The following is a 72,089-nucleotide window of genomic DNA, read 5'->3' as shown; positions in this document are numbered from 1 at the left end:
GTCTTCAAAATATTTTCCAGATTTTTTCTGGATATTATTAGGAAAATATTTTTCGGATATTTTAAATATGACCAGGATAATCTCTGCTGAAAGAGCTCAAAGACCAAAAAAAGCTGGATCCACCCCTGTTTTTCATCTTCCAGGTTTTGAAAGAGTTTACCCCCTTCTCATTTAGTAATAGATTTATAAATGAGAAGAGGGTGTTTCAATTTTCATATGGGAAAATATTGTATATAATGCGAAGTTTATTGTACTTAAAATTGAATAATATTTAACATCTGAATAAGAAAATGAAACAACTTCCTGAAAAGTTATATATTTTCAGAAATTCTGATTGATAAAACACTACTCTTATATACTCAGTATATACACACTGCTCTTTAACTAAAAACCTCAGAGATTTTTATTTGAAATATTTTTACTTTAGGTTTTTTAAACCACACTTCCAATTGGTTGAAACTAATTTAAACACACATGTAAAATATGGTCCTATTTAAGAGACAAAAATGTCTATCTTTGAAAAAGAATTTTTTACTGATTTGGTAATACTGAATTGGTAAAAAAAATTTGTGGACCTATGATTAAATTTAGGCATAAATTATCTGATAATAATTTGTGGATTCTGCAAGATAAATCTTTAAACAAAATGTTATTAAAGTTATTAGTAAAGCTATTGAGACTTCCTGTTTGAATGGTTGAATGAATTGTTGAATTGACCACTGCTGTACAGCCTGGTTGAATGGTTGTCATCAAATTAAAAAGTTAAGAAGAATGAAATAAAAAGTTAGGAAGAATGAAATAAAAGTTAACAACTGCTCTTGCGCTATCTGCTGCTTTGAATCATAAGTAAAATGAAAAGATTTCATTAATAAAAATTTATTTAAATGCTATCAAATAATTACTTCTTCCATTTGCATTCTATAATACAAAACAATACTAGAAGATCCAGAAAACAGGAGAACACCTATGCTGATGTTACAAACAGGTCACACTACTTAACAGGTTTTGTCAAAAAATAATAATTCAAGGGTTCTTAAAACTCTTTTTTCAAGGATACTGTACTAACCTATGCCAGTCAATAAAATCACAATATTTTTTGTTGAACTTATTGATATTGATTGAGGAGAGAGATCTCTTAAGATAACCCATCAGCAATAGAATTTTAAACAAAGAAGAAGTATACCTGACTCAACAAGGTGATCATACTAGGCATAGTTTAAAATCTAGGTAAAAATCTTCACAATATAAAAACACTTTTCTAACTCATTCAACTTATTCAATTGAGTAATCAAAAGATTGTTTTGGGCTCTGACTTTAATCTCATCAACATTTATCTTGGGGCATGTGTACCTTATTACTTATCTTAATTTAAGAAGTTTCAAAAGAGCAGCAAGTTTGTTTTTTTGTAAAATAATCATTATATTATTATTATCAATCAAATAATCAGAAAATAATCACGTTATTGTGACAAGCCAATAGCTAAGAAAGAAGTTCCAAGTTATTTCAGATCACTAGTAGATGAATTTGGAAAGTACCAATTTGATAGTAAACCTCATACGCTGATTATCAGCATGTTGCTAACCCATGCTTATTATATAAGAAATTGAATGAGGAAATCATCAACAAAATTGTGTTCATAATTTCTTCATTCAATTTCTTATCTAACATGGGTTAATGCATGGTTAGCAACATTCTAATAATCAGTGTATGAGGTTATTTTAATTGTTAATATTTCACCATTAATATACCATTTTTCTTAGCATCATATGAGTTAAATTGATTATTACTGATCTGAAATATTAAAAATATTAGAGTAAATCACAAATGCACAAAAAAAAATTTTTTTTACTGTCACATAGTTGCATAGTTCTTTTTTTGGTGTCAATTCACATAATAATTAACTGCACAATATATTTTTACAATATGATAATATCCATTGAACATTAATTGGGTTCCTGTCTGTTTTTTGGTTTAAAATATAAATGTAACTTAAATAAAGATAATTTTGTAAATCTTATCATAGAAGGTTTAAAATAACAATACATATACAATACAACAGTTAAAATTTTTATAGTGTGGCAAAAGATTATGCTCGTTTAATGAAATATGGCGACTCAATGTATCGCTGTAAGCAGTTAAAAAAAGCAGCTTTGGGGAGAATGTGTACAATAATGAAAAGGCAAAACCAAAGTTTGCAATACCTAGAACAAGTTCGACAACACCTATCTCGGTTGCCTTCTATTGATCCTAATACAAGGACTCTCTTATTAACAGGATTTCCAAATGTTGGTAAATCTAGTTTTATGAATAAGGTTACTCGCGCTGATGTTGAGGTACAGCCCTATGCGTTTACAACAAAATCATTGTATGTTGGACATATGGATTATCAATATTTACGCTGGCAGGTAATTTTCTACTCATAGTGCTTATATAGTTTTTTTTTATATTAATTTCTTTTTTTATAAAGTTTTAAGTCTTTTTTTGTTTTTTGTTGAACATTTTTTGTTTTTTGCTTTTTGTTGAACATTTTTTGTTAAGTATGTTAGTAAACATACTTAACAAAAGAATTAAATGAACATAAAATGAAGAATTAAATGAACAAAAGATGAAGAATTAAATGAACAAAAAATGAAGAATTAAATGAACAAAAGATGAAGAATTAAATGAACAAAAAATGAAGAATTTAATAAAGAATTAAATGTTAACTGAGCAATTCTCAGTAGAGAATTGCTCAGTTAGCATTTAATTCTTTATTTTATTTATATGCACTAATTTCAGAAATATTTCTCTAGTTTTAAATTTTTTTTATTAAATAGGATTTAAAGATATTTAAAAAAAGTATTTTTACATTGTTCAGTCATTGGCACGACTAATTGTATATACATTGCCTGATATAGCCACAGATTCACTCTAGTGTACATACATTAGGCTGGGTGAATAAAAAAAAGCAATTGCCCTTACTCTGTAATTGGTCAGCTTTACGTGAATAAAAATTTCAGCAATTTTGCTTAAGTTTTTATTCACATAAAGCTGAGCAATTGCTGAGCAATTGCTGAGTAAATTGCTTAACTTTAGGAGAATAAAAATTTGTGCTAAACTTCTAAAGTTTTTATTCACGTAAAACTGACCAATTACTGAGTAAAAGCAATTGTTTTTTTTATTCACCCGGTCTATTGACTTATATAGCCATTGGCACAACTAAGTAAACATACTCAATGTTTTGATTAGGACAGGTACTCTTTAATTAAATAAAAACTTTTTAAAAACAGAATAATTTTGTTGACTATTACTCTGGCTTCTTTTGCTAAAATCATTTCACAATTAAACTCTTTTACTGCTTGTGATAGACAACATTCTTGTTTTATAAAAGTGTTCTCCAGAACTCTTTTCCCTTCTTTCTAAACTATTTTATAAGTCAATTTGATATTTTCTCTTATGTTTTGTTGAGCCCTGATATAATTTTTTATTCATAAATACACATAATTGTATGCCCGGTTAGATGTTGTAATATATTATATTGTTTTAACTTTATGATCAAGGTTGTGGATACTCCAGGAATCCTGGATCATGCACTCGAAGAAAGAAATACTATTGAAATGCAGGTTGTTATCAATTTTTTTTTTTTCTTAGAAAGATCTTATAAAAGTTTTCTAATCATTTAAAAACTGTCTTATTTTGTTTATTCTTTATTTTTGTTTTAGGCTATTACAGCATTAGCTCATTTACGTGCTTCTATAATTTATGTGATGGACATAAGTGAGCAATGCAGCAAATCTCTTGATGAGCAAATAGAGTTGTTTAATAGCATAAAACCATTATTCTTAAACAAGCCAATCATTATCGCATTAAATAAAGTAGATATTATAGGAATTGATGATTTACCTCAAGAAAAGAAAAATTTATTAAGCCAATTTCAGGAAGAAGGTTGTTTTTTTTTTATCCATTTATTATTTTAAGAAATAGGGGAAAGGCGCCTATGATGGCATACCGGTCATATTTCCATTAAAATTGGTTTTGGTAAAAAAATGATAAGACCTACATGACTATACTGACTTTACATTAGTTTTAGTGAAAAAACGTCCCTTGTGCACAAGTATTGTTTTTATAATCAACAAAAATCGATTTTGGGATGTGCTGTTGTAGTTTTATTTCCTTCATATATTTAAGATTGTGATTTTACTATTAACTGTGCAGAAATGAAATTTTCATGCATTTTATATTCAAGTTTTGTGCATTTAGTGGAATAGTTACTTTAATTTTATCTTTTGAACAAAGCAGACACAGCTTGTTTTAATGAAAATGATGAATTTTACCCATGATGGCATACTGACGAGTTGGGGGTGTTGAAATATTGACGAGTTGGGAAAATCTTTTTTTTTTTTATAAGAAAAACTTATTTTTAAGTAAAGTTAAAAGAAAGCGATGCTCCAAAAAATTTTTTTGGTCCAAAAAATACGTAAAATGCAATATATCCTATGCGCATGCGCAAAATTTTACAATGCTGGTGTGTAGCATGAAATGGTAAATTAGGATGGTTTCGAGTAATTTCTGGCTTTTCTGAGGGAAGACTCTAAGGTTAAATGAAATCATTAAGTTACCCTCGATCCTAACTAGCCCCATCCTCCCCTATGCCATCATAGGAGCAGTGGTTGCCTATGATGGCATACTTGTGCTTTTTTTTACAATAAGAATAACTTATAAAAAAAATAAAACTGATGAAAACTCCCAGGGTAATTATTGTTCTAGATGTAACAAGGAATGTATCCATATCAAAACTTTTATTATTGGTCTTCAGGATTAAGTATGCCATCATAGGCGCTTTTCCCCTACTAATTTTTAAGCTGTATATTACTTTACAATATATATTTTTTATTTTTCATTTATAAGTTATATTTTTTTAAGCTAAATTATGTAATTATGTTGTTGTTTTTTTGTTAAAATGGAAATATATGAGTTTCTGAATATTTGCATATTTTTTGGTATTATTGATAAACAAATAAAGTTTTTTAATATAAAAACTGAAAACATTTTTGTGTAAATTACCTAATTAGTATTAAAAATGATATGTGCCTCACTGAGCAGTGCTGTATCCAGACCTAATCCCATACCATTTAACCAGTATGTGTCCAAACTTAAAATTCTATAAGTTATTAATTCCAACATTAATAAAGTCCAACATTAAATAAAAGCAAATAAACACAGAAAAAATGTCATTTTTGTTAGCTGCACATTACGTTTTATAACTATAATTATATTGGTGAACTTTATCAATGTTGATTACTTATACTTTATATATTAATAAATTTGAAAAAAATTATATTTCTTTAATATTTAATTTCTTAAATTTATTTAATTTTATTTCTTGAAAATATTTTATTTAATTTTTTAAAATTATTTTACACATTTTATACAGCATAATCTCTTGTATGTTTTTATCACAATTTATTTTGTTTTTGTTTATTTAACTATTTTTAATAAATATTATAAACAATTTATAGATATAATTTATCAGTTACCAATAAGATATTTGTAAATGTAATTTTTGTTCAAAAATAAAGTTTATCTTGTACAAACTTATCTAAATGTTGAATTCAAAACAAAATGTTTTAATTCCATAAGTAAAAAAATTATCTTTTACAAAAACACCTTTCTTAAAACTATAAATAAAGTTTTATGGTTGCCTTTACACATTTGAATCTATGATAGAGACTTTCTTAACACATTACTTTACACATTTGAATCTATGATAGAGACTTTCTTAAAACCTTAACGTTTTTATGTAATGTTTTCAAATAAAAAGGAAATAATTATTTCTTTAAAAGGTAATAAGAATTATTACAAATCCATTTTACTTTCTTTCAAAGTTGAAATTATTTTGAAAATTAAAAATTTTTTAAATAAAGATTTTGAAAAATATTTATTTAAGGTTTTTTAATTGAAAAAAAATTAACTGAATTATTTCACAAATAAGGTTATCATGTTTTTTACAATATTTAATTTAATCTAAATAAAAACCGCATAAACAGTATAAAAAAACAATTTAGATTTAAAATCCTAAAAGTTGTTTTTTAACGTAAATAGCACCTGTAGCTGAAATCGTCATTTCGTTCGTAAAATACATACTGCTTAACGCTTTTTAACGAGGCCTGATTTTAGGTAGCAACTCAGGGCATGTATAAGACGTCTAAAAAACTTATTTAAGATGTTTAAAACAAGTCTTGTGACCTCTAGGTGAAACAAATCCATTTAAAAATCTATTCACAGTAGGAGGTTTTAAAATACAAAGTTAATTTTCACAACCAGTACCACCCTTAACTATCGATGGTAATGCACCGCTCACTTTGTTTAGCTCATCTTTAGCTTGAGTTCTTTAGAAAAGCTACATTATACCATATTGATGTTTAACTAAAAAGAAAACTTGCATAATAATAAAACAGATAGGCACAGGAACATTGCAATGTTTTTTGTCACTGGCTATTTGTTATACTAGTAACAGTTTGTTTGTTTTTTGTTTTTTATTATAATTATTATTATTTTTAAAAGTTTTAAACGTTAAGTTTATTTATTTAATTAATTATTTAGTTAAAATTTATCCTTTGACAGCAATTCTTAAGAAATCCTATGTTTTTTAGATTTTAATTTAAAAAAGTCAAATGATAAAAAATCATTCTTTTATCAGCTGTTTCCTTCAATTAGATGTTTTCTATAATTAGATGTTTATAATTTTAAATACAATATACAATAATATACAAGTATTATTATTTATACTCTAAACAAAACTTTACCCTAAACAGAGTTTCTTTAAGTATTTCTTAACAAAACTAATGTTTTGATATTGTCAAATCAATTGAACTTTAATAATTGATAAATGTGTTTTATAGGTATACCTGTAATTCCAATGAGTACAATATCAGAGGAAGGCGTTATGAATGTTAAAGTAGAAGCGTGCGACAGATTGCTTGCACAACGAGTAGAGATAAAACTAAAGGCAAAAAATGTCAATGATGTTGTTAACAGATTACATGTAGCAGTTCCTAAGCCAAGAGACAATAAAGAAAGGCGGCCTTTTATACCAGAAGCTGTGAAAGAACAAAGTAAATTTTTATTAAACGTTAATGTGTGCAAGTTTTATTAGTATATTATTATGTGTTTTAATATTTGTAGCAAAATTAATGGATTCTGCTTCTAAGAAGTTACAGAAGCATTATGAGCAATCTTTATTGGAAGATTATAACTTTGACGATAAGGCACTCTACTTTGTCAAAGACAACGAAAAGTATGACATTATACCTGAAATTTTGAATGGGAAAAACATTGCAGATTACATTGATGAAGATCTTTTTGAAAAACTTGAACAGTTAGAAAAAGAAGAAGAACTTCGAGAAGCTGCAGGAGTTTACGAATCAGACATGGTAATTTTAAAAATTTTTGTTTTAATGATCTTAAAAAAATTCATAAAAGCAAGTACAATTAATTAGTAGTAAGTGAGACAAATAAGTAAGTAAGACAAACAGAAAAATCGAGTTGTTAAAAGTTGATTTTAAATATTAGGATGATATGAATTCAGAAGAGGAAGAAATCCGAAAGACTGCTCAAGCGTAAGATTTTTATACTTTATACTTTTATACTTTTTTTTCCTCATTTTTTTATTAGTGATAGAGGCAATTGAGGAATTTTTTTGTCTTCATATTTATATTAGTGGTAGAGACAATTTAAGCATTTTTTGTCCTCGTCTTTCTATTAGCGACAGAGACAATTTGATAATTTTTTTGTCCTCGTATTTATATTAGTATTATAAAGACAATTCAAGAATTTTTTGTCCTCATCTTTCTATTAGTGATAATTTGAGAATTTTTTTAAAGCTTTCATTTTTTTATAAAGAATATTTGTTTGACAATCATAAACGTAAAAAGATTTTGCGTAATGTCTGAAAATTACCATTTGAAACACCTAAAAAATTCTTTGGTTCTGATTCTGATTAAACTGACTTTTCTTAATTGTTTCATTTTCTTATTTTTATTATCTACTAGTACTAATCTAAATACTACTACGCAATTATCTAAAGTTACTATATATATATATATATATATATATATATATATATATATATATATATATATATATATATATATATATATATATATATATATATATATATATATATATATATATATATATATATATATAAACGTTTTCTATAGTATTCGTAAACAGAAAAAAATTAGAGTTCAAGAACATCGTGAAAAGAAAACTAAAGGAGGGAATGCTTCAGTTTTGCCACGAAAAGCATCTCTTAGAGTGAGCAAATTTATAAAAGTTTTTTTTTTTTTTTTTTTTTTTTTTTTTTTTACATTTTTATAATTTTGAAAACTTTTTAGTTGGAGAGGTTTGGTCGCCCAATGAAAAGAAAGGCTGTAAACGATGATGACGATGTGGATATGGTTTGTTTTTAAAATATAATTTTTACAGCGGTGAAGGTGACTTATCTAGGAGAGGGAAAACTCTGATTTAAAACCCACACTTTTATTTTGAATAAGGGTAGGATCTTGTAATCTTTCTAGTGGTAGTATCGCAAAAAAATATTCGGATCTGCAAAATAAGTTGGCGCCAGGAAAGGCATTTATTTGTAAAATATTGCCTTAACTCTTCCATTGTTCATAATTTTACACAATTGTAGAATTATGGACGTTAGACTTTAAAAACAATCAGTATTTAATTTGTCTTAATAAATTATATTTAAAAAAATTTAATAAATTTCTTATATAATATACATAAAGGAATCCAATGAAAATGGCTCCAGACTTGACAGTACATCGAGAAAATTAGCTAAGAAACGTAAGTCAGACTCTTCTTTAGCAAGAAAAGTTTCCAATCATCCCAGTCTTACTCTTCCTCGTGATGTTTCTGGTATACGTGATCCAATAAAACGAGCTAAAGCAAAAAAAGTGACACGGACATTCCAAAGAAAATTCAACACACAAGGAAAAGCAGGTATCTTATTATTTGAAATTTTTTTTGTTTTTATTATATACATTAGTTCTATTTCTGAATTAAAACTAATGCTTATAAATAAGTATTTATAATTTTTCCTTTATTATTTAATTTTTTATGAGTATGTATGTGTGTGTGTCTATATATATATATATATATATATATATATATATATATATATATATATATATATATATTATATATATATATATATATATATATATATATATATATATATATATACGCGCAACAATAAATAATGATTTACTTTTTAGGAGAATCTGATCGCCACATTCATTCAAAGATGCCGAAACATTTGTTTGCTGGAAAACGCAAATCAGGAAAAACTGATCGTCGTTAATGTAAATAAAATAAAATTCGAAAATGTCGTTAAAAAAAAATTATTTTTAATTAGTCATTGAGTTAAAAGTTTTGTGATAAAAGAAAAAAAATCTTACCTCCCCTTTCTCAACAACTTGTCAAAATTTTAGAGACCTTCCCCCTCTCCCCTGTAAAATTAAGTTAGTATTTGATTCTTTCCACCCCTTTCCCCCATAATATTATTGTAATGCACAGTGATCAGGAATAACTTAAAATTAGACCAAAATTAATTTTGTCAAAAATATATATTCAAAATTGCTGAAAATTAAATCTAAATAAATAAATATCTAAGATGTAAAAAAAAGTAGACAAGGGAAAGAAGACTCAAAATATTTTTAAAAGAGTTAAGTATGGTCAGGGGTAGTAAATTTTACTGGGCCCCCCTCCCCATCACCTTGTCCCTGACTAATTTTAACTAATTAAGTTTTGAACTAATTATTATTTTGAAAACCGAATAAAAAATTATGAAAATAATTAGTTAACAAGATCTATACTAGGGTGGAGTGAATTTTAGTTTTTTTTACAATTCGTTTGGCCTGGGTGTGCAAAAGTTGTCTATTCATTTCAGAAATACTCTGGAAAAATATCAATGCTCTAGGAAATTATCTTGAGGTGCCTCAAGACCTTTAAAATTTTAATTGGTCCCTAATATTATGTAAAAAAAAAAAATTTCAAAAGTATGTCATGTTGGGTCTCAAAAGAAGCAAAATTTTATAAAAATTTCAAAAATAATTATTTTATAAAAAAATTATTATTTAAGATTTTTTTGAAATTATAATTTTAAAAAAAAAAACTTTTTTCATTTTTAGTTTAAAAGGTCATTTTTTCTGCAATAAACTATAAATAAACAATTTTTTTTTTTTTAAATAATTGTTATTTTTGAAATTTTAACAAAATTTTGCTTCTTTTGAGACCCAACATGACATACTTTTGAAAATTTTTTTTTTACATAATATTAGGGACCCATTAAAATTTTAAAGGTCTTGAGGCACCTCAAGATAATTTCCTAGAGCATTGATATTTTTCCAGAGTATTTCTGAAATGAATAGACAACTTTTGCACACCCAGGCTAAACGAATTGTAAAAAATACTAAAATTCACTCCACCCTAATCTATACGTTTTATATTTCACCTAAATTGAAAAATAAGTTTAAAAATAAATCAGCATCGTCTTATTCATTATGTTCATATACATATTTGTAATCTATTTCCTCAGTGACTAATTCATAATTTTCTTCGTCTTCATTGTCATACTCATTATCAGTTTCATAATTACATAGGATTTCATCCATGGTATTTTTATTTGATTTTTTAACAAGTTCTAGAGCGCTCTTTGATAATTGAATTGTTTTAACTTTACTTCTTTCTTGAGAAGTTATTATAGTTGATATTATTGGATCACTTGTAATAAGAAGATAGTGAAGTTGGTCCTCAATTGTATGGAGTCTTGTATCTTTTCTTGTATCTTAGTCTGAATTGTTTATCTTTATTTCTAGATTCTTGAGCTTCTGAATATAATCCAATTGGCAACAAGAACTTTGAAATTATTTCAGAACTGTGAAGCAATAACTTGTGCATAGACACAGGCATATAAAACCAATTATATTTTTCACAATAAAGCTTTTCTGTTTTATTGCAATATTCACTGAATTTTATAGTATCTATCTCATAACTTGAATTTATTATGTTCAAAATGTTTGCTAAACGTTCTATTAATTCTTTAACTATGCCTGTAATAGAAGAAAATAAATCAAATGTTTAAATGCTCGTCTGGCAGTATTACCATCATTTGAAGTTCCAGAACCATCTTGCTTAGGAAAATCTACTCGTAACCCTAATTCTTCAATGAATTTATTTTGTATGATTCGTTTTTTTTTTCCACAAACTTCTTTGTCGTCATTACCACGAATTTGGCATTTTCTTATTTCAAGTCTGTAAGAAATGTGTAACAAACATTCAAAACATCTTATCCGAGCATGCCATGGAGAAAGACCTAATTCAATGTTATCTATATTAGAAGTTGGAGTTGGTATTGAGCTGAATGCAATAGAATTCATTTGTTTAGGAGAAGCTGAGCATATATTACAAACTTGTTGTGAAGAAATTGAGCATATTGCATTGGCAGCCTTACCGTCAATCATTGTTAATTATAAATTAAATTTAACTTTAGTTACAATTACTTCTAAACCATTTATCAACTCAAACTCTGAATCCTCTCGTAAATTTATTTGATTTTGAATATATTCTTTTTCAAATTTCAAAAAAGCTTCTGATTCCTTTAGATATTGAACTCGTATTGGTCGACAAAATCTAATTGACGATGGTTTAGGGTTTGTCCAAACAGAAATGTTTCCAAATGAAAGATCCAAAGGAACAAAAGTGGTACTAAATAAATCAGAGTCTTTCGAACTGTCATTGTCAAATTTTTGCTTATATTCACTTTGACCAGATGCACCATCAAACCCCCATTTACAACTTAATATTCATTTTGTTTTATCGTTATTCTCTAGTTGCATAATTCGAGTTATGATTGAATCCATTTGAAAAAAACGAATTATTGTGTGATCAAGTAGACTTTGAAGTTTAATTTCAGCACTTTGCTCACTAAATATAATGCCATCAGGATAGCATTCTTTTTTTGCTAATAAAATATCACTATATAAAGGATATATATTTGCATTTCTTTCCTTAGCTGTAATCCTTATTTTCTGATAAGCTCTTTGGGACAAACCAGCTGAGACCATCAATGCCAAACCTTCTTTTGGAGATAATTTTATGATAATTATATTATTTGGAGATAATTTTATGATAATTTTATTTTAGGTTTTTAATTTTTAATCATATTAGCTACTTTATTGGGTTGACTGGGAGAAGAAACCAATTGGTTTAAAGTAAAACACAGACTATAGCATTGACTTCTCCTTGAACTTACTATAGCAGATAAGATCAACTCGTCATAAGTATGGTTTGTTCCCATTTTTTCACTCTTTCTTCATTTTGTTCTGCTGCTTGATTGTTCTCATTCAAGGCATTTTCTTCCAGGTGTTTTCTTTTCATTTTGATACGTTATGTTATTAAAAGTTGACGCATGGGAATGTTCTTCTAATTTTTCTAGAATAACTAGATCTGATCGAAGCCAACTTGCTTATTTAGTTTCAAAGCGATCACGTTGTCGATTATGATTATAAAGTTTCTTATTTAAGATTTGAATAAAATTTTCTATTATTTTTAGTATACTTCTATATTATTTAGAAGAACGTAAGTCTGTCTGATTAACTTCCAAAATGTAATCAAAAAGTAAATTTTGAAGCAATTCATTTTTATCGATTAAAACTATGTCTTTAATAACTAAATAAAGCTGATGTTTAATAAACTTTATAATCATTTTAAACTAAAAAGAGAGATAAATTATTTTAACTTTGGTATCCATATATGTATGTATATATATATATATATATATATATATATATATATATATATATATATATATATATATATATATATATATATATATATATATATATATATATTCTACAACATAGATAACTACATAAGCTATGTACTAGAATAAAATAAAATTAAAAAGTTTTGTTCAGACGTGTCAAGAAAAACTCTCAAAAAATGAAAGTTGCTAATTTTTTCTATAAAATGAACTTTTAAAACTATATTATTTCCAAATGGGGCAAGTTGGGGCAGCTAACTTTTTTGGTTTCTTATATAATGATACAAACTCTCTTTAAAAAAGAATTGACTTCTAAAGGAAGTTTAAGGTAAAAAGTCCTAGCACCATAAAAAACAGTTTAAAATCGTTAAAAAAGCATTTTTTAAATGCATTTTTTACAACTTGTATAAATACATATTTAAATTTTTTTTATAAATTAAAATAGCATTATCTATTATCTTTGCATGTTATAAAAACTAAAGTAAAAAACTTTGTATATAGGGAGAAAATTAAGTTTTAATAACGATAAAATTTTAATGATAAAAAAACGCTGTTTTCAATCGATTTCAAATGTATATTAACGTTTAAATCTGTTATTTCAGTATTTATTTTTTTATACCATTAGAATCATAAGAAACTGTAGAAAATAGTTAGCTAATAACATTATCGAAATTACGCTACTCAAAAAACTATATTTTAGCCAAATTTTTAGTGTTTTTGAATCACTGTGTAATGGGGAGAAAAAGACATCCTTTTTTTTCTGTAACATTGTTGACATCATCTTTTCTTGACCTCACCCATTTCAAGATTCCATTCCCTCCTCCCCCTCCTCTCTTTCAACTATTTTGTTGACGTTATTAATGGAAAGTTCCTAATAACTCGAAGCGAAATGCCATCCGTAGTCACTTCTTACTCACTTTCTCATCTGTCATCATCTTTAACGTTGTGGTATCCTGGGCAATAATTCTGTACGTTTGGGCCATATCTTTTTCACATAATGATTTTTAGTGTCTCGGTTATATCCCAGAGGCAGATGGAACACATATACTTAGTGAAACCTAATTGCAGTCCGAGCAACCGGGCAACTACTTTAAGGTCACTACAAATAATCCATTTATGGTTGCCATATCTAACACAGTCAAGTACAGTTTTTATTGTTTCGTAAGTTTCCTGCGGTTCCACTGCATGAGCTATTGGAATGGAAAGATATTTATTTCCAATATGAATTAATACTGCCTTTAGAGAGTATTTTGAGGAGTCGATAAAGAGACGCCATTGGTTAGAGGAATAGGCTCATCCAAGTTCAGTTAACATTCCTTCAACATTCGTACAAAAGGTGATACTATTTTGTTTGATGAAATATTTCGAGTATCTTTCATGTCTGTTTCGGTAAATGGTCACTCTGTTGCAGGTGCCACTCTTGTAGCCGAGAACCCAGAACCTTAACTTTCGATTTTGATAGATGTAAGTCTCTTAGATCGCTCAGCTCCTGTTGGTTATTAAAATGAGGAGCTGATTCCGTTTCAGGCATAAAGTCATCATTGTCATTTTTTTGTTTGATCTGACTGATGTATCGAGAGAAAGCGAGCGGTTGAATACATTTAGTGGAGATGGAATAGGTAGACTGCCACTGTGAGACACTGGCAACTTTGCTGAATCACAAATTGGATACAGGTGGCGGAAGAAATTTTGCTCTAATTAGAGTAAAGTAAGAGCTTCTAATTGTCCGACAACAAGAACGATTTTCACATTTCACAATTAAAGAGTAAAATATTGACTTGTACGAAGATGATCGGCAATCCAACGTTGATCTTGTAATAAAAGACTCCTTGACTCTAGCTCTGATTTGTCTGAATCAATATACTATGCAATGGTTGGATAACCGTCAATTTGTAGATCAGACCAAATATTAGCCAAAGCCAGTCCAGCAAAACAAAAGTTCTGTTTTACTAAATTTTTATCTATTGTCCTGCCTGATTTAAAAAGATATGTTGGTTATTATAGGTTAAAAATTATGTTATTATTTTTACAAATTAGCTTTTGTCAATGTAATTACCTTGAGAATCAAGATGAGTTCCGTAATGTTCGTGCGGAAGTATTATCCCAGATAATTCTTTACTTAGAGATGCCATTTGTCGCTCAGCTCTGTTGAATGCACTGCGGCCTGGAGCGTTCGTCATGATAAAAAGAGCGTCAAGGTTATTCTTCAAGAAATGATGAATCCCGATTTCAATTACTTTCTGGTATCTGGGATTTTCGTCGGGTCCTCTATTGACGCTAAACACAACTATAGGCTTAACCATATTAGTTTGAGGATCTCTGGTAATAGAGTCGAATTCTTTGATATCCAAGAGCCGCTGAAAGTCAAATCCATGAGCAAAGGCGGTCGAGGATGCGTGTTTTCCTGATCGAACAGCAATGTAGGTAGGTCCAGAATAAGTAACAGCATCTGTTTTTCCGAGACCATCTTTTTTATCGTAATTTCAGCATATACAGATTGTATAAGCTTGTGTTTAGCAGCCACGACCCAGTCGTGGTCCGGGAAAGTTACCCGGTACTCCAAATGCATCAACAACGGCGCCTGTTTTTTGGCTGCTGTGATTCCAATTGGCACTCTAGCCTTGTCGTCTTGGCTAATGAAACACACTTCATTTGGCCCTAAAATAGAACAAACTTCTTCCACATATTTTATAGTTGAACTGCAAAAGAGTCCGTCAACATGTTTTAAATGAGATTCATTCTGAGGGCTGATCAATCTAACAGGGACTGTTTTGACGTGCCTTTTGCCTTCTAATGTTCCGTAACTTCTCGGAAGCAGAAGAGTATAGAGGGCGCTCTTGCTGATTGCAAATCCAATTTTGTTCATCTCGGATGTCAATTCTTCGAGAGTTTTAATGCTCTAAATAATAAAGAAATATATTTGGATTTAATTAACTTTTTTACAGAAAACGGGATTTATTTCGAAAATTATATTCAAATGAAATCTTGAAATTAGTTGTTAACATTTGAAGGATACTTACAATAGTGCAAGTACTAATTAAGAGTAAAATTCTAACAAATATTATATTAACAAACATAGCTAAGCTATCATTACCCGAAGAACCTCTGACCGGCGTCTTTCATCAGCGGACGAACCATGGAGAGCAATACCCTTAATCGCCTTCAAAAGAAGAGGTTGATCTACTTCTAATGATGGTCGACCAGGTTTCTTTCTGATTTTTAGTTTTTCTTTGACTTCTGGATGCTCCAAGCAGGTTTCCTCCATTCTAGCTTTTTTCAGTTTTCTAGTTTTCTTTTGTTGAGCTTGATCATACTTTTTTTTGGCCAGTTCTTTACATAGATGAGCTAGTTTCTTCTTTTTCTTTTCCAAATCATCCTCTTCAGCTTCAGCAATGAATCCTCTTCTCTTTCTAGTCTTCAGTCCAGCAACTTCACAATTTAAAGCTGCAATCTTAGAATTGAGTTGATCTTGAGCCACTGTTGTTGCATTTTTTTGATTTTTCGTGGTCAACAAACTCAAGATTAATGCACTTTGTTGATCATCAATAACAGATCGCTCATTGGTGGGCTCAACAAACTGTGAGGAATTGTTGTCAAATTCAAGTGGAGTATACGTGGGGCAGACTGTTTTGGAGAATTGGCCCAAAATGATAATTGCTTGCTCTTAAACTTCATTGCCTTTTCATTAAATAAATTGACTAAATACATTACTCTTGATTCAAGATCCTTATGCACCAGTTTCTCTTCTTTTAATGAATTCCATATACTATGGACTTCTTTCTGGATATTAGCCTTTTTTTTTTATCGGGATGAGTATTTTCATACGAGACCATCAATAAGTTAAGTAATGCAGTTTTATCCATATTTTAATATTGATTTATTAGTATTATTTACATCGCAATCAGAATAATGATTTTGCTCATCGTTAGCTCAAGCTTTTTAAGAGAGTTTCTTCAACCCGCGAGAGAGAAATTAGCGTTTCGAATTTTCAATAGAATTTGTGTGTTTGCATTGCATCACGTTTTACAATCAACTAGAGAGCAATTAGAGTTTCGTATTTGAAATAACGACAACTTAATTTCAAAAAATGACAATTTTATGAGTTTACTTTTATGAGTTTACTTTGAACCACATTTTATAATCCGCTAGAGAGTGAATAACGATTGTGAACTTTATAATCAAAGAGTTTCTAACATAAATTGATTCGCAGTCAAATGGTAATAAATAAATAAAACGATAGTAATTTTTATTTTACGTTAGTAGTTGTTATTTATTTAATGTCTCTGGGAAACTTATTATAATAATATATAATATTATATTATAAATTATTTAATAAAATATAATATCAAATGCCCCGCATTTAATATTAATTTCCCCACCAACAAAACATCATTTCTATACCATTTAGTAGATGTAAATACCGTTAAAATCTGCTCATTAAAACTAAAAAAATAGTTTAAATTGACATCATTTTGGCCTCAACACCCCCTCCCCATTTTCAATTAGTGTCAAACTTTCGAGCACTCCCTCCCCCCTATATTTACTGACAGCATTTATGGATGACCCCTTATTCGAGTAATTATTGTCATTAATTCATATCATAATTTAACAATAAAACCTATATGCTCCTTCTAAATTTTTCAATCTAAATTTTTCAACTTATAATGAAACGTAATATTTAAATATTAAAAACAAATAAGTGTGAATACCTATATCAAAATCAAGTGTAAACTAAATATGTTTAAATTAATTAACAATGACAGCTCTGACTTATGTTTATAACTTTCAATAATATATAGTGCTCAATAAAAATTTAAGCCCGGAGATTCGGCTGAATCAAGGTTTGTTTTTATTCGTTCGGTTATGTATTTCATTAATATATATTTTTTGTCGTTGTTTGTTTACTCCTTGCTTGTCATTTTCATAAATACTTTCGTACAAGAACGTTCCAAGTAGGCTTGGAGAATTGGACAAAATTAAATTGTGAAGCTCTAAAATATAAATTATATCTATCCAACCACACTGTAAATATGATTGTACAGACTTTTTGATATTTAGCAAGTATTTATGGCGGTCCCTAAATCACTGGGGTCTGGGAATTAATTGACTCTACTATCATAATGTTTGCTCCATTATCATTTAAATGATACAATGTTAAAAAATAAGAAAGCGAATATAAACTACTTTAGTATTTTTATTAAAATTTATTTCTAAAAAAAAGTATTTCGACTAAATCGACTTTTAATAGACTTCAATTTCGATTTCAAAAATGTATAAGTCGATTTTAGTCGACTTTAAAAAATATATAAGTCGATTTAGTCGACAGTCAAATTATTTACAAGTCTTAACAACACCAATGCTAAATGAAAATTTATTTGAGTGTTTTTATACCAAAACCCACCATACAGGATCATGGCCATATGAAGTTGCAAAAATGTCATAACCCTAACGCACAATTTTGATACGAGAAATTTTGGTACAAATTACGGGCTAAATGTAATAATTTGTTGATGTTATTTTTCCCCATTTGTTTTTGTATATAACTAGATTTTAATACTTACACAAATAGATTTTTGGTCAAAAAATTTTACCTTGTTTAGTTTTTTTTTTGTCTGGCTTATTTTTGACTTGTTGGGGAAATAAAATTTGGTAACCTTAGTCTCAAATTCGGGTTTGTGTTCTGTGACAATATGAGATCGGCATTATTTGGAGAAATTATTACTTCACTTGGTATTTTTAAAAACTTTTAACAATTGTTATATAAAATATGAAGAATTTTTTGTATATTGTCTTTTTTGAGTTTTTTTGGATTGGTTCTTAATCTTGTTCCCAAATATATTTAATTTTGTATTTAGTAAAAAAGGCAACTAAGAAAGACAAACTTCAACAACATAGTTCTTGTTGTTGAAGTTTGACTTGCTTTGTTACTATACTACTCTTCTTGTCAAGAAGTAGGAGTTTCCAGGGTGGAGATGGTTAAAAAAGAAAAACAAATTAATTATAAAGTTGTATACTTTTTGAGAAAATTTAGACTATTTTTTTCTTGTAAAAGGTCTTTATAGTTTGTTGTTATCATTATTTTCTAAACATCTTCACTTCCAACAAGGCTGCAAGCAATTACTATCAGAGTTGGAAGTTACTAAAAAAGAAAAGATAAAGTTTATTAAGCAAGATAACAATAAACAGATGACTTAAAATATCAAATAAGTGAAGATATTTGATTAATATATATTAGCTCTAAAATAAAACTTTTTAAGTATTATTTACAATTTTCATACTGCTATCCAGGCTATTAGTGCTAGACACAAAATGTGGAGGTTTTTCAAAAAGCGCTGAAATTTTAACAATTTATTAAAAAGCTAGAAATTCTAACTAGAATCTTATTAGCATACAAGAATAGTTATAAAATACTAAACATAACTTGGTATACAAACTAACTTGACATATATGTAACTTTACTGTTTATTATCTCTTTGGAATAGCTTGAATTGTTTAAATGTGCATCTTTTTGGATACTAGCCAAATGAAGTATTGAAAATATAAAGTTTTTAATTCAATAAAATATTACTACAAAATTAGTCTCAGAACTAATTGATAATAAACTAATAATCAAGTTTCACTTTTCTGCACTTTCTCTTTCTCATTTATTATATTTCCTTTTTTTTTGGCTATATAATTTTTTGGTTTCATTGAGAGCACAATAACAGATGATGTTGTGCTATAACAGCTTTATAATGTACATAATCTTTATTTAATATTGTGTGACAAACAATTTTCACAATAGTTTAAAATATTGAGTTTATTTTTAAGTTCATTTATTGTTGTTGATTCAATAATAAATGGTGGTAAACCATTCCAAACCTTTATAGTTCTACTTAAGAAATAATTATATCTAGCGTTACTGTTACAGTATGCCTTGGTTAACTTTTTGCTGATGAACCATGAAAATGTTAATGTTTTAATTAAGTTTTACATATTGAGTTTATCCAACTTTTCCGCATAAACTTTTATACTGCAAAATTAGATCTCATAAACTATGTTGTTTAGGGTTGTTAAGTACATTAAATACATTTTCTTGAAAGTTAATAACTAATTTACTAATAAGTAGGGTTGCCAGATGTCCGTCTTTTATGAAGGAGAACGCAGTAAAAAAAAATATTTTTACAGGTTTGGCATTGTTTTCTCCTCTTTAACTTTAAGATATCTTTTTTGTAACTTTAAGATATCTTGTTTGTAATAAGGACACCGTGCTTGGATTGCAAACTTAAAATCAAGGTCTTACAAAAGTTGTATACAATTTCTTACTATCCATTAAAATGTCATATTTAATGAGTGAGCATTTAATTTGATTTGCTTAGAGCTTTATCAATTTGACATGACCATTTTAAATTTGGTTGCATCAATACTTTTAAATCATGTGCTACTTTTGATGTTGCTAGGATATTGTTATGTTGTTTGCAGAATATTTACTTCAAAGAATTTTCACATTATTTTTTCAACTATTTTATTTGCATTATTTTTTTGTTTTTTTTAAATCACTTTTTTTCCTTTTTCCCAAGACTTACAGATTTTAAGAACTTTTTTTAAATAAGTTGTTTTTGACTGTTTTTCTTTTATTGCGCCTCATTTTCTTCCTGTTTAATGTAATTGGATTCTACATTGGTGCAAGTGAGACTTAGTTGTGGTGAAGGCAACTTACATAATCAATTTAATTTTGGTTAAGGGTAGGAGAAGCTCTTACCCTCTCATAAACCTGATGCTAATTCTTTTAATGGTAGTATCATAATAAAAATACTCAGTTCCGATTCGCAAAACAGTTCAGAAAGTCATTTGTTTGTTAAAAATTGCTTCAATTTTTTTCATATTTACATTTAAATAAGATTTTGGAAACCTGTCCAAATCACTCAAGTGAACCTTGGTTAATAAATAAAAATAAAAATTGTTCTTAGTTTTTTTTGTTTTAGTCTATATAAGGAATGTTATTATCATTGTTGTTGTTATTATATTGTAAATAATGCCTCGCATTTTATTATTTAACTTCGTAGTTTTGTAGTCTTTAGTAAAGTTTCTTTTACTGCTTTTAGCGTAATATTTAAAACGCCAAAAAAATCAAATTTATAAGTGGCTAACAAATATTCGTTAAAATGTACTTTTTAATTTTCCCGAGTCTACATGCTTAACTGGTTTATCTTTTATAAGTTTTACTTTTGTAGAATGATATAATATAGTTAAAATAGTAAACAATAAGTTTTACTAATTGTAATTATTGCATTAAATTAATTATAATTATTGCAGTAAACAATAAGTTTTACTAATTGTATAAATATCATTAACAAGTAAGTTATTATTATGTGCAAAATTTAAATAGTTTTGTACTTTATTAAAGTGTTTTAAATTTATTGCAAATAACTTGTCTCGTAAATAATAAATAAATAAAGATTTATTAGAACAAGTTTAAAAAAAATACATGTTCTAAAGGACATACAGGTCCAATAAATAAACACTGACAATATGCCCTTAAATAAGAAAATAAAGTACATAGGAACAAATATAGTTTATAATAGAAACATTCAAGAATTCATTCATTTACTTTATAGACACAATGTTTATCGAAATTGCACAGTTTTATTTTATTTTTCAAAAATACAAATGTTATCAGCATTTACAGCTTCTGATGTCAGATTATTCCAGATATTTACAACTCGTTGAGAAAAACAATATTTGCAAATGTTGAGTTGACATCGTTGCTTTCGAATCCTAAAAGTATTACCACGGGTATAAATATTATTGTTAATTTCGAAAAACAAGTTTTTATCTATGCAAACCAAATTATGCATAATTTTGAAACATGACTAAATCATGTTTTAAACGTCTGAGCTCCAGAGAATCCAAACCAAGCATCTGTAAACGGCTAGAATAGCTTGAACAACTAATATTAGCATTTTTTTTTGTGAATCGTTTTTGAATATTTTCAATAGATTTTATTAACATAGTTTGGTGTGGCGACCAAACTGGAGAGCAATATTCAATAATAGGTCTTATATAAATGGTAAATGCACGTAATAATCGTAATCGTAATCGTAATAATAATATGAACAAAATGTTTAGTTTTAGAAAATAAGAAATGCTAAAAATAAAAAAAAAGGTTCTTATGCAATCCAAAAGTGAAGAGTATTACGGAGAATGCTTTTTTGATTTAATTGTGGTTTAATTACAACAGATCCAAGCACATACAGACAATTGATTCAATTTTATTACTTCCTAGATTGTTCTGACATTAAACCAAGCTTTTTCAGCATATGTTAAACCTGTTTCAGGTGTTTTTAAATCTGTATGGTTATCTGTCAATCCACAATTGCCTTTAATATACAATAACTCTATTAAACAAAAGTTAAAAATCTATTTGCAACTGTAAAAAACATAAACTGTAAACATGCAAAAGCAAATATCAAACGAAACCTGGATTCTAAACTAAATAAACATTTTGACATATCTGCTTGTTGCTGTTCACTGGACATCGTGTCATGTAACAATATTTATGTAAAGTGCAAAAAGAAAAGAAAAATGCAAAATATAACACATTATTTGCATATGCCCTAAAAAAGAAAAGGTCCCAATAGAAGAAAAAGCTTATATACAAGATTAGTGTTTGAAAACAGGACCAAAAGGGCTATTTCAGATGTCTACAATAGGTTCATCTGCTTTAAAACTCAACAACAAGAATCAACAGAAGGAAAGAAATATATCACATCACAAACATATTAATAATGAGCTCTTAAGTTCATTACCAGATGCTCCAAAATGTTTATCTGAAATAATAAAACCTCAGGTATTTTTATTTGCGTGGCCTTAAATTTTTAATTAGTTTTGTATTTAGCACTTATTAGTAATAAAATCATGTATCATAAATATTAGTTTCTTCTTGTGCTTATGGTGCCAAGAACTTTTTTTACTTGATGAAGCATTGTCATGAGCTTGGAGCAGAATATTGGAAAGTATTAGAACTTGTGTTCAGAGCAACAACTATTTTGTCCACTCCGAAAACATTCTTTATTCTAGTGTTTATGATAATGATGGTTTTGTGCGACATTTCTGTTGTGACAAAATAATTAATTTGAAATGTATTTTGTGTAGTTCTACTGTGCATGTTTTTAATAAGTCAAGCATTAAGCTTAACGCCAATGCTTTGACTTATGTTGATATGATTGACTGAACTGCAGCTGCTCCTCTTGCACCACCGCCATTAATAACAGCTATTGAGAATTAAAATCTTCAACACTGTCAGTTTGATTTCATTTTTGGTATACCCCGTCACTCTCAGGTAGTTAAGCGTGCTATTACAGATATCTCTGCAGCAAGCTCAACCATTTTTGGACATGAAACGCATCATGGGATGATTTTTCAGGGTGCAGGATCCAGAACAGACTTATCTTGGTGTAAATAAGACTTTTTTTAAATTATCTTTCATTACATTGTTTCATTGAACTAATAATATCTAGAACTTTTATGTTCATTTTAGGTTTCAGATATGGCCAGGACTGGCAATAGGGGGGTTAATGGTTTTAAATATATATATATACATATATATATATATATATATATATATATATATATATATATATATATATATATATATATATATATATATATATATATATATATATATATATATATATATATATATATATATATACAGGGGCTATTCTAGGAAAATAGTTTGGGGAGCAGTACCCCCGTGTCGGCGCCTTTCTGTAAGAAAATTTGCTGTATGAAGGCATTTTTTCTAAAAAAAACAACATGATATTTGTCGTTAAAAAAAAAAAGAAAAGAAAAAGGAGCCTCAATTTCTGAATTTGGGCGGCGCCCAAATACAGTCAGCACAGTTGAAAATGGTCTAGAATAGCCCCTGATATATATATATATATATATATATATATATATATATATATATATATATATATATATATATATATATATAATATCACTTCTTTTAGTATCATTGAAATTATTTAAAATAATGAATTGAGAAAAAAAAGAATAAATATTGTTATTATTGACTTTTTTTATTGTTGTTATATTTGTAAAGCAATTGCATGCAGTAAATGACATATGTAAGATTGTATGCAATTTATAACATTAAAAATTAGCTTTCAGTATTTATTGTCTGTTCTTTTTGTAGGAGATAAGGAATGGCCACAGGATGTAGGTTTGTACAGATCTTTAGAAGGTAACTGTTTTGTAATATAAATTGTTTATGACATATTTAACCAATAATCTTAAAATTAAATACTGTTTCACATTTATATTTTTTATTGCAGTACAAAAACTGTAGATAGCAGACCAAAATCAAAAATGGCTGAAAACTTAATTCACAAAATGTTTTGAAATCTTTTTTGTTAATTGGCAGGGCTCAATTTAGTAGTCAGACATTGTGCCTCCTGGAACCTTTTTTTTGAAGCATACCTGAGAAAGGCAACCAAAATCTGCTCATTTTGTTGAAAATGAATTATGGTTGGTTGCCCCTGGTTGATCTTGATTGGGTTAGGGAGGATAGGTGCCAATTTCTGACCACTAAGTTGAGCCCTGAAGTATATGAATATATAAAAAAATAAAGTTTATTAGTTGTGAACCTTATTAATGTTTTATCAAATGTTTTAAAAATAATAAATGAAGTTTTTAAATAACAAATCGATAAACTAGACAATGACATCATTTTTAATGGTCAATGAAATCATTTTTAATGGACATTGACATCATTTTTAATGAACAATGACATCATTTTTAATGGAAATGACATCATTTTTAATGGACAACAACATCATTTTTAATGGACAATGACATAAATAAATAACTAATCAAAATGTTTAAAGATTAATTTTTTTTTTAAGCAAAATTAATAAAAAAAATTTAATATCTTATTTTATTTTTACATTTAAAAATTGTTTCACTCTGTAGCTGTGGTTTGTGTAATTTTACTGATAACTACTTCAAAACAATCAGGAAACAATCTTTCCAGCAGGAAAAATCTTATCATTGTTTTTATATATTCTTAGATGTTATATATTTTTATATATTCTTATATATTCTTAGATGTTATATAGTTTTGTATATTCTTAGCATGTTCTTCAATAAAATATGTAAAAATACAAGTCTGAAAAGTATGTTATGCGCCAAATTAACAAAGAAAGTAACTTATGGTCAAGTGGTTAATTTAAAAAAATACTTCTTTTTAAGTTCAGAGAAAGTCAGAAATACTTCTCTAAAACTCTTTTTCTCTAACTATGAATTCTTCATATAAGAAATATTTAAGCAAACCTTGTTGGTATTGTTTGAACATTTTGCTAAATAAAGAAGCGCTATGCTGTCAAATAATTCTATCAGACTTCAAATGACTTGAAACTTTTTTTATTATTTCTAAAGCAAGATAAAAGTCATTTGGTCTAATTAAATGATAATAATTTGACAACATATTGTTAAGTCACTTAACAAAATGTTCAAACAACACCAACAAGACTTGCTTAAAAAACCTGAGCAAATTTAAGCTATTGTGGACTTAATAGAAAATGTATTTACAGTCTCTTGCAAAAGTTTAGAATTGGTTAAGTATTTATTGGTAAATCCATAGTTTTCATTGAAAATAACATAAATTGTTTAACATAAATTAAATGTTAGCTTTGTTTATGTCATTTGTGTATGTCATTTTAAATAAATTATGGATTTACCCAGTTTTGCAAGATTTTGAGTCAGTGTTGAGAAACTAAATATTCTTGACATTTTGCAATTTGTTCTTGTAGCAAAGAGTTTCAGAAATGAAATGACTCCGTTAAAAAAGTAAGCTTAATAGTTCATGATGATGTCAATAAGCATCATGATGCTTATCGACTTCATGGCTAGATAAAAAAAAAAAGCCACACCCTGAACAGGAATTTGCTGAAGACAAAAGTAACATCTATATGATTTTATACACTCCAATGACATATGGAATATTTATTTTTTGCATCGATGACATAAAACTAATAAACAAACGGTGACATAATAACTAATAATAATAAACTAATAAACATCGATGACATAAAACTAATAAACAACTAATAAACAAACGCTGTAGAATAAACAATTATTTTTTATTATAGATTTGTTTATAGATTTAAAAATAGTGTAGTTTTTTTGATTTTTTGATCGTTAAAGTTAGCAAATGTTTTATAATTTTTAAAGCATTTGAAATTTTAGGACATTTAAAGGTATTTAAGACATCTGAAAGGAGATTGATTATTTTTATAGTAAATAAAACTTGAAGTTCTTTTTGAATTGAATTCTAAAAAGGCTACAACACTCTGTTACAAGCCAAGATTAACCTGAAACTTAGTGCCTTTAAATACTTATAGGGTTTTAATACATATGCGGTAGTGGTGTAGTGGTAAAGCGCTCGCTTCATAAGCGAGAGGTTCCGAGTTCGATCCCCACCACGTCCCTGGTAGTACCGCGCTCAACTTGTTTCTCCGCGCAGCGGCCTTGTTCCTTAAGGTTCGTGTTTTGGAGTTATAGAGTTGAGAGAGGGTTATAACCACTATTAAGTAGCCTCCTCATCTGTAGTGGCCTTCTCGGCCTTGAGGAGGTGAATAGAAAAATAAAGAAAATAAAAAAAAAAAGGGTGATTTTGGGTAACAGAAAAAGTACATAGTTGCATGTTGAAAGCTCAATTTTTTTATTACATGTATACAAAATGGTATAACACGCTCTCCTAAAAATTCAGCACTTTCTCTAATTTTAATCAACTTTTATGACTGCTTGAAAGTGTTACATCCAAACATGTAAGAAATGATTTTCAAGAAAATATAAAACTTCAAAGTGCAGTAATTTTTAACTGCTATGAATTATTATATTAAGTTTTATGTTTTGTTTTTTTTTGAAATGATTTAAAGTTACCTCCAGGTATTTCAAAAATGTATAAGAACCCATTGTATAACACCCAAAAGTCATTCTTACAAAAAATCCTTAAGTTGCAACAAGTATCAATAATGAATGTAAAAAATTGTTTTTTTTTGTCTTCATTTATAAATTCAAGTTAAATTTAGTTAATACCCAATCTTTGGCTAATTTCATGTTCGATAATAGTTTGATGTTTAATTTTTATTTATGAATATAAAATAAAGAAACATAATAGGAACTTTATAATTGTATGGATTAGTTGACAAGTTTTCAGTTATTTTTCTTTTTTTTTTTTCAATTCTACAATTTGTTCAAAAAAAGTCCAATCATGCGAAAAAATTCTCTACCACTGCATACAAAAAATCTCTACCACTGCATACTAAAAATCTCTATCACTGCATTCAAAAAATACTCTTTACCTCTGTAAACACAAAAAAAGATTACTCATCAGTTCTGTTTTACCTAGTTTCTGTAGACTTAGCATAAGTCTACAGAAGCGATAGCAAGACAGACTTCTTTATAAGAGTAATTAACTTTAACAGTTAGACATAGACAAAGTGTTCTGGTAAAACTAAAATGTGTTCTGCCTTTGCAAAAAAAAAAATTATTTAATCCTTTCACTACCAGAAAAAAATCTGAAAAAATTGACATTGCATCTAAAAACTAAAAGTTTTTAGATGCAATGGCTTTCAACAATTGTTTCTAATTACTTTATCTGTTTTCAAATAAAAAAAATTTCCGTTTTTTTTATGGTAGTGAAAATCTGGTCAAAGTTTTGAAAATACAAAACTTCACCTGATTGCATAGGTTGTCATGCTTATTGGTGAAATTAGTCAAAATATTGGCAATTCTTTCCAGCATTCAGTTTAGCTTTTGACAAGTCTACAAACAGGATGTTCCACAATTAGCTTTTTTTATTTGCTATGTATCTGCAGACGTAAATGTAAAGGAAGAAATGTTAAACCTAGTAGCTCTTATTTAAACATATATTAGTTACAGGAGCTTATCAATTCTGAATCCAGAGTCTTTATGTAAAATAGCCGTGCGGGGCTTTGGGACTTCTTAATCCATTGTATTTTTCTAGGTTTAATTGAGAAGTCATTTTGGAGCTTTTGTTAATTGTTATTTAGCTTAATCAATTTAATTAAGAGTCATTTCTAATTAAAACATTTTGCAAATTATAAACAATTTTTTTTTTCTATTTTTGTTCTTGAGCCTCCTGAAGATCAATTTTTGTTTTTGTGCCTCCTAGATATCAATTTTTGTTCTCAAGCCTCCTGGAGATCAATTTTTGTTCTCCAGTCTCCTAGAGATCAATTTCTGTTCTCTAGCCTCCTGGAGATAAACTTTTACTGTTCTGATATTTAATTTTTTTCAAGAAAATGTTCATTACGTATGAACAGGTACAAAAATAAATTTCAGGTTTTGTTCAAAAAAAAGGTAAAATGCCTTAACAATTTTTGTTAAGGCATTTGATATAGTGCTGCATGAGTGTCTCTTTCACAAGCACAGATAGTAGTAACTAGTGGAGTCCTCCAAATGTTAGTGGAGTCCTTAAATATTAGTGGAGCCCACCAAAGTTTGTATTCTGTTTGCTGATATTTGTGCTATTTATAAATAATCTGATTATAAATAGATTATTGGAATTACTATCTATGATGTGTAACTCCAATATAAGGTAAATACTTTTAAGTTCAAAAAATTTTTGGAATGGTCAAAAATACGAATTTTTAAACTTTCAAAAATTCAAAATCATGAATGTTGATCATGGAAAAAATAATCTTTTTCTTGTTAATCAACAACTGCAGTTAAAGCTTACTAACACTATGTCGTCTTTCTCTCTTTCTTTCTTTCTCTCTCTCTCTATGTCATGTTGGGTCTTAAAAGTAGCGAAATTATATAAAAATTTCAAAAATAATGATAATTTCATACTACAATTATTATTTTAGATTTAATTGCACAAAAACTGTGGTTTTTTAACTAGAAATAAAAAAAGTACATTTTTACAAGGTTTTAATAAAAATAAAAAAATTTTTAATTATTTTTTTATAAAACAATTATTATTTTTGAAATTTATATATTATTTTGCTACTTTTGAGTACCAGGTTGACCTACTTTTAAGGAACTTTTTTTTTAATTTTAGGACCCCATTGAAAAGTAAATTTAATTGAACTTTTACTAAATATTCAAATAATGCTTTGAAACTTTAATGATTTACTTTTTTCCATCAATTAACAACATTTAAACATCTAGCCACTTAATTATTAAAGAGTATTTTTTTTGAACTTGTCTAATATATATATATATATATATATATATATATATATATATATATATATATATATATATATATATATATATATATATATATATATATATATATATATATATATATATATATATATATATATGATAGGGGTGTTCAGGAAAAAAAATATTTAGAATTTGATAAACCAAACCGTCAAGATTTGAAGCAAATATGTTTAAACTTACTCACAAAAAATTTCAGCGCCATTGAACCACTCTTTCCTTGCCCTCAAAGCACACGTTTGGAAAAAAAAGGACCCAAAAATGACCAAAAACGGATTACTTTATATATCTTGAGGGAAAGGCATAAACATTTATAATAAATTTTTATTCAAGGTTTAGATCTGTATTATTGATTAAAAAAGTCTTTTTCTTTCACTTCAAAAAATTTACATTTTAAAACGGCTAAAAAATGTTTATTACGTGGTGTGACGTTGTTTTTATAACCTTTTTAACAATTAAATTCAAACTTTGAATTTAATTGTTAAAAAGTTTATAGATTGATAATACAGTTTTTTATTTAGATTCATAATACAGTTTTCAAAAGTGTATATTCAAAATAAAAATAGAATTACTCATTTTAGGTATGTTTAACACTATTACCACACAAAAAAATATGCTCTTAACTTACAACTACAATATTTTTAATTTAATAAGTAGCGATATGAAACACAGATTAAGATATAATGTGTTGTATATACCATTTAACAAGTGAAATAAAACTACATAAAATATAGCAAATATTTAAATAATATATTAAGTATTTTTCCGGCTTTTATAATATTTACAAATATATTCTTGGTTATTTAGATTAATGATAATGATATATACTAAACTTTGCCATAAATATGTTAAAAGAAACGAAAAGTGCAAGTTTGAAAACAAATTTAAGTTAAGATCTAATAAAAAAAAGAAATTGTTTATTATTAAAGCAGCTAAACCAGAAGTTACAGGTAATTTCTAGTTTGTTAGAAACTTGAACAATTATATTTGTATATTATATATTTAAGATCTAAATAAAGTATAATGAACAAAAACAAATATGCATTTAGATATTCAACTTCCAACAGGAATGGATATTCTACAACATCTAGCATACCTACAATCTATACTGCTTAAAAAAAAACAAAAAAATCAGTTTGGTTACATGCTCGCTTTGTAAAAATTTTGAAAGATGTGAAAATTTGGATTGTAACTCTGTTTTAGCTAAGGTTAAGAAACCCTGGATAAAAGCAGTGTTTGAAGTTGTTAGTGAGACTCAACTATTCAAAATCTTATTAAACTTGACAAGCAGTATTCTAATTAAAAAAAAACGAAAAAAGAGGCTCTTCTAAAGATTTAACAAATCAGAAAAACTTCGAGAATTACTTAAAAAGGGTTTTTTGGGTAGGCAAGCCAGATTTGAAGAACATTATTTGGACCGACAAAAAAAGATAAGACAAGAATAAGCACGAAGACTTGATGTTTTTGGAAGATCAGGAAGGAGAAAGAAAGTTTATTCTTGGGACAGAGGATAAGAAATTTAGTAGAAAGGTAAAACTTAAAAAATAAAAGTATTAAGTAATAATTTCTTTACAAAACATTTTGTTATAATTAATATTATTTTATGCTTGTAGACAGCAGAGAGTAACAGAAAGAAAAATAGAATGAAGGATGTGCGATCAACAAAATCTAATTATGAAATTGAACTCAATTCTGATTTGAGTTCTGATCTTATGATCTTATGATTCTGATTTTGAGCCTAGTAACTATTATCAAAAAGAACCATCTCAATCTAACTGTACAGTAACTGCAGAAATTCCAATAGATGTGTATGCCAGGAATGTTGCCCTAATGGCTACGTTAAGTGATGTTTCGCCAAATGTTTTGCAAAAAGTTACAAGTGCCATTTTAACTGAAGCTGGTGTTGAACTTACAGATATAAATTGCAGTAAATCAACAGCCTTTAGAAAGATGAAATTAGCAAATGAAAATACGTCAACCTTAGCAAAAGAGTATGTAAAAAATGCAATTGAAGCTTCTTCTTATCCATGTGTTATACATTTTGATGGAAAAACTCTTTATAAAATTAATGAAGGAAAAAAGTTCAAGATTGACAGGTTGGCAGTTCTTGTTAACATTGAGGGTAAGACGCACCTACTAGGTGTTCATCCTTTATCTTCCTCTTCTGGTGAGGATCAATATACAAATATTATGAACCTACTAAAGGAATATAAGCTTGAATCAAAAGTAGGAGGTCTTTGTTTGATACAACTGCAAGCAATACTGGGATCAAAAATGGTTCAATCATAAAGATATCCAACGATTTAAATACATATCTTTTAAAATTAGCATGCAGGCATCACATAACAGAATTAAGAATGGTGCATTTTTGGAAACATACAACAAATGAGTTGACTACAAGACCTGAAAACTTATTGTTTCAAAAATTTTAGAGCCTATTTGAACATCCTAATTTTAATTATTCCCCAAATGATCTGTGCAAGTTTAACTGGAAGGAGGTGAGTGGTAGTATAAGTGAAAAAGCTGCTGAAGATTCTATGAACTTTTGCAAAGCATATATAGAAAGAAAGGGGATAGCAGGAGAAGATAAACGTGAAGACAGAAGAGAGCAGGCTGAATTAGTTGTGACTTATCTATCACCTTCCGTTTATAAAATCAGGAAAAGTGGAGCTATCCATCATGCCCGTTTTCTTGGTAAAGCAATATACTATCTGAAAATGCAGCTTTTGTTTTCTCAACTTGACTTTGTTCAAAAAAACAAAAATCTAAAAAAAGAAATCAAGCTTATAGCGGAGTTTGTGGTCTGTTTTTATGCCAAGTGGTATTTAGAATCAAGTAATGTGTCAAAGGCCCCCAACTTAGATATTAAAGCTATCCATCAGATGCATTAATTTAGAAATATTTGTTGGAATCCAAAAGCAGTTGATGCTGTGCTTGATTCGCTTTACAAGCACACTTGGTACTTGGACTCAACTATGATTCCACTAGCTCTATTGGATGAGGATTTGCCTTCGCATGAAAAACAAAAAATTGCAGCTGCAATTCTTTCATTTAAAATGCCTAAGGCTGAACACTTTAAAAATGAAAACAAAAAAAAGAAAGACATCAGAAATAAGATAGAAAAAAATGCTAGTACTGAGAAAGATCCACCAAGCTTAGCCCCTTTGGTAGATGAGTTTTCTTACCTTATGTTTAGTTTTAGTGGTTTAACTGAAGAAAGAATAAAAGACTGGCTTTCACTTCCACCGCAATACTGGCATACACAGTCTTCATTTAAACTTTTTGAAAATTACGCCAATGGCCTTATTGTTGTCAATGACCATTCGGAAAGAGCCGTCAGCATGATGCAGCAATTTATCCATCGTTACAACAACAAAGATGAAAAACAGAACAGATTAATATCAGTTGACAGAGTCCGCTCTGCTTTCTGGATATCTGGGAAAAGCTCCACCAGTCTTACCAAAAAAAGATTATCTGAAAGTCTTACCTCCTTAGCAAAGAAACAATACCAAAACAAACAAAGAAAAAGATTAATTAGATAAACTATAGAAGAAACTTTTACAAAATCTTTTTAAATATTAAAAAAAAATTTTTTTGATTTAATAAGTAGAGGAGATCAGGGCATGTTGGCCCGCTTTTTTTTCCTTGATGTGTAACTTTTTGTTTTTTAGTTTATTTTTTTTTTGAAAAAGGTTGACTAGTCCTTAGACTATCCGGAAAAAGCATTAATAAAAGTTCATAATAGCTTTTAACACATTAAAAACTGTTTTTGTTAGGTCATATCGTGTGGGCCAACCTACACCATTATCGGGGCAGGTTGGCCCAAGGATTGGGGCAGGTTGGCCCACATACAACTTATGGCAGATTTTGAGGTGGGAAAACGTTCATTGAGCAAAAACAACTTTACAATTTGATGAAACAAACAACTTTATAACTTGATAAAACTTTTAAACAATAAACTACAAAAAAAAAGAAGTAAAAACAAAATATAATAATAACATTTTAGTTAACAACAATATAAACATTTATAATCTAATCCCTTTGCATCTTTTTCTACACAACTCACATGGGCCCATTGCTGACAGCTTGAACACTGTATCCACACAGCACCTGGAAGGCTGTTTGAAAACGGTTTGAAGCAACTAAGACACAAGACATCTTCCTCATTACCATCTTTGTTTTTCTTGTTGCATTTTTCTTTTACAGATTGACTGGCAAAAATCCTCCTCGTTTTAGAGTTACTTGGACCGGCTTCTTTGATAGAAAATAGTTTTTTATTTTTTAAGCCCTTCTGTTTTTTTCTTTTGCTGCTTTCTGTGCCTGTTGTAAGGCTTTTTTGAATGGTGTATCAGTTAATATAGCAGAAATTTGTTTCCGATTTTTGAGCTTATTTAAATTGTTTTTTCTAGGCTGAGTTTTTTCAAAAGGCCTCACTTCTTCAGGAGATGGTATAAGTGAAGAGTTTAGAGTAGCACCTGATGTGCTGTCTAAATCTGGAAAATTTCCTTTCTTAGATTTTGATTAATTTGAATTAAACTTTTTGAATTTTTTTGTTTACAATTCACTGATGAAACTTCGTTGTTAGGTGTTTGTTTACAATCCACAGCTGAAACTTCGTTTCTAGGTGTTTGTTTAGTGATGCTAAAATCCACAGATGACATTTTAGTGCTAGGGTCTGGTCTATCTGTTAAATATGATGGCAAAAAATCACTTACTATCTGGAAAAATATCTCTGTTAAATGGATAAATACCTGTTGCTTGGAAACCACTATGTTCCTTGGAGTTATAGCATTAGGAAGTGCTGTTTTTACTATACCAGGTATGTCATAGATAGTCATAGGTCGTTTGTTTACAGTAACCCATGCATCACATGCTGAGTTCACAAAAGGACCATAAACACTTCTATCTAATGGTTGTAATTTATGACTACAGTGTGCTGGAAAAGATAAAAGTGTGATACCATTTTCTTTACAAAAATCAAGTACTGCTACATCAAGATGAGAGCTGTGGTTGTCAATCAATACCAGACATGGGCGATCATTGGAACAAGGTGCATGGATAGAAAAATGTTTGATATATTTAAGAAAATTTGTCTCTGTCATCCATTCTGAAGAATGTGCTGATCCATCACATCCTATTGGTCCATCACGAATAAAGTGAGATTTAAAATTAACTCTTGGAAAGATAAAATATGGAGGTATGCTATTTTTAATCGCACTAACCACCAAAACCATAGTCACTAATGCTCCTCTTTCTGCTGATGTAACGCGACCTATCTGGCAAAAGCCTCTACCTGCAACAACACGATCAGGCCGCTGCACTGTTGTGATTCCAGTCTCATCAATGTTCCAAATGTCTGAAGCACTTAATTTTAACCTATTCAAAACGTTGCTTAAGTTGTCAAAAAATAAATTCACATTATATTTATTAAAACTTGTACACCGAGCTAAACTTGTTGCTTGAGGAGAGCAAATAGAAAGCTTTAGATGCCTTTTTAAGAATCCGGAGAACCAATCACTACCAGCAGATTGAAGTTCTATCCATGAGTGAGGAATTTTCCTGCTACAAGCAACAGCATATGTATAAGCAAACCGTCGAACTTCTTTAGGAGAAAGACCAAAGTAAATATCACTTGCTTTCATTAGGTATTCTTCAAGCAAAACTTCCTGCTTAGGTTCAAATACCTAAAGAAATATAAAATATATATTACCATTAGACATAAACATTAAAATCATATTAGGTATCTGTCCCAGTCTCTAAAATAATTCGAAATTTTAAATATATCAAAGCAGTATTTTATATTGAAGTATCTTATTAAATGTTTAAATAAATTACAGTACTAAACTATATTCAAATTTGTTGGAGAAAATATAAATACCTGAAATTTTTTAGCATAGCCAAACTTGTGCCAGGTTTTTTTATCTAATTTAGGTGATAGTAAACCTCTCCCTATAGCTGCGTTATCAGGCATATGTTCTGCATTAGGTTTATGTACTGTTGCAGTAACATCAAACTCAAGTTTGTTATCATTGTTAGAATTTGAAAGAATAACTTGGCAATCAAGTTCTACTTCAGTTTGAACTGAAGTATTAGATGTAGATGGCAACCTTTTAGATATGCAATATCTTCCTAGAGTCTTACGTGGTATATTAAACTCTACTAACTGCTCTAATTGATCTTTTATATTTTGTAACTTGTATCACTGCCTATAACTGTGTTTCTTCTGACACTTTTCCACGTTGTGGCTTGCAAATATAATTTCGTACCATTTTTAGGTAGGTCTAAAAAAAATGCAAAAACCAAAAGTACATTACTTTATTACATGTTTTATATTTAACTATTTCTTTTTTATTTAATTATTTATATACCTGCATACTTATATATTTAAAAAATTACATTTTATATTTTTCTTTTTTAAAATACTTATTATTACTTGTATGCGGTAGTGGTGTAGTGGTAAAGTGCTCGCTTCAGAAGCGAGAGGTTCCGAGTTCGATCCCCACCATGTCCCTGGTAGTACCGCGCTCAACTTGTTTCTCCGCGCAGCGGCCTTGTTCGTCGAGGTTTGTGTTTCGGAGTTATAGAGTTGAGAGAGGGTTATAACCACTATTGAGTAGCCTCCTCATCTGTAGTGGCCTTCATGGCCTTGAGGAGGTGAATAACAAAAAAAAAAATAAAAAAAATTTACTTTTAATCATTAACAATTTACATAACTCATGCCGTATTAAATTTATACATCATATACAAGTTTAAGTGTTAAGCATGAAAAGTTAAGTGTATTATGTATAAAGTATTAAATTTATATATGTAAGTATAACTAGTATGTAAAAGTTTAAATATCAATTAAATTTGCATATATAAGTTATATTATATGTTAAATATATTATTATATATAATAAAAATATATAATAAAATATATACAATATTTAAGTTTAGACATATGTAAATCTAAGATAAAACTACATTTTTTAATGAGATAATTTATTTAAATTTAAATCTTATGTATTCCAGTGATATTTTCTTATAATCGACATATAAAACCCAAAAAAACGCATAAAAACAAATGCCAATTTGTTTATGAGGCTAATTTCTGATCTAGTATGTTTTACAAGTTTTGATACTTTTATAACAAAAACAGTTTTTCCGTCACAAACTTACCCGAATTATTTTAAAAATCTACGGGGCAAGTTGGCCACATGGCCAACATGCCCCGGTTGCATGGGCCAATCTGCCCCATTGTCATGTTTAGAGATGAACAACTTTCGCCTTAAACTGTCAACTAATTTTGTGGAACATTATATACTAAAATAATCCTTACACCATAACCTTTAAATATGGCATTTGAATAATGCTGTACTGTCAAACATCAGTGATTATAAACACGTTAAACAAGTTTTTCAAAATTTACTTTGATGTATGAAAAATTATTAAAACGGCATAACACACTCAAATATGGTCCGATAAATCAATCAATCAATCAATCAATCATATATATTCTGAAAATAAATTTTCACGGCTATTTACAAATAGTATTGAAATACTAATCTCAAGTAAATACCTTAAAAAATAGTTTATTTATATACAATTAATCTTAGTAATAATAATAATAATAACAACAATAACAATAATAATAATAGTAATATATTTAATAATAATAACAATAATAACAAAAATAATAATAATAATAATGATAACAATATTAATATTAGTAGTAATAGTTAAAAGTAGTTAATAATAGTAATGTAAATATTTATAGAAATAACAATAAGCAATAGTAATGACAACAAAATATATAATAAAAATTAAAAAAAAAAAAAAAAATACTAAAGACAACAAAAATTGATAATAGAAATTATAAACACTAACTATATTTCTTTAATAAAAAGTAGAATAATCTAGTTTTAAAGGTTGAGAATGAATTGAGAGCTTTTAGTTCATAAGGAAGGTTGTTCCAAGTTTTAATGCTTTGATACTTTATAGATTTATGTCCGTATTTATGAGAGCAATGTTTAGAGACAGACAGGTTTAAATTACTATTGGAACGAAGGTGATAACGAGAGTTGGCACTTTTGGAAAAGAAATTGATGAAAGTTAAAGGTAGGTTATTGTGTTGGTGGTTCCAGACAAATTGGCAGTTTGAAAATTGAATATAGTCACATAGTTTTAATACTTTAGAAGTTAGATAGAGCACATTAGAATTAAATTTAATATTCTGAAAATAAATAATTTTTAAAGCCTTGTTTTGGAGGTGGGATAACCTAATAAGAGCTTGTTGATGGGACTGCCCCCAAATTTGGCATGCATATATAAGATGTGAGCCGAAAATAGCATGGTATATGTTCAAAAGTGTTTCAAGATTAACATAATGGCGAACTTTGGCCAACATACCATTAGATCTACTTAGTTTCATTGCTAAGTCTTCACAGTGGGATAAAAAGGAAAGATTTGAATTAATTTTTATACCAAGATATTTAATTGAGTTAACAGGTTCAATTTTTTTGCCACTTAATCTAAAGTTCATATGTTTATAGATTTTTGTTTTATTTGATTTAAAGATAATAAGTTCAGTTTTGTTAGAGTTTAGAAAAAGTTTGTTGGAGCGAAGCCACTGAACTAGATTGGCAAGATCATGGTTAATGTGTTTGTTAATTTTTTTTAAGGATTTATTAATTAGCATTAGGTTAGTGTCATCAGCAAAGTGGTAAACAGTAGCAAACTTAATGGACGTATGAAGATCATTAATATAAAGAAGGAAAAGCAGTGGTCCCAATACTGAACCCTGTGGAACACCATTAGAACATTTTACAAGGGTAGATTTTGAGTCATTAATAGCAACAAATTGTGTTCTATTGTTTAAGTACGAAATAAACCATTTAAGGGGTACGCCTCTGATCCCATAATATTCTAATTTTTTTAACAAAATTGAATGATCTACTGTATCGAACGCTTTCTGTAAATCGACAAATACACCGCATGCAAAATATTTGTCATCGATTGCTTTTCTAATCAGTTCAGTCATTTCAATGAGAGCATGAGTTGTGGAGTGATTGGCACGAAATCCATACTGATGGGTGTAAAAACATTTAAATTTTTCAAGAAAAGCATAAAGCCTAATATGCATTGCCTTCTCAAATAGTTTACCTATATTAGAAAGCAAGGAGATGGGTCGATAATTTGTGAAATCTAGTAAAGAGCCTTTTTTAAATATTGGAATAACTTTGGCAACTTTAAAAATATCTGGGAAAATACCACTTTTAAATGAGTTATTTATAACAGTACAGAGAGGCTTTGAAATAATGTGTGGGACTAGTTTAAGGAGGAATGTAGGTACGCTATTAGGACCAAGACTTTTTTCAGTTTTGAGCTTGTTTGTAATGAGACCAGATATTTCATTTTCAGTAACAGGATTAATAAAAAACGATTTAGCATTTGGAATGTTAAGAAAGTCACTAAATACGCGTTTTGGGGGTATGGCTTTGCTAAGTAGTTTGTTATGTATAGTGCTAAAAAAAATTGTTAAATATATTAGATACGGCAGTGTGATCAGTGATAAGATTTTCGTTCAATTTAAGTTTAAAAGATGTATTGTGTGTAGAAGGTCTAATATTAATGATTTCTTTTATTCCCTTCCAGGTGTTTTTAACACTATTCAGATTATTATTAAAATACGTAATATAGTATGTTTTTTTGCTAAATTTTAATAAATTGGAAATTTTGTTTCTATAAAATTTAAATTTTGTAAATAATTCATTTTTCTTATAAATATTTTTTGATTTTATAAACTTTTTATAAAGTTTGTTTTTAACTGAGATAGATTTAAGTATTCCATACGTTATCCAAGGTTTTGATTTTAGTTTAATTTGTTGGTTGGTTAGTATTTTGTAAGGAGCATGTCGGTCTAAGATTTCATCAAATGTTTTTAAAATAAAAACCATAGACTTATTAACATCATCATCTTTTTTAATAGAGAGTTCCAAATTGATATTAGAAATTTCTTCAATAAATAAACTTTTATTAAATTTTTTGAAGCATCGTCTGTAAGTTTTTACTTTTTTGGGGTGTTTGGGTATGCCAGGAATGCAAATAAATTGTGCCATGTGGTCTGAAATTGAAATCGTAAGGTTACCTGAGTATTGATCAGTTGAATGAAAGTTTGTGAATATGTTGTCAATCAGCGTTTTAGATGTAGCCGTTATGCGTGATGGTAAAATTATAGAAGGGCTTAATGAGTAAGAAGTTAAAGAATCAAGATATCTAGAAACAGGGTTAGATTCATTGTGACTTAATAGATCCATATTAAAATCACCCATTAAAAAGATCTTTTTTTTTTTGTTACTTAGCTTTTCAAGTAAAGGAGTTAAGTGGGAAGAAGTAAACTCATGTTGATTCATTGAGGGATGACGATAAATGCAGCCAATTATTATGTTTGATTCACAAGGTTTTTCGATTTCAACAAAAATAGACTCTAAATATTTAGATGAGTAAATCATAAGATCATTGCGAACTACGTAGTTTAAATTTGAGCGTAAGTATAAAAGTGCTCCGCCTTTTTTAGCCTCAGTAGGACAATGCTCAATATTAAACCCGTTTATGTATATATCAGTTATATTTGTATCGTTTATATATAAATTAGATTCTGTAATACCTATTGCTAAGGGAAAATTATTAAGAGAGCTGATAAGACTACAGAGTTCGTCAATGTGGAATGGTAGAGAAGCGATGTTAAGATGAATATATAGTTCCGAATTGGGGAGCATAGTTTTATTGAGATCAATAACGTCATAGTATTTGCAATTAACAGAACTGGGAAATTTATTTAGATCTTTAAAGATCTTTTTATGATTACTTGGAGTCTCAAAAGAGTTTAATGAACTAGTAGGTATATTCTTACATAATAATGTTGATTTAAGCTCCAAGTTGGAAATCGAGCTGAACGCCATACTCTTAGATAAACAACTATGACAATAAAAATCTGACGAGTCATTTGAAAGAAGATTATAAGAGTACGCATTAATATGAGTACACTTTGCATGGACCCATGAGTTACACAGATCACATTGGATGGCTCTTTGATTATCAGTTATATTTTTATGACAAGTATTGCAGAGAGATTTGAATGCCATAATCTTTAGAAAAAATATTTTTATGTATATGCAGTATTAACTAATTAAAGTGACTAAAGTGTAAAATAGAGGTTTGAAAAATAAATGCAAAGTAAAAGACTAAATTTAATAATTTAAAACTTGGGTAACCGTTAGCGTGAGTAATCGAAAATAATTTTTAAAACAATACAAAAAAATAAGAACAATGATAGAAAAAAAGATTCTCATTAAAGGTAATTAAAAGCTAACTTTTATAAAATTAAACAATCAAAATAAATTAAAATTAGACAAACCACGAACTAATGTTAAAAGTAACTATGACAACAATAAATATCGAATATAAAAAAACTAACACTATAATAATATCTAGTATATTAATAATATAAACTAATAATAATATAACTACTGTTAACTGTTACTAATAATAATATTATCAACAAAGATACTAGAACAATAACAAATAAAAATAAGTCAATAATAAATAAGTTTATAAAAATATAATATTAAAAATAAATGTAATATATTAAATAACTAGGTATCAAACGAGGACTAATAATAAATACAATTAACTATGAATAAATAAAATAATGTGAGAAAATAAATAATAACATAATAACTGAAAAATAATAACTAATGAATTATAATCATGATTACAAGTTATATCATAAAGAAAAAAGAAAATTATCTAAAACAAAAAATAAAGAAATAATAAAAAAATAAAAAATCTTCTAACACTACTTTTTCTTCTTTCTTTTTTAATTGATTATTAAATTCTTCTTATCTTTTTCTTCTTTTTATTTGTTTACTTTACTTTTCGTTCTTTTGTTTACCTTTTTTTTCCTTCTTTTTTTTTTTTTTTTTATTTTATTATTTAATTTTATAAAGTGTTAAAAAATTCGAAGTTCTTTTTTATTTTTTTATATATTTTTTTTCTTTTCCTTTTTGAATGCTTTTTGGTGTGTGTTTGCTTCAAGTTAATTTATATGATCGTTGATAAGTTATTTGTGCTTATAAAATAAATAAATAATATTTTTATATATAGATTTTTTTTTTTTTTTTTTTTAATATTCTTTATATTTATCTTTAATTTTCTCTTTTGCCGTTATAAAAACGCATCCGCCATTTGTGAAGCAAATAAATATGATTTTTTTTGAAAAAAGGATTGAATTACTAACAACCTTCACTTAGATTCCCAGCTTGTTAAAGCGTCTAGCCTTTGAATAAACTCGAATGGGCCAACGTGCCCCGGTCTCCACTAATATTGAATTGTGATATGCCAAAACATATGCCAATTGTGATATGTTACAAAATCAACATATTGGGTAAATTTGAAAAAACCTTTTTGTTTCTTAATTGTTAATGATTTGTTTTTAAAGACCACTTGATAACCGCGTATTTACTAATGATGTAAGTTACTTTGGCATATGATTAATTTTTTTCAGAATATCATTGATACTGCACATATGGAATATCTTCGGCAATAGAATCTTCAAACTTTGCAAAAAAGTAAAAAAAATGCGAAGTGTGATTTTTGAAGACAAATTAATTCATTGTAGTCATTATTTCATTTTATTTTATTCTGATTATAATATTACAAATAATAAAAGTACATAAAATGAGTAATTCTATTCTTATTTTGAATAACACATTAGCAAACTGTATTGTGAATCTAAATAACAAATTTGAATTTAATTTAATAACATTTTAAATTGGCTAAAAAACATTTTTTTTAATTTAAAAAAAATGTTTTTTTAGTCGATTTAATATGTAAATTATACTGTTTTTTGAAAAGAAAGAAAAAATCATACTTTTTTAATCAATAATACAGATATTTATCTAAATCCTAAAAAAAATATTTATTATAAATATTTATGATAGCCTTGCCCTCAAGACACTTAAAGTAATCGGTTTTTGGGCCCTTTTTTTTCCAAACATGTGCTTTGAGGGCAAGGAAAGTATGGTTCAATGGCGCTGAAATTTTTTGTAAGTTTAAACATATTTGCTTCAAATCTAGATGGTTTGGTTTTTCAAATTTTAAATTTTTTTTTTTCTGAACACCCCTAATATATATATATATATATATATATATATATATATATATAAATATATATATATATATATATATATATATATATATATATATATATATATATATATATATATATATATATATATAAATATATATATATATATAAATATATATATATATATATATATATATATATATATATATATATATTATATATATATATTTATATATATATATATATATATATAATATATATATATATATATGTATATATATATATATATATATATATATATATATATATATATTTGTTTTAGCAAATCGTTTGTAAATGCAATTTAGGGGGTCGCCCATAAAGTACATCGCTCCTATATTTGTCAATTTTAACCCCTTCCCTTCTGTCGCAATCAATCACATGTACTTGCACCCTCTCTCCCTCCTAAACTGTGATAGCAGTTTTTATGTCAAAGTTATTTCAATAGATTTAAATGTAAATACTTTGCAGCATTTTTAAAAATTCAACCTAATGAAATTAAGGCAATACGCATAAACATAAGAAGTGTAAGTAAAATTTTCGACAAACTAAAAGATTTTTTTATTTAAATGACTTAATAAGTAATAATAAAGTTGTAATACTAAAGTAATTTTTTAAAGTTGCTCTTGGTCTTGCATAAAAAACTGTTTTTGATTTGACAACTTTCAAAAATTTTATGGAAAACACTCAGGAAGAGTACCACCAATTTTTAAAAATTGCTTTTGTTAATTCCTTTTGATGAATGAGTTCAATACTTTTGCAATTCTTTTGTTATGTTATGCAATTCTTTTGTTACATAATTCTAAAAAATCAAACTCTTAATAATAGATATAAAAAATTGACGATAATAATTGCTTGGTTACATAATTGATGCTACATAAGTTAAATATAAGTTATCAAAAATCAAGTTTGTTTTCCTTAGTCGGTCACCACTAATGAATATTTAAAGATTGTTTTAATCGATATAGAATTCTCAACATCTTTTGAAAATTTCCAATACATTAAAATACAAATCAAATTGGGATTAAAATATGGTATTTTTTATATATCATTTAATAATGGCCAATATTATCAGATTTTGCTTTTCCAATCAAGTGATGTTGTTAGCTGTGATTGGTCATTAGTTAGCTTGTTGTTGTTTTTTTTAATCAGCCGATATTCTCTGCCATTACTTAAGTTGATTTTTTTTATTTGAAGTTTTTTTATAATCTTTATTTATAAAATTAAAAATTGCAATTGAAAAAAGCAATTTTTAGATTGTGGTTTATGTAACATAAGTAATATAATGTATAAGTTATGAATATTTAAAATTATTCATTTAAAATTTTAACAATTGTATTTTCTTTTTTTTACAGAACAAGAAATTTTGGTTGATAAAGCAAAGTGTTATGTTGTAAAGGTATAGTCTTAAATAATACAAGTTTGCAGTTTTTATTGTTCAATTTCTTGTGATGAAAAAAAAATGTGATAGCACATTAGAATATTAAGCGTTTTAACACATTAAGTGTTATAATATTTGTGGTGTCATTCATTTAATTTACTTTTCATATTTATGGACATTTTTTTTCACAATTTACCTAATTTAAACTAGAAATCAGGCAAAATTACCTAAATAACTTAGTCTTAAAGACTATTTTAATTGTGAATCAACTGTATGGAATGTAAAAATGTTATTGTTTAATATTATGTTATGTACAAATGTTATGGGATCCTTATTTTGCTTTGGTTTTTTTAAATATAAAATCATTTCACAACAATAGATACAATCTTTATTTTGTAAACTAATTTAATAGCGTTACATCAAGGAATTTCAACATCAAAAGTCACCACAACTTTTTAAGATATAATTGGGAACACAACTTTTCAAGATTGGGAACACGTTGTAAATAAGAAACATAAAATAATATTTAATCAAATAAATATATGATGGAATTAAGAACAGTTGTAATTAAGAAAGTTTTATTTTAAGATACTCAGAATAAAGTTCTTTGTGTTTCTGGTTTTGGTTCCTTAATTTATTTTGTAACTTTATCCTTAGCTTGATTGCCACTAAATAAGCTGGCCAAATGAGTTAGTTTTCAATAAATAATCAAATGTTATCAATAAAATAAAAAATTCATGAAAAAAACATTTTACAATGTGACCAGTTCCCAGTTCCCAGTTGTGTGTTTACAGTTATTCAGATAATAAATATAAATAATTCAGTTACAAAAAGCTATGAAATTTAAATTAAATTAAAACAATGTCATTAAAAATCATTGCAATGTTTAGTTAAACACTAACTTGGATGTCTTCCATATTTAAAATTGTTGCAAAATGCATGGCCGTATGTTATACAACATATGCACAATCGCCTCCCATTATTGTATTTTTTACAGCAGCAACAATTCTTTCTAAATATTGTATTGTTGTTCCACAATCCCAGCACCTAAAACAGGTGGAATTGAATTTTTAATGTTCTGTTTAATTTTGGACCATATTGTTTCCACTGGGTTTAATATTGGAATGTCCCAAAAAGTCCCAAATGTAACAGCTGAGCTGATAAATGTTCAAACACTCTTTCCAAACGAGGGTGACAAGGAGCATTGTATGTTACCACAACCAAATCCTCTAAACAATTCCCGGATGTAACCCACTGGTTAAACATAGCCAACATCCACTCGTTACAAGAATCTGCTTTAAATGATCCTCTGCGAGTTTCCATCATGACTTCATTTGTTGTTGATATAGCTGCAGTTAAATGTGTTTCAACTTTTTGAAGCAAGTATTTTCATCATTGCTTTTCTTCCTTGTCTGGTGCGTCCTTGCGTTTTTCGACAAAAAAGGTTAAAATTTGTTTCATCCAACCAGACTCACCATTCAGACAAACCATTTGTGATATGTTTGTTGATGTTTCTAACATAATCAGCTCATTTTTGTTTGTTTTCATTACCATTCATTATTGAAGGGTTGTGTACTGTTTTAAATCTGCCTTCAAGATTATTTAAAAAAATCTAGCTTCAAGATAATTCACAATTATTATTGTGCTGAGGTTTATATTTAATTTTCTTAATATTTTTGTTTTCATGGTCACGAATATTAATTGACAATCACAAACAATTCAGGTTAGCGTTTCTTTGATTTGATCTTCGGTCAATATTTTTGTTTTAGCAACGTCTTTTCCAATGAACTTTGAATTTCTGCTGTGAACCCAATTACAGGTCTTATTAAAAAGCGTTACGCTATTTGGATTTTACATACAAAATGACAATTTCATGTACGAGTTAAGCAATTTACACTACGCAAAAACTTTTTCCAATTAGTTTATTTAAACAGTCTTTTAGAGCTGTTTATATAGAAAACATTAGGCTGTATGTTTATCTATATGTTTTTTTATTAGATAAAAAAACATACAGATAAACTTTTTTCTTTTTTTTAATTTTAATTTTTAATTTATTTTATTAAATTTAAATTAAATTTATTATTAAATATTAAAAATTTAAATTTATTTTATTAAATTCAATTCAAATTCCTTTAAAAATTTTAAAACGCTTCGTTTTGCAATTTTTTTTACTGCTAAAATTTCCTATGTTGAAGTAAAAAAAAAAATTTTAATAAATTTAATTTAAGTTACTTTAAAATGTTTGTGTTGCATGTAACATTTTTTTTACATTTGAATTTTGAAATTGCTCTTTAACAAATGTTTTTTCTTTATCATTAATTTTTTTAATTGATCATAAACTTAACATCAATTAGAAATGATTAACTAGTTTATGAGCAGTTTGTAAAGATTTTATTAAAACCAAAATGTAAAAAAGGTTCATAGTTTTTATTTATTTTTTGACTGTTAAAGTGATTCCCAAATGCCAAGACAAGTTGTGTTCATATCATAAAAAATACTTGAAAAATAAGTTTCATGTTAATCAAACTTTCCAGAACAAATGATTTATAGAGATATTAGTGAAACACTTTTTAATTTTTAATGCCATTTTTTTTCTCAAAAGTACCTGCTTTTTCTCAAAGGTACCTACTTTTTCTCAAAAGTACCTGCTCTTTAATTATTTTTTTTAATTGCTGGTCTCATTAATGAGCTTTTGAAGTTAATAAATGTCAATACAAAAAAGTTCTTTCAAATCACTTAAACTCGAGTTATAAATGTTATGTTGGGTTAATTGAGGTTAATTTTTATGTAGAAGAATGTCTTTAAATATTTTAATAATAAATAATACAATCAATAAGTAAATGCTTTAAAAGGCCCAACTTATATTTATGTTATTTTAAAAACTAGTATTAGTGCTATAAATATAAGATATGTAAATTACAAAATTATACTAATTATAAAATTGTTAAAAACAGGTTCTGCTAATAACATCTTAAAACGAAAAATACTATTTTTTTTGTATTTAATAAGAAATAGTGAAAATACATTAGGTTTCACGGTAAATGAAAACAAAATATTTTAATGGAAATTCAAAAAAAAACAAAGCAGAAAGGCGGTAATCTTTGTTAAATTACAATTTTTATTTACGTTACGTTATTTAATTTTTTAGTTACGTTAGCTATGAGTTGCCTTAACTTTGGCGTAACGTTAAAATCACATAATATTAGAAATGGTGAATATATTATAATAAAGTTAACAAAAACATAAATATTAGCACAAATGCATCATAATAATTTAAAAACTTATTAACTTAATAATATCTTAATATTTAAGATGTTATATTATTATAAATTATAGTAATAAAACATTGTTTATTATAATATCATATTATTGTTATATTTTTGTATAATATTAATTTATTATCTTACAATATTAAAATAACAGCATAAATTAGGATCTTAATGTATTCAAATTATATGCATTATGATGTGATATTAATAATATTACATTAAAATGTTATATCAATATTTATAATATTATTATAAATAAATATTGATATAACATCTTAATGACAACCATGAAAATGTTATATTATTAATTAAGTTAAACTTAATGTATTTAATTTATATATATTAAGATGTTATTATATTATTAATATAACATAACATCTTATAATATATATATATATATTATTTATAGCATAAAGTATATATTATATATTTTAAAAGATGTTATATTGTTATGATGCAGTTATGATTTTGGTTATATATATAATTGTGTATATATATATATATATATATATATATATATATATATATATATATATATATATATATATATATATATATATATATATATATATATATAATTATTGAATTATTATAGTAACAAAAAAGCAACTATATCTTTATAAATATTAGCAAAACACTGTATATGTTAACAAAAAAACAACTATATCTTTATAAATATTCTATTTCACAGTTTTTTGTTAAATGTCTCATTAAGTTTAATGATTCATTTAGTTGTTTTAATAGCGTTATTTAGTTTTAGTTTAAATGGAAATTTAGTTAATTTGGTCAAGATCAAATCTAGCGTTAGACTCAATATGTTGCTTTAAATGATTACTCTGATGTAGAATGTGTTCAAAAATTTCATTTTTTATAAAAATAAATAGAGATATTGTCAACACATTAACAATGATTTGTCACCAATCACATTGAGAAGCAACTCAACTTAAGAAGCAAAAATGCTAATATCAATGAGGCTTTTATCAAAGTAACTGGGAGTTTTCAAAGAGTAATTAGTAAAAATTATCACTCAATTAAAAAAAAAATTTGCAACAAAAAAAGAATAATCTTTTGATCATTTATTGTTTAATATGCTTCTTATTAATTGACTATTGCTAATAAAGTTTGAAAGAGTTGATTTATCGACTACTTTCTTAAAAATAGCTTTTTTCCTTTTTCAAAGATGTTGTCAAAAAGTATCCTGGATAAAAATTTTTATTTTTTCTAATTCTGAATTAAAAAAAGACATTGCTTGTTAACAGTCATGATTACACCATTTAATCAGCCAACTACACCAGAGAAAATATTTTTCAGTAAAGTTCACCTTCAGGTAGATAGTGATGTGAAGCAATCTTTTGGTCATCTTAGAAATTATTGGAGGTCACTGGAGCACTTTAGTGTTCCTATCATATGCTTACCCTAATAATATACTGCAAAATATATTTTACATGCATTTTACTGGAAAAACTTTGCAATTGCTTAGGATTAGAAACTCCAGATGACATAAACTTTGAGGACAATGATGAAGATGATGTACACAATGATCAGACTGAATTAACACAAGTCAACCAATTTGACTTGGCATTGTACAAAAAACATAATTTAAAACTATTTTTTTGCAAATTAAAGACGATAATATATTGTTGAATGTTACATGGAAGAATATTACAAGGATTTTTTTGATGTTTTATGTATGACTTGTTTAGACATTATGCAAACTCCAAACTTAAGAATGTTCATGCTTATGTCAAATTAGTATACAAATTTTTAATTATTTGTATTTTAAAAAATTACTATTTACGTGAAATTTATGATAAAAAAAAATGAAAGTTTTTATAGTTTTTATTACTTGTATATTAAACAATTGTCAAAGTTTATCTGCACTTTATAACCACTTTGTTGATAAATCTATCCTGAACCCCTCTCTTCCTCTTTTCTACTTAAAATTATTTTCCTAATTTTTTAATTATATTTTTTACTAAAGAAATATTCAAAAAAAATATTTAGTTTTTATAGCAGAGTTAAAAAAAATATTATTTTCATTTTAATAGGCTGTAAAAAATATTAATTAGTAATAATCCCTTAAATTTGTTAAATTTAAATTTGTTAGAAATTATATGAATTCAATATTAGAAAAGTTTGTTTTATAAAATTACAAAAACTTGGTTATTAAAAAAAAAACTTGTTATTTTTTTTGTTTTTTTGCATAAGTTTTTGCGCAACCCTAACTTTACAGAAATGCTGCGAAACTTTGGTGAATACCAAGTAGTTACAAAAACAACGCCAAACGTATGGTTTCCGTAACCTTAGTTGAGCTATGCAAAAGTTACAAAAGTTTTGTGAATACGTACCCAGTTGAACTAAAATGTTTTAGGTAGTGCAAACATTTTTTTATGAAAAAGGAAGACCTAGTCTAATTGTGTAGTTGTGTAAATCATTTTAAAAACTCTGCTGTAAGTACATTTTATTCCCTTTAAGAAATTCAACCATAAGCAAGTGTCCTCTTATTAAAAAAAAAGAAAATTTTAAATAAGTATAAGATTTTAAAATTAGAAATTTTTTTTTTTCAAGCAATATTTAAATTTTATTTATAATTTTTTTTATAACATTGTTTAATTTAAAGATATTTTATAAAGATAAAGACTTACAACGATTTTTAATGTGATTTCAAATTAAATTTAATAACAATTCTGTATTTTAAAGTACGCAACTGACATAATTAAACTTTTAATGATGTAAATGTTTATTGAGTAAAGTTACATTTACTTGCGTTACATTTTTTTTGTTACACAACAAAATCTCATAACAAGTCCTGAAATTGTATACTGTCTTAAATTTGACATCTAAAGTTTGCACCCAATCGTCATTTTGCTCAGCACATTCAATAACACTTCTTATGTCATTTCAGGAAAATAAAATGTAATATTTTATTTCAACTTGTTTGGTTGTACTCAGCATAGTTAAGGAGAGATCCGAACGATTTGCATTTCTTAAAAACAAAAATTTACGTTTTTAAACTTCAATTTTTTGTGTTTTTTGCTTATTTTCGACTATTGCTGTAATATATTTTTTAAAAGTAGAATTTAATCTTTTCTTTTATAATTTATAATTTTTTTATAAATCTTGTTTCAACCAAAGTATCAAACAAAACAAAACTACCACTAAATAAATGATATGCAGCGTCATAAAAACAGTTGAAACAAATGTGTTATTTATTTACATTCCAAAAATGTTTCTTTTATTCAAAAGTAAAATGTCTCCTTGTTTACAGCATTAAAATATTCAATAAATGGCTAAAAAGCTCATATTTTATCTTTCTGTAAACAGTAAAAACGTTAAAATCAAAGTTTTTACATTAGTTTTCACTCATAGCGATTTTCTTCCATAATCTCTTTATAGTTGTTTGAAGAAGTTACCAAAAAAAAATGTTTCAGCTTTTATGTAACTTCTGCCCAATAGTATTATGCTAAAACTTGAAACTCATAGATAATGAAATCACCGAATATTTGTAAACAAAATAATACAATGAACTTCGAGAATTAAAAAAAAAAAATCAATCAGAATGCACACAAAATAAAACAGCTTTTTTTGAAAACGAAAGGGCCTAATATTGTTCTTTGGATCTCTTCTTAACTACGTTGAGTATGACAAGTTGGATCTGGTCGTCCCAGAAAAGGACGTAATTTGGTGGAATAAATGTTGACACAGATTTAACTTAATAATAGACTTTCAGGGTCATAATGTATCGGCAAATAACACAACAATCTTTCAATTCTATTAATATTATTGGTGCATACTAATGCTAAATTCGATATTATTAATTTAAATTAATGTCTAAGAAGCCTTTTTATAACAACCTATAAGCTTACATAGTGCATTAGCAATTACAATTAATGTGTTCTCAATTATATACCAAGATTTATTAAATAAATGTTGTGATGAATGAATTCTAAATTACATATTACTAATTCTAAATTAGAACTTTCATGTTCTGAACTGCATCTTAAAAAGGTGTAGTAACAATTATTTCTCTGCTTGCTTTTTACTTTTTGTTAAGCATTTGTAAAAATTTAGTAATATTTGAGATAATGGAAAAATCACGCAAAGATATCTTTTGTAAAAAATAAAATGTCAGAAAAAGTTCATATAGTTCATATAATCACAGCATCACCTACCTTATCTTTTACAGGAAAGTTATTATGTTAACAAATTAAAAATTATAATACTAGTTTAAATAAATCTATATTAAAATTTTCTATTTTAATTGAACTGTACTGAAAATTTTTAGCCTTTTTTGATACCACACAGTATGTTAACTACTTTTTGATACCACACAGTATGATAACTACTTTTTGGTACCACACAGTATGTTAACTACTTTTTGATACCACACAGTATGTTAACTTTTTTTTGGAACTACAAAGTATGTTAACTACTTTTTGATACCTCACAGTAACTACTTTTTGATACCTCACATGCTTCAGTTTCTGATGAGGAAAACTGTTTGTCTTTTCATGTAGATTGCGAATATTATGATCTCATAACTTTGTCACTCTATGTCTTTATTTCATTTAAACATATTCTTTTTACAAAAGCACTTTAAAGATCTGAACATGTGCAGACGTGTCGCAGTGGTTAGAGCGCTTACATTAGAAGCAGGAGATCCAGGTTTGAAACAAACTCTTGGCATATATTCCCGTCATGGTAAGGAAGGAGGTGTTAACTTCCTAGTTAAATGCACTTTCGAGGTTCTCTGTGACAAGACTGTTAGGTCTTCTTGGGGCACTTAAATAATAAAATAAAAAAAAATAAAAATAAAAACATAATATTATCATTAATTAGTTTTGAATTTAGCATTATTGGAGTAACAAAAACAAGGTTAAAAAAAGAATCTCTTTCCACAGATTCAATTATTATTCAAAATTATAATTTTGAGCACACACCAACCGAATCTTCTTGTGGTGGAACCTTGTTATATTTATCAAAAAAACTGCTTATAAACGAAGAGATGATTTGATCATATACACACCAAACTGTTTAGAATCTACTTTAGTTGAAATAATTTTTTGCATATATAGACACCCTAGCATGGATGTAAACTACTTCAATAATTAAATGTCTCTCCTCCAAAAAATATCTACTGAAAATAAATCTGCCTTTCTACTTGGCGGTTTTAACATGGATCTGATACAGTCAAACTCTGGCTTCGCAACTTCTGAGTTTTTAAACTTCTTATAATATTTGTTCTTATGTATATATTGTTACACTACCGATGAGAGTTACCATTCTGCTACAATCACTGACAATACCTTTTCAAATGTAACCACTAACCAAATTGTTTCAGGAAACCTAACAACTTCTATTTCTGATAACCTACCTCAATTTCTTAATTGTCCTAATTTCAACAAATTTTTTATACCACGCCATCATAATTTATACCGCAGGAACTTTAAAAATTAAATAAAGAATCATTTAGGTCTGAATTATTAAAAGTTGATTGGAATGACATTACCAATAAAAACAATGTTAACTCCAGTTTTGAAGCATTTATTTCTCAATTAACATTATTGTTAGATTGTCATGTGCCACTCAAACAACATTGTTGTTAGATTGTCATGTGCCACTCAAACAACATTATTGTTAGATTGTCATGTGCCACTCAAACAACATTATTGTTAGATTGTCATGTGCCACTCAAACAACATTGTTGTTAGATTGTCATGTGCCACTCAAACAACATTGTTGTTAGATTGTCATGTGCCACTCAAACAACACTGTTGTTAGATTGTCATGTGCCACTCAAACAACATTATTGTTAGATTGTCATGTGCCACTCAAACAACATTATTGTTAGATTGTCATGTGCCACTCAAACAACATTGTTGTTAGATTGTCATGTGCCACTCAAACAACATTGTTGTTAGATTGTCATGTGCCACTCAAACAACACTGTTGTTAGATTGTCATGTGCCACTCAAACAACATTATTGTTAGATTGTCATGTGCCACTCAAACAACATTATTGTTAGATTGTCATGTGCCACTCAAACAACATTGTTGTTAAATTGTCATGTGCCACTCAAACAACATTGTTGTTAGATTGTCATGTGCCACTCAAACAACATTATTGTTAGATTGTCATGTGCCACTCAAACAACATTGTTGTTAGATTGTCATGTGCCACTCAAACAACATTTGAGTTCTTAATACATTGGTATTAAGAGCTACAAGCATCAATTCAAGCCATGGATTACTAAAGAAATAATAAAATCAATTCAAATTTGAAATCTTATTTTAAGGAAAATGTTAAGGATAAAAGATCCAACAACTAAAAACTCTTTAAATACTATAAATATGCCATAATTAATCTAATAAAACTGAGTAAAAAAATAAATTTAAAAAAATTCTTTTCATAAAATATAAAAAATCTTTGTGAAACCTGGAAAGGTATAAAAAGTCTGATAAATGTCAAAAATGTCAATAATGTACCTCTAAATTGCTTACAAGTTAATTGAACCAACTCTAATCTGCGAAGAATTCAACAAATTTTTCACAAATGTAACTCATAATCTTATTCTAAAATTTGCTCATCTTACATTAGTTATAAAAAGTATCTCAAGCATCCAAATCTTCAATAGTTTACTGATATCTCCAACAAATCATTCTGAAATCTCATCACTTATATCTAAATTGAAACCTAGAAAATCAATAGGTCCTAACAGCATCCCTACAAACATTCTTATTGATTTTAATTCTGAATTTTCTCATATTCTCTCTAAGCTATTTAATATCTCTTTCTTAAATGGAATTTTTGCTGACATTTTGAAATTATCTTGTGTCATTTCAGTATATTAAAATGGCTCAAAACTAACATTAGCAAGCGTCTTGAAAAACTAATGTATTTTAGATTATACTCATTTTTGAGTTCCTTTAACTGTTTAAATGAATTTCTGTTTTGGTTCTGATCAAAACACTTTACTTGTCATCCTTTAATAAGTATATCAGAAAAAATAAAAAAGGCACTGGATACTGGTCATTTCGTTGGTGGTGTTTTTATTGATTTACTAAAATCTTTCAAAACCATTAATCATACCATTTTAATTTCTGAACTTGAACATTATGGAATCTGAGGAATTGCTTGTAATTGGTTTCAATCTTATCTCTTAAATCGGAAGCAGTTAATTAGCATTAATGGTTGCAAATCATATAACAAACACATAGTTTGTGGCATTCCCTCTGGTTCTGTTCTTGGCCATCTATTGTTTTTGATTTATGTTAATGATCTAAAAAATTCTGTTCACTTATCATCAGTCCATTTGTTTGCTGATGATACTATCATCTTGCTTATTAGTAAGGCTTATCATTCCTTGTGTTAGAATATAAACTTAGATCAAAAATGTTTAGTTCATTGGCTAAATGCAAACTTAATTTCTCTGAACTTGGAAAAAATTCAACTAATATTTTTTTCATTTCCAAGACAAAAACTTTTATACAACAATCATATAAATAAAATTAAAATTAATAATAGACATTTATATCCAACACACATTGTAAAATATCTTGGTATTGTTATAGATTTGAACCTCTCATGGAACTCTGTAAAAAACTTAATCAAGCTAATGGCATGCTTTCAATAATTTGCCATTATGTTGATAAAGCATAAGAATCTTTTTGCAATTTTTCATCTTAGCTACTGTTATTAGAGGTTTGGGAACAAATTGGCAACTGTTATATTAATGAATTGTTATCAGCTCAGCGCCAATCAATCTGAATTATAAATTTTCAACTCCATAATACAGAAACTTCAAACTTCTTCAAAAAACTTCCTATGTTGTCAGCATTAGTTAGATTTGCTAATCTTCTTTTTGTTTTTGACTCTCTTAACAAAACTTTGCCTTCCTCTATTGCAACCTTTTTTACAGAAACTCAATTTATACATTCACATTTAACTAGAAACATCAATAATGGAAAACTAAATGTACCTACCTACAAAACTTGTACCTCCCTATACAACTTTGAAGTATGGTAAGTATTCAATTACACATCAGTGCATCAGTGAATGGAATCGAAGTCTCGTGTTCATTGTGAATGAGTTTGAAAAATTAAAACTTCAAAATAATTTATCTTCATTTCTTTATTTAAAACAAAGTAAATTTAAACAAATTCTAAAAAAAAAATTAATTTTAATTTTTTATCATTATTTTAGTTTTCTTATTTTTCTTTTTCTTCTTACTATTATAAGAAACTTTATTGTTTTTGTCATTATTATTTATTATTTTTAAACTTTGCTATTTTTATTATTACTACTTATTATAGTTATTATAAAACTATTTTTGCTCTATTAATGAAAAAAGTTATTCTTATTACTAGTAGCCCGTGCGTTATTATACCCTGTGCAATCACGGAAAGAATTGATGCTTTTTATTAGTTTTAATTGTTTTTTATTGTTTCTAGGACAAAAGTCGATATACAGAGCCTGCTACATAACTAACTCATATTAAACTATAAAATAATTTGTTTACATTAACAATGTTCTTAATTATTTTTAAGTATTCTTTTTTTTACATCCACAATGTTTTAAATATTTTTATGCAGTCTTTTCTTTGTTTTTATGTAGGCTTTTCTTTACATTCACAATGTTCTTAACCAGACTAAAGAATATAGAAGAATCAATGCAAGAGACATGTGCGTAAAGAAAGGTATTTTTTATTTTATTTTAATCTAATAAAAAGATGATATATGAAGGGTAAACCTGGAATCAGGGATATTATAAGTGTTTTAATGTGGAAGTTTTTCTATTTTTATATCAGTACTGTCAAAGTTATCTACTTAAAGGTTGCAAGGCTAGCAAACGTGATTAGTGAATCTACTGTTGCCCTAACGATGGAATTTCACCTATATTAGCCCACTACTTAATTCTAATTCAAACTGTCAGCACTCGTATTTTTTTGTTTTCTTTCTATCCTTATCAAAAACAACAAACACTGATGTAGCTCTTATTTCCTTAAGATTTTTTTCTTGTGGATTCTTCATCTTTTACATTTAGCTTTTTCTGTGCTAACTAGATCTTTATATTTCCTCTGCATCTATAAGCATACACAACCCATTATGATCTACTACTTGTAAGCAATTACATGAAAACAAAATTTTAAGACACATTTAAAGTAATTTTCAAAAAAAAAAAAAATGCTTTTGTACACATTTCTATTTATTGACTTCGAAATGTTTTTAAACTCAATATTTCATACAAAATGTATTCAAACTCAATATTTCATACAAAATATTTTCAAACTCAATATTTCATACAAAATGTTTTCAAACTCAATATTTCATACAAAATGTTTTCAAACTCAATATTTCATACAAAAATCAACAAAAAGTCCTCTTTTTTTCCTGATTATACAAATTAGAATATTTTAATAATTTAATCTGAGTTAGCGTTTTTAAAATGTTTTTGTGAGTGAGCTTGTGATTTCTAAATGTTTTGAATCAAATAAAATATCGATTTTAACCTGAAATATTTTGAATCAATTAAAATATCTGTTTTAACCTAAAATATTTTTAGAAATTTTTACTTATTAGGGTTTTCCTTATTAGGGACTATTGTAAAGTTAAGAAGTTGCTGATTTATTGATCTAAAGTAAAAAGTCAACAATGTATTGATTTAATTGTAAGTGAGGGTAGTAGGAACTCAGAACCTTTACATGGCAATCTTCCCAGTAAAGTTGATGCCCACCATCATTGTGAATACTTAGTTTTGGTGACATCTATCACTAACTATTGCAATAAAAATTGCTTAAACAAATCAATGTATATATTTTTCTTTTATTAAGTTTAATATTCATAGTTCCACACTAATTGTTTGTACAGGTTTCTATAATTTTTTCAAAAATACCATTTTCTATTTAAATATGACATTATAGAAGAGTTTAAGCAATTTTTTATAACTGGGTGTTCTTGCTGGCATTAACCTGTTTTGCTGCTCAGTATTGAGTATTATTATTGTTATTATCATCTCTTATTGGTAAAATTATCATCTAAAGTTTCTAAACACCTTGTACCCTTACATCAGAGTTTTTCTTCTCCTAGGTAAGTTGCCTTCACCATTGTTACAGAGCCTCATCTACCCTCTAATGTCATATATGAATAAAAAAATTGTATTAAAGAAACCATTAGTAGTTTGAAGTTTAGCTTGGTTTAAACCTTGGTTAAACCAATTGTTTTATTCATAAATATCATTTTTTATATTTATTTATATTATAGAAGAATTTACAGAAGTATTTTGAACAATTTACAGAAGTATTTTGAGTAACCATTTATTGTTTTTTTTAAAGTTATTAACTATACAGATTTTTTTTTTAGATACTTTACCATTTCTGCGAGTTTTGAACACAATTGTTGGGGAAGATGATTTTTTATATTTTCTGAATCAAAAGGTATGCAAAAGAAATTATTTATAACAGCGCTGGGAGTAAGCTAACAAAGGTTGCCAATCAATTAAGTTTTTGTTTTGCATAATACTTAACTCAGATCTGTAATATCATCTTATTAAATTATCAAATAATGAACATTTTAAAAGTTAATATTAGAGAATTTTTTTTTAAAATGGGGGATAACTGAAAAACAAGACTAGATTTAAAGCCACATATTTTTTTTCAATTATCTTTCCACATATCTCTTTCCATATATCTCTTTCTACATGTCTCTTTCCACATATCTCTTTTAAGGTACAAGGTAAAACAAATAGGAAAAATATTTAAGAAAGTTTTTTCAAGTTTTTATCCAGTTATTTTCAATTAGGCCATTCCTTGTGACTAGATGATTGATCAACTATATATATATATATATATATATATATATATATATATATATAATATATATATATATATATATATATATATATATATATATATATATATAAATATATATATATATATATATATATATATATATATATATATATATATATCAACTATATGACCTTCTAACTTTATCAACTGGTATAACTAAACTCTGTATGAGCTCCACCTCATTAAAATAATACTTGATTCTAGAACATAATTTTTTAAGATTTTTCTGCATGCCAATTACTCTTGTAGACAAGGCCTTTAAAATGCCTTGAAAAATTTTTGCTAGGACAACATTCTGGCAAGTTTGTAGGGTTATCCAATTCTCAAAAATATGTACTTTTTTCTTGTTTAAGTACGTAATAACTCTCTTTGCATAGTGAGATGATGTCAAATCGAATCAGAATACATATGCACCATTTGAATAATAGTTATTAATGAATGGAATAAGTCTCTTCTTAATGCATTTGTTTAAGTAGATTTCTTGATTGTGCCACTAGGCGCAAAATAAAGCTGAGAAATGTTTGAGAAAAAGCAATCTATAGAAGTAATTTTTTTTGAAACTTTCATTTGTTTAGTATTTAACTGTAGGTGGAGTAGGTTTAACATCGCTAGTATAAAATATATCATTTCCATTAACACTGGAGTGATTTAACAAGAAATAAAACTCATCAATGATTGGTTGACAATTTTTAAAATTCTGATAATACTGCACTTAGTTCAAACAACTGCTTTTTGCTGGTTAAAATGTTTTGTAATTTTCATTTTTTCTTGGTTTGACTTTTTTTTTTTTTTTTTTTTTGTTTTACTAATGTGTTGTTGAGTAAAGTTAAACTTTTTAGCTGCCTGGATTGAGAAACTCCGTCTTTTTGGTCAAACATAAGTTTAGGCCTTTTAATGTTCGTCTTTTTTTTTGTGGCTTTCCTCTATTTCCTTGAAATCTTTGGTTACCAGATTCACTTTTAGCGCATCTAATTATATTGTAAATTGTGTTTTATTCTGCTTTTGGTGGTTTGTTCTGCTTTGGTGGTGTTTTTTTTGTCACATAAAATGTTTATGCATACTAAAAAAATTTCTTTCCTCTTATTTCTGTTATATTTATATAACATTTTGCATGAATTCAATTTTTTACAATATTTTACAATTTGGTTTTTCTTTAGTTTTTATCTGCTTTTTTAGTTGATTAATGTAAAGTGAGATATAAAAAGCACACATATGAAGCACACTAAATGCATAATGAATATATATCTTAAATATATTCTTTTTTTTGAATCTAAAGCAAAAAAAAGACACGTTTTTTAAAATGAAATGTTTATATTTTTGATTATGTTTTTTTTTTAAATAAAAAAAGCTAAAATTAAAAGAAAAATGAGAGCACATAAAATGAAAGATAAAAAAAAGACAAATTAAAAGGGGTCATCCATAAATTACATCAAGCAGTTTTTGACATTTTTAAACCCCCTCCCTCCCCATTGTAACGCATCTGAAACACTTCATTGATCCCCCCTCCCCACCTATAAAAGATTTTTCTAATTTTTTTTTACAGAGTTTTACAAAATACAAAACGATTTTAAGTATAATAATGTCTATAATTCTTTGAGCTTCTTTGAGTTAATTAATTAGTACTTTTGAGTCTGTTTATTGTTATTTTTTCACCCCAATAGTTCCATTTAAAATTGTATAAATTAACATTGCTATCCTATGATACCAATTTCAAAAACCTATTCTTCTGATATATAATACATGCAAAATTTATATAATATATAATACATAACAATATATTATAGATGCAAAAAATTATTTTATAAATGCAATTCTCTACTATCTTGCAGCGTTAGCGTGGCCGAGTGGATTCCGCTTCAGGCTAGTAAACCAAGGGTTCTAGGTTTGCCTCTCGGTATCGAAGTTATTATTTTTTTTTTTTTAGTTAGTCCACAAAGATTGTTTCTTTGTTGCTGCACACTTTTTTGCACCAACTAAATAAAGTTCTGCACTTGGAGCATGTAAAGTATGTAAACAAAGAACATGCACTGCTCATAAACTGTTTCAGCCGTAACAGTCTGTTAACAGAATGTACACATCGACTGAGTTCTTACTTAAGGCGTAGTCGATTTTACAATCAACATGTAGATACATCAACTGAAGGTTTTGGTTTGGTTAGATACTCTTTTAAATAAAAAGTAAGTCTTCTCTAGATTTAAAACTAAAAAAAAAAAAAATTTCGTCACAAAATCAAGACCCCCTTTCCCTCGTAACAAATTATCACAAAATTGCCTACTCCCCTTTCCTAAAACGTGGTGTAATTTATGGACGACCCTAAAAATGCCAACAGATTTAATCAATACTTATATCAATAAAATTAATTTGTTTTTTTAAATTTATTTAGGATCTGGATTTAGATTGCAACTTACCAGTTGAAAAAATACTATTTATAAATGGTTTAATATCATTAATAAAAACAAAGCTTATTCCTATTGAGGTATTTATTAAATTTTTGTGTAAAGAACTTAAACAATTTACACCATTTTGTTTTTATAAAAGTTTATTTCTATACATGTTAAAATTGAGTTACTAATTACACTACTACAGAAGAAGAAAATAATCTATAATGGAATAATCTATAATGGAATAATCTATAATGGAATAATCTATAATTGAATAATCTATAATTGAATAATCTATAATGGAATAATCTATAATTGAATAATCTATAATGGAATAATCTATAATTGAATAATCTATACTGGAATAATCTATAATGGAATAATCTATAATGGAATAATCTATAATGGAATAATCTATAATGGAATAATCTATAATGGAATAATCTATAATGGAATAATCTATAATGGAATAATCTATAATTGAATAATTTATAATGGAATAATCTATAATGGAATAATCTATAATGGAATAATCTATAATGGAATAATCTATAATGGAATAATCTATAATGGAATAATCTATAATGGAATAATCTATAATTGAATAATCTATAATGGAATAATCTATAATGGAATAATCTATAATGGAATAATCTATAATTGAATAATCTATAATAAAATAGAATAATCTATAATACAACAGAATAATCTATAATAAAATAGAATAATCTATATTAGAATAGAATAATGCATAATAAAATACATCTAAAAGAAATTTAATTTAGTACTAATTCATGTAATACCTATAGTAAAGATATTATTTGTATATAAATGGTTTAAAATAAATTCTGTTTTAGCATTTAAACATTATGGTCTATCTGATATCAAAGTATAATTTAAAACAAAAATTTTTGAGATAAGTTAAAAAAATTTTGATTGGTGAAATATTAGATTAGTTAAAACAACACACTTGCAGATTGGTAAAATAATACATTGTGCAGATTGTTTAAATTGTGCATTTTGACAAAGATTTTTTGGTTTGGACAGTCCATCAATTAGAAGACAAATCCTTTTTTTTTTTCACAAGTCCCAAATTTTTTATTTTTTTAAAGTCTGAAATTGAAATACATCTTTTATGTAAAAGTAATTTAACTACAACTTTTTTTTTTTAATAAATTTGTGCTAGCTTTAGCACCATCATCATAAATCAATAATTTTTGTTAGATTAACAACAATAATTTTTGTTAGGTTAACAACAATAATTTTTGTTAGGTTAACAACAATAATTTTTGTTAGGTTAACAACAATAATTTTTGTTAGGTTAACAACAATAATTTTTGTTAGGTTAACAACAATAATTTTTGTTAGGTTAACAACAATAATTTTTGTTAGGTTAACAACAATAATTTTTGTTAGGTTAACAACAATAATTTTTGTTAGGTTAACAACAATAATTTTTGTTAGGTTAAGAACAATAATTTTTGTTAGGTTAACAACAATAATTTTTGTTAGGTTAACAACAATAATTTTTGTTAGGTTAACAACAATAATTTTTGTTAGGTTAACAACAATAAGTTATTGAGAGTTAACAGAAGAATGTTTATTATGCTGATGATGACAGTGGTAAAAGTAAATTTTATATGGAAGAACCACATTTATATGGTAAACCACAAAAATAATAATTTAATTAGTAATATATAGTAATTTTTATGAATTTCAAAAGTTATACTTTGGCAAATCAAGCCATCAACAAAATTGCAGTCAATATCAATTGATTGATTGATATTGATTGCTTCTTATTTGCTTTCCCATTTTGCTATAGTCTATCACATGTGCGTGTTTTGATTTTATTCTCATTTATTCTATTTCTGTTATCCATTTTTTTATCATCATTCGTTCCTTCCTTTAATTTTTATTTTATAGTTTTGTTATATATTTTTTATTATCTATTTTATTATGTTATTTTGTAATGTCAATTATGAATAATTTTATAAATTTGATTGTTTATTTTAGTTATATGCACTTTGGATGGTGGGAGCAAATAAAAAAAAGGTTTTTAATGTTTAATAATATTTTAATTTGAATAAGGTTGAAAAATCCATAATAAATGTTGTATATTATCAGTATTGTGATTAAGAAATATAAGCTTATAAATTTTTTTTTTATTGGAAAAATTGTATTCAGTTAGAAATAAAAACTTAGTAAAAGCTTCTAAAAATAGTTTTAGCAACTTCTTCCATAGTTTTTTTTACTATGTTTAACTCTTGAGCATAAAGGAACAGTTGCAGTAAAATGATGTAACTTAGAAGAATAATCATGTGAGATTAAGTTTTGGTTAACAGAACAAGTGATAATAGCTCACTTAAGCATCTTTTTCACTTTTTTACAAATGCTACCATGGGTAAGAGAAAAAGATGCAACTTTATGACCCCAAGCTTAGTAGCTTGACCAGGTTCAGATTTAAAGAGGTAAAAAAAGAAATCAGAAGTAAGAATGGCAAACAAAATAAAGAAAGGCAACCTTAGCAAATGCAATTTTGGTAGTTGATTGTATAAATGGTTTCCATGGGAGCTTATTAGTGAGTTGTTTATTATAAATTCATTGAGTAGTAAGAGTCAGAAGGAGTAGTAAGAGTCAGAAGGAGGAGTAAGAGTCAGAAGGAGTAGTAAGAGTCAGAAGGAGGAGTAAGAGTCAGAAGGAGTAGTAAGAGTCAGAAGGAGGAGTAAGAGTCAGAAGGAGGAGTAAGAGTCAGAAGGACTCAGCTCAATTATTTTGCTTCACTATAATAACAGTAAACAACTAAGTTTTGTTTGGGTTAAAATTCACCAAACACTGCAAGTCCCAAGCTGTCACAGAAGGTCAGGTTAAAGATTGGATGCCTGTAAGCAATCAAAAAGCAATGACTTTTTGTCAAGAATATAGTTGTGTATCAGCAAATACTCTGGAGGTAAGATTAACAGGAAGATCTTTAATGATGAGGATCAACTTAGGATTTTTATTTTGTTTACGTCTTCATTCTCTGTGCATGTATTATCATTATTAACTACTCTTATTTTCTGTAAGTTTTCTATTAACATAAATCTTGTCATATTATTAGCATATATATAAATCTTTTCATATTACGCAATATTCCTTTCAAAGCATGCATATCCTAATCTAACTTTTTCTGAAAATATTTTACATTTAGTCTCCAGTATCACTTTTTTTTTAGTATTTTTTCTTTTTTGAGTTTTGTTCCTTTAACACTTTGGCATCTTTTAATGATGGTTAACTTTTTTTAATGATTTGGCATCTGTTAATGACGCTAATGCATTTAAGATTTATCATTTTTAAAATTGTTCCTTTTTTTCTTTTTAAGAATTTAAAGTACAAACTTTGAAAATATTATTTAATATTAATTAATGTTGTATCAATATTAAATAATGTTGTATCAATGTACATATTTGTTTTTAACGATGAACATGTATTTTAGACTCTTGATTGCTATGGGTTTGGTCATCCAGAACCTTTAAAAAAGATGTTATTATATCAAAAATGCAAAGAAGTTGAACAATATCTAAAAATAGCAGGATACTTTAATAAAAGCAAAGCTCAAGTAAAGATATTTAATTTGTTAAATGAAATTAAAAATCGAAAATTGTTTGAATAATCATTAATAATAATAATAAGATTTTTTTACTTCCTGTTACTTTAGTTTGTTTCATATTTGTTCATATACCTTTTAATATTTGTTCGTATACCTTTTAATATTTTTTCATATACCTTTCAATATTTGTTTATATACCTTTTAATATTTGTTTATATACCTTTTAATATTTGTTCATATACCTTTTAATATTTGTTCATATACCTTTTAATATTTGTTCATATACCTTTTAATATTTGTTCATATACCTTTTAATATTTGTTCATATACCTTTTAATATTTGTTTATATACCTTTTAATATTTGTTCATATACCTTTTAATATTTGTTCATATACCTTTTAATATTTGTTCATATACCTTTTAATATTTGTTCATATACCTTTTAATATTTGTTCATATACCTTTTAATATTTGTTTATATACCTTTTAATATTTGTTCATATACCTTTTAATATTTGTTCATATACCTTTTAATATTTGTTCATATACCTTTTAATATTTGTTCATATACCTTTTAATATTTGTTCATATACCTTTTAATATTTGTTCATATACCTTTTAATATTTGTTCATATACCTTTTAATATTTGTTCATATACCTTTTAATATTTGTTCATATACCTTTTAATATTGGCCCTGGGTACTAGTCTCATGAAAAGCGTCATACGTTAACAAACCCGGATTGAGAGGAAACTTATTGAACAACGCATTTTCATACTTAAGTAACAAACAATATAATATAGAAGAACTTCTAGAAAAGCATTTCCTCTAGGATTGTAAAAAAGTATATATATATATATATATATATATATACATACATATATACATACATATATATATACATATATATATACATATATATACATATATATACATACATATATATATACATATATATATACATATATATACATATATATATATACATATATATACATATATATACATACATATATATATACATATATATATACATATATATACATATATATATACATAGATATACATATATATACATATATATATATATATACATATATATATATATATATATATAATATATATATATATATATATATATATATATATATATCTTACTGTTATTTTGTGTTTAAAGGTTATTACAGAATTGTCAAAGATACTGGATTTGTTCGCAAAAAAGTTTGAAAAAAACAAATATATATCTGGAAATGAGTAAGTAATTTTTTAGTATTGATTGAGAGATGAATTGGTTTAGAGATTGTTACGGACAAAAATTTTCATCCGTTGACACTGGAGGAAAAATTTTGGCCGTAAAAAGCTGTTATTAATGAGTAAGACAGTAGTAAATTTTCTCATTAAACACGAACCAATCTTCTTCAATCTTCTTGGAGTATGTTAAGAACTAAAAAAATGATTGGCTTTAAAAATGAATCGGTTAAGATATGGATGAGTAGCTGAGTAAATAAATTGATTAAGAAATAAATAAGTGAATCAAGTGTTATTGAAATTCATCAAAGGGATTTTTTTTTTTTTTTTTTATTTAGAATATCTAATGCAGATGTATTTATTTATGGCCATATACAAGCAATTTTGGAATCTAAACTTGATGACAATTTTTTACTTGAAACTCTTAAGAATTTCCCAATATTAGAAAAGTTTTGTATTAGTTTCAGTCATAATAATCTCGGAAACCAATCATTACTGGGGAGTATATTTGAAGATTTTGCGTAATCTCGGAGACCAATTATTACTGGGGAGTATATTTGAAGATTGTGCATAAACAAACTTTTCAAATTTTTTCAATATTTCATTTTTTTTTTTACACCCTTAATGTTTAAAATATATTTTATTGTAATTTTAAAGTTACTTAAAATTTGTAAAAAAAAAACTTACATAGTAGTTTGCTGTTTGTGGTATTGAGAAACTATGTAGAACAAATGGCGCATAGCAGTTTGTTTTTTTTGAGTAGCGTTTGATAAAAAAAAAAAAATTCTCATAGCTAGGCATTAAGATTTCCACTTACAGAAAATTTTCCTGCAACTGGAAATGTTGGTCACGAAGTCAAAGTAACGCCAAACATCCTAAAGTATTTCCTAATTAAAGATTTTTGGAGTATTCTATTTTTATAGTTGAAGTTCCATTTTATTAAATAAGTCCATTCCTATCCTACGCTACGATATAAAGATGCCCCCCCTCCCCCTTTCCAACATGTTCTGCACCCACGAGGCATCATACAATATATTTTTTATCTAAACTTGATTTTACAATTTAAACAGTGCTCGTTATTTGTTATTTATACATTGTTATTTATATTTGTCAAGTTATTTGACAAATATAACAATCGTAATTCTATTATACGCATTTAATATTTTGTATATTATTTTGTAGTTCTTAACCTCATGATATTATAAATGAAGAGAAAATTTTTCCACAAAAACAAAAAAGATCAACAACATAGGGGTTGTTTAAAAGCCTGAGGGGTTGTCTGAGACGCTTTGAGATGTACTTAGATATATTTATTTAAGCCAATTATTATAATAATTAAGCAAAAAATAAAAATATACTTTCAGTAAAAGTCACAACGCGAAAGTGCATATGATCTTTTAATTATTGAATACTATTTTTAAAATTTGAATTTAAGCTGTTTTCTTAAGATGGGATGCTTGTTTATATTGGACCCTCTGCAATTATTGTTTTAACAGATTGCTTTATAAGTATTTATACTTTATTTATATTTGTATATTATATATATGTTAGTAAACAATTTTCTTTTTCATATTTAGTTTTAACTTTAAACTAAATTGAATATTTTTTGAAGTTCAATGCCAGAATGAACATACCGAAGTTTAAATCATCTTCAACGTTAAAAAAAAATCGGCGTGCCTATATATAATAAAAGTATTACAAATTGATAAACTCTATACGTATGTTTTCATAAACCCATTTTCGAAATTATATTTATAGCTTCTAATGTACAAGATGAATTATACCTTATGAATAAATTATTGCTAAAAAGAAGACAAACCTCCATTTACTTATTGTAAATGGAAGTTTGTTGATGTTGAGACCTCATATACCGAAAATATCAACAAAGTTAATATATATATAAATATTTTTAAATCAGATGAAGGTATTCGCATAAACAAATTACAACTAGATATTGATAATATTATGAAATGGTCGTCATTGTGGTTAATGAAATTTAACTATGAAAAGTGTAAAATTATGCACATAAAAATCCATGTATAACTTATTCAATGTTCGACGCTGAAACTCAACAGAATAATATCTTAGCAGCATCAAAAGTAGAACGAGATTTAGGAGTAATGATGGAATCTAATTTAAAATGGACCAGTCATATTGATAAAGCTGTCGGAAAATCAAATCAAATGCTTGCTCTTATTAAGCGAACTTTTAAATATTTTGACTCGAATATGGCAAAAAAATTATATACGACTTTTGTAAGACCCCATCTTGAGTTTGCAATCCAAGTATGATATCCTTATCTGAAGCAAGACATCTTAAAGTTAGAAAAAGTACAGAGAAGGGCAGCAAAACTCGTACCAGCTTTTAAAAAAATGTCATGAAAAAAGACTGCAGTTATTGAAATTAACAACTCTAGAAGAGCGTCGTTTAAGAGGAGATCTTATTTTTCAATATAAAATACAGAACGGTTATGAGGAAGTAAATTGGATAAACGACTCAATATCTAAAGTTCAATTAAAACCTTACAATTGGTCATAACCAAAAGTTAACAAAGGCATACTGTAAGAGTAATGCTAGATATAATTTCTTTTCGTGTAGAGTCGTAAATGCTTCGAATGGTTTACCACCACATATTGTCGAATCAATAACAATTGACCAATTCAAAAATAAGCTTGATAAATCAGATTGTTGCAAAAATTATTTATTAAGTACTAAATAATATTTATATACATTGAAAAGTAAACAATGCTACTTTTAAAACATTTATAGCTGTTATAGCACAACATCTTCTGTTATTGTGTTCCATAATTGATTTCATCAGTTGTCACAGTGTACATTATTGTTATTATTATTATTATCATTATTATTATTATTATATATATATATATATATATATATATATATATATATATATATATATATATATATATATATATATATATATATATATATATATATGTATATATATATATATATTAGTTATTAAGGTGCTCCAATAAATGTCTTTACCATTAAGCGTTGTTAACTTCTTTTCAACCGACGCATTCAAAAGTCGACTCGAAGCACTAATAGTATAAGCATAGACACATAGTGTCCAATATTTGTCAGCATGGAGATGCCTGGTGCTGCACCTCTTCATCAATATACTATAAACATTTTGTTCTTCATGGACTAAAATTATTATAAATAGGCAGGCATTACTTGTATACATGCGTATTTCAACAGTAATTTTAGCAATTCACTTGAACGCTAAGCTTTAAAGGCGTAAATAATTTAAATAATAATAATAAGCTTTAAATTTAAATAAGCTTTGAAATTCGGTTTCAATATTTTTAATAAAATAGTACCAAAGAAAACTTTCAATTTAAAAAAAATATTATACTTTCAAGCATTTATTAAGTTTTAAGTTTTCCTCAACAAATTAAAAACTAAATATCTGTAAATTCCACACTCTTTTAAGATTGAATTATATTAAAGTAAATTTATTTAATTAAAGACTAAAGTGAATGAAGGTGTTATGTTACTTCAAAAGTGAATGAAGGCTTTATGTTACTCCAATATGGAACTGAGATATTTGAATTTAAAGTTTTGAAAACATTTCGTTATAGATATCTTTATATGGTTATATTTATGGTTTATAGATATCTAAAACAAGTTCATATGAAAGAACGTTACTTAAAACTTTTATCTGCATAAAAAAGTGGCAACTTGTATTTTTGCGAGGTAAAGTCTTCTTCCACTTTGTCTTTAATTATTTATGAACTAATGTTTTTTACAAAAAATATTAAAAAATTAGTTTTGTTTTTAAATTTGAATGAGCACGAACTACATTATTTTTACTTATGAAGTATTTTTTTTTTCTAAACTTAGAGGAGAATGGGGTTATTTGAAACATTGGCTTTGTTGAAACATTGAAATTTAACGCCATCTACCAAAATAGATTATAAAAATATACAAAAATACACAAAAAAAGTACCACACTTATTTACATCGTTATATTGATTAGGGAAAAGATGCCTTAGATTTAAAGCTTTGTAATTTAATATTCTGAAGACCTAAAATAAAAAATTTGGTATTGGTACATTCTCTATAATGTGTAGAATAATTATAACAATCAGAGTTTTAAAAAGTTTTGCTTTTTTAGAAGTTATTCTCGATAAATAAATAAAAAAAAGTACTATTTCGTCATCATAGGCAACCAAGTGCTCTTATAATACATACTTTAAATAAACTGGAAGAAAAAAATTATTTTTGTTTGTTATCAATAATACAGCATATCATTAAATAATCTACAAACATAGTTTACAAATAAACCTTTTTTTTTTTTAATCTATGCATACATGCAACAATGACACCAAAAGTTGCATTTTTGACAGCAAATCTAATGTTCTTTAGAGTAAGATTGTGAATGAAGGTCTTCACAAAATAAACTTGCTGTATCAGATACAAAATCAATTTCATTTTTAAATGTATTATTTTCTCACTGTAGTTTTTTTTTTCAAGTTATACTTTACTTTAAGTTTTTAAATAAAAATATTTTCCTTTTTCAACTACAATCTTTCCCTCGTCATTCTTTTCTTTAGCATTGACTTTCAATTCTTTGATGTTCGAAGAATTAAAAGTCAAATATTATATTTGGAATAGTATTTAGATATCCATTTTTTTCCCACTTTTTTTTTTTTTTTTTTTAATTCAGTTTTAGGAGCACACTAAAAGCACGGAAGACAACTTTCTATACTTGATACTAGTCCTTGCATTGAAAGAGAAGTGTTGACACAGGTGGATGTTGAGACATATGGGATAGCTAATTTCTAAATGTGTTGATTTCTCAAAATCTTGTGTTTTATCAATGCTATCTTGCTCAGCTTGTTTTTTTTTAATGAAGTTGAAAACATCCAGTCTTTAAAAATATTTGGATTGAAAGGATATATTCCGGTTTTGGCAAAAGCATGTGAAGCATTTCGTCGGGGATAGTGCAAAACCGCGTAACTAGCCTTGGCTACAATGATTGGATATTATCAATTTTAACACCAAATATCTATTGCTGACATTACAAAACACATAAATAATACTCTTTATACTAAAATGAGCCCAAAAACTGTTGAAATAAAAAAATAAAAAGTTTCAACGTTCTCCAGTAAAAAGTCTGTAGTGCAGATACGCGGTATTATCAAACGCTAGTTACGCGGTTTTGCACTATCCCCGACGATTTTCTGGTATTGCACTTTTTAAATATTTATTGTTAAAAAAAAAAAGAAAACCTGAAAGTGTGTCACAACTCTACCTGGATAGTTTCTTAGTCACGTCTGAATTATTTGATCATATTATATCTATAATGGATCAACAAAACCATAATCAAGTGGTTGGACACGGTTGTAAAGCGAGTTGTAAATGTCATTTTCTTTTTTTGCGTGTTACAAAATTACCAAGCTTTTATGAGTAATCTGGGCATCTAAGAGGAGAAGTTTTTTGTTGCTCTATTTGTTTTCGCCTTTTAGTGGCCAATATTTCTTTTTGCACAGTATTTATTTATTTTTATTTTTTTAAATTATTTTAGTTTACAAAGTCAGTCGTTATACAATAGAATAAACTATTAAAATACTTTTACAAATATATATTTATAGCAGACTAACAATATAAACTAGGTTTCCGAAAGAAGATCACAAGGATCTTGTCATCGGGACCTTATAAAATATAATAAAATATATAGTTTTTTACATCTTTTTTAATATTTTTTTATTTACAATAATTGTGAAGTGCAAGGTATTATGAAGAATACATATATATTAATCTTTTACACAAGTTAAACTGTAAATAATATAAACTAGCAAAATATTGTAAACAATATAAAATACAAAACGTGAGAAAAAAATAAGAAAAAAAGTTCACAAGTTAAGTTAAAATAACAAGAAATTAAATTTTTTCAAGTGATTAATAATATTGTAAAACGTTATCTTAAGAAAGAATAAAATTTTTTGCTTTGTTTTTAAAAAGATTAAGAGAATTAGTTAGATCAAAATCAAAATTTGGCAAAACAAGTTTATTCCACAGGTGTGGCGCACGATAGGCAAGACAGAATTGATTAAAATTTGTGTGACAAAAAGGTTTTTCTAAAAAATTTATATTTCTAAGTACGTATTTGTTGGTTGGTTTTAAATTGAAGAGATCTTGAAAGACTGGAGGAGATAGATTGTTTTTCCACATATAAACAAAACAAAATTTTCAAGACGTTGCGAATTGCCCGTTTCTGACAGCGATAAAGACGTTGTAGTTTACTTTTTTCAGTACTTCCCCAGGCAATATTTGCACAGTTTAAGTAACAATGAATAAATGAGAAATAGAGTTGTCTTAAATTTATCTTATTGAGATAATTTCGAGCTTTGTATAAAACTCCAATGTTTTTAGAGTCTTTAGAGCATATATAATTAATGTGTTGATTCCAAGTAATGTTCTCATCGAGATAAACACCTAGAAATTTGGTGACGGTATCTCTTTTAATTTCAATATTGTCAATAAAGATTTGAGGCAAGTTTGAGGGTAAGGAATTTTTTTTCTTAAGCGAATGAAAAAGTGTCCATTTAGTTTTTTCGGTGTTTAGTGTTAATTTATTAGATTTGAACCAGTGGGATAAATGTTCAAGTTCTTTATTTGCTGTAGCAAAAAGTTCGTTAATATCACTCTTAGAGACATATAAATTAGTATCATCTGCGAACATGATGCTCATCTGATTGTTTAACTGATGCGCTAAAAGCTTTAAAGAGAACATCTTTTAATTGCTCGAAACAATCTATAATCACGTTTCCGTTTATTTCATCTGATCCGCATCACACCTATTCAAAAATGGTCCCAACCTCAATTTTGAGGACCAAAAATACGACCTATTGGACATTAATCTGCAAGGTCTCTTGTATCACCAGATGTAAAAATTAAAATCTAATCTCTATAGCCTAAGGAGAAAAACACATTTCTAGTTTTATAGCTCTTTGCGCTACTGATTGCACTTGGAGCTCCGTTGTAAATCTATTTTGTTTGTTTTTTCACTTTTGGGTTATGGAGTTTTTAAAAAATATCAAAAACTCTTTACATATATGTGTTGGCTATAACCTGACAAAAAATCAGCTCTTTAACACTTTGTCTGCAAAAAGAGTGCTTTTGTTG

General features: G+C 26.9%; 2 protein-coding genes across 2 annotated transcripts in view; both read left to right on the top strand.

Moving 5' to 3' along the window:
• Positions 1–9,392, top strand: part of LOC100215375 (GTP-binding protein 4) — a 43,690-nt gene extending 34,298 nt beyond the window's left edge. Inside the window, exons 5-14 of the mRNA XM_065810725.1 lie at positions 2,075–2,405; positions 3,540–3,602; positions 3,702–3,924; positions 6,882–7,094; positions 7,165–7,412; positions 7,552–7,598; positions 8,202–8,298; positions 8,379–8,441; positions 8,778–8,991; positions 9,267–9,392. Coding sequence (XP_065666797.1) covers positions 2,075–2,405; positions 3,540–3,602; positions 3,702–3,924; positions 6,882–7,094; positions 7,165–7,412; positions 7,552–7,598; positions 8,202–8,298; positions 8,379–8,441; positions 8,778–8,991; positions 9,267–9,352 — 1,585 coding nt within the window. The 3' untranslated portion in view covers positions 9,353–9,392. The remainder of the gene's footprint in view (positions 1–2,074; positions 2,406–3,539; positions 3,603–3,701; positions 3,925–6,881; positions 7,095–7,164; positions 7,413–7,551; positions 7,599–8,201; positions 8,299–8,378; positions 8,442–8,777; positions 8,992–9,266) is intronic.
• Positions 9,393–18,277: 8,885 nt separating this feature from the next.
• LOC136087574 (metaxin-2 homolog) lies at positions 18,278–65,587 on the top strand. The gene is made up of 10 exons (XM_065810724.1): positions 18,278–18,544; positions 23,994–24,041; positions 43,574–43,617; positions 55,483–55,564; positions 57,228–57,301; positions 60,099–60,191; positions 62,110–62,148; positions 63,569–63,691; positions 64,861–64,937; positions 65,270–65,587. The coding sequence occupies exons 1-10, from the start codon at positions 18,505–18,507 to the stop codon at positions 65,454–65,456; spliced, it is 807 nt and encodes a 268-aa protein (XP_065666796.1). The 5' UTR covers positions 18,278–18,504; the 3' UTR covers positions 65,457–65,587.
• The last annotated feature ends 6,502 nt before the right edge of the window (positions 65,588–72,089 follow it).

Source organism: Hydra vulgaris, chromosome 11, assembly GCF_038396675.1.
Source record: "Hydra vulgaris chromosome 11, alternate assembly HydraT2T_AEP".
Taxonomy (NCBI): Eukaryota; Metazoa; Cnidaria; class Hydrozoa; order Anthoathecata; family Hydridae; genus Hydra; species Hydra vulgaris.
Note: the sequence above shows the minus strand (reverse complement) of the source record. Positions and strands in the feature narration are given on the sequence as shown.

Excerpts from the sequence above, each read along its gene's own strand:
- LOC136087574 (XM_065810724.1), top strand. The coding sequence starts at position 18,505 with ATGAGATCGGCATTATTTGGAGAAATTATTACTTCACTTG. Across the intron at positions 24,042-43,573 it reads TTTGTACAGATCTTTAGAAG|AACAAGAAATTTTGGTTGAT; the intron begins GTAACTGTTTTG and ends TTTTTTTTACAG. Across the intron at positions 43,618-55,482 it reads CAAAGTGTTATGTTGTAAAG|GCTTTTCTTTACATTCACAA; the intron begins GTATAGTCTTAA and ends GTTTTTATGTAG.